This window comes from Limanda limanda, chromosome 11 (assembly GCF_963576545.1).
Source record: "Limanda limanda chromosome 11, fLimLim1.1, whole genome shotgun sequence".
Lineage (NCBI taxonomy): Eukaryota > Metazoa > Chordata > Actinopteri > Pleuronectiformes > Pleuronectidae > Limanda > Limanda limanda.
Window position 1 is genome coordinate 6,909,586 of NC_083646.1, and position 72,089 is coordinate 6,981,674.

General features: G+C 42.0%; 4 protein-coding genes across 7 annotated transcripts in view; 2 read left to right on the top strand and 2 right to left on the bottom strand.

Moving 5' to 3' along the window:
* The window catches only part of ago1 (argonaute RISC component 1), a 16,193-nt gene extending 8,503 nt beyond the window's left edge, over window positions 1-7,690 (bottom strand). The window contains exons 1-4 of the mRNA XM_061081051.1: window positions 7,666-7,690; window positions 3,871-4,057; window positions 1,366-1,486; window positions 428-609 (exon numbers count right to left, since the gene is read on the bottom strand). Coding sequence (XP_060937034.1) covers window positions 428-609; window positions 1,366-1,486; window positions 3,871-4,057; window positions 7,666-7,690 — 515 coding nt within the window. The remainder of the gene's footprint in view (window positions 1-427; window positions 610-1,365; window positions 1,487-3,870; window positions 4,058-7,665) is intronic.
* A 2,188-nt stretch (window positions 7,691-9,878) lies between these two features.
* Window positions 9,879-15,184, top strand: dhdds (dehydrodolichyl diphosphate synthase). Of its 4 annotated transcripts, none has more exons than XM_061081246.1 (9): window positions 9,879-9,940; window positions 10,236-10,316; window positions 11,170-11,286; window positions 11,391-11,533; window positions 12,719-12,835; window positions 12,940-13,041; window positions 13,145-13,259; window positions 14,165-14,272; window positions 14,413-15,184. In XM_061081246.1, the coding sequence occupies exons 2-9, from the start codon at window positions 10,254-10,256 to the stop codon at window positions 14,656-14,658; spliced, it is 1,011 nt and encodes a 336-aa protein (XP_060937229.1). In that variant the 5' UTR covers window positions 9,879-9,940; window positions 10,236-10,253; the 3' UTR covers window positions 14,659-15,184. The 4 variants fall into 4 exon arrangements, with proteins under 4 accessions (XP_060937229.1, XP_060937231.1, XP_060937230.1 ...); XM_061081248.1 differs by having other exon boundaries at window positions 9,893-9,917; XM_061081247.1 differs by having other exon boundaries at window positions 9,900-9,970.
* Window positions 15,185-45,996: 30,812 nt separating this feature from the next.
* On the top strand, window positions 45,997-49,222 carry LOC133013508 (uncharacterized protein C1orf232). The gene is made up of 4 exons (XM_061080466.1): window positions 45,997-46,077; window positions 47,806-47,883; window positions 48,061-48,167; window positions 48,853-49,222. The coding sequence occupies exons 1-4, from the start codon at window positions 45,997-45,999 to the stop codon at window positions 49,220-49,222; spliced, it is 636 nt and encodes a 211-aa protein (XP_060936449.1).
* Window positions 49,223-68,734: 19,512 nt separating this feature from the next.
* fam110d (family with sequence similarity 110 member D) overlaps window positions 68,735-72,089 on the bottom strand; it is a 4,154-nt gene continuing 799 nt past the window's right edge. The window contains exon 1 of the mRNA XM_061081357.1: window positions 68,735-72,089. This exon is cut by the window's right edge and continues 799 nt beyond it. Within this exon, the coding sequence (XP_060937340.1) occupies window positions 70,869-72,089 (1,221 nt within the window). The 3' untranslated portion in view covers window positions 68,735-70,868.

The window sequence follows — 72,089 nt, forward strand, 5'->3', positions numbered from 1 at the left end:
ATTTTCAGGTCAAGTCCTGGAGCCAGTTATCATTATTACCCTGCCCAGCATTGTTCAGAGGACACTCATGTCTCAGCTAACAAGCATCTTTTGTTTGGTGACTCTGACCCCTGGAGCTAAGAAGTCTGATGCAAGTGAATGTAACAATCCTGTAACAAACCTGAGTCAGCTGATTGGTCACCAATTCTCAAAAATTTGATTATTCCAGTCAATGGTCTAAATGTGTTTATTTAGCACTTTTCTAGGCTTGATGACCACTCAGGTTTTTGCCATACACACACATTCATACAGTGCATCCATCTATACAGTTTTTTCTATAAGGGGCAATTTGGGGTTCAGTATCTTGCCCCAGTCCTTTTAAGACATGCATCCATTCAGTGTAAGTATGTTTTCCACAGGTGTGGGTACAACAGTAGGTTTCCTTTACCTCATAGAGGCCAGGTGGCGCATGGCCACGTCCAGGGCTTGAACTGAGTCGAGGGGGACCTGCAGGCGGCCACTGACCAGAGTCTCCTGCAGCAGGCGCCATGAAACCTTGGCCAGCCAACGGATGGACACCTTGAAGATTCGGTCCTTACCCTCACCTGGGATGGTCACCTCAAAATCCACCTGGAGAGACGGAGGACAGAAACAGAGAGAAGCGATGAGGAACAACAACTGCAGGAGGAGAACAGTAACGTCGATAGAATAAAAAACATCTGGCTGTGTGGTTTAATTGCTTTTTACAAGAAGGAAGTTTTTAGCCTGGTTACCTGTTCCTGACATTTCAACAACACATAAGCCAGCCTGATTTTTACCTCCACACCTATTTGAGTTGCAATATATGACTGTATGTACTGTAATGTCATGCTACGGTTCATGGTACAAAGACTAGTGTGTAAAAAAAAAACAAGTTGCCGTTTTAAAGTGGACAATGTGCCTTCTTATATCTTCTCAAAGTCTTGTCATTTCCAGTATTTATGCTAACCTGAGCTAATTGGCTTCTGTCTGTGACACAATTACAAGACGGATATTAAGGTTGCATAGATCTTCCTGATTTAATCTCTGCACGACAGCAAATAAATGTATTCCCATAAGTATACATCTTTAAAATATATAATTAAGATAAGATCGATCTTGTTTTATTCGTCTTAAACCTTAAAACTAAAAGTCTCACACTAGAGAGTACGTTTACTCTTTAAACGGTCGACATGCAGTTAATGGAAAACAGTAAATTGTGCATGCTATTCACTCCCTCCACAAGAGAAACTCTAATTCTTCCAAACAGGGCATGGGAGAGAATGTATTGATCCCTGAGGGGAGATTTGTTGGTGCTTATTGTCTGGTTGTGTAACAGCGTTCAATGAATCCCCTGCAAACCCTCACCTTCTCACTCCCGATTGGAAGTGGTAGCACCGTGTAGATGTTCTTCTTGCCGTCATACACCGGCTTCCTGTCGCCAAAGAGCTGGGGCTTGAAGTGTTGCACCATGTACTCAACCACCTCCCTGTAGGGGGAAAAACACATCAACACAATACTCTGTCAATGAAGCCCATTGCCTGATCAAGATGCTCTATTGTGATCGGATGAGAGGGGGGACGTTCTTCAGATGACGGGATATTGATCGAGGAGGATACAGCTGGTGGGTGCAATATTTCATGGTCATGGGGGGAAGGCAAGGACAAAGGGAGAGAGGGTGTGGGTGGCGGGCCACCTTTCAGCGCACGGTGCCTTGGCCTTCATACGAGTTTGGGGGATGAGGAGTCCTCTGAAAAGGGAAAGGTCAAAGGGCTCGACCTTTGCATGCCTTCTTGGACCCTTTGTCCAAAACATTAAAGCTAAAAGAGAGTGAAGCTCAAAGACCCTCTCTGAATGTGTTAGAGAATATGGCTCCAACACATGCAAATTTCAGAGATTCTTCTTTCAAATTTCAAGTTGTCTGAGGCCTGTGTGTTAGCAAATACAAATATTACGGCTGTGCTTCATTTGTTTCTGTTCACAAACTTGGCAATTAGTAAGAGAGTGAAGCTCAAGGACTCTGCCCGAGGGAACTCCGGACAATCACTGCTGAGATCGGCAAGGCTTTCGACAACAGATTGTTTGAGGACACAAGTAAAGGGTCAACGCTGTTTTAGCGGACAAAGATAAATTATGTTAAGTTGTTTCTTTCAGAGTTTGGGTAATTAATTTCACTTGAGGAAACACGCAAAAAGAGATTCAACGTCTCATTTATTAAAACTGCCTTCGTCTGAATGAACTCTTCAACAGTCATGGCCACAGCAAGTTCTCATAACATCTGGCTTCAAATACCCAGATGCTACTGAAGCAGGTGTACCTTTGTAATAAAAGTCTATCAAGGTTATCTATATTAAAAGACAGATTTCTCTCCATTCCATCCTGACTTTCTCGAGCTTAAAATGATCATAAGAGATGATCCACTAGCCCCCGTTCGAAAAGCCACAAAGACAATCACAACAAGACACTGCAACTTCTGTTCAGAATCAAGAGCAGATAAAGATGAGTAAAGATGACAGTCATGACTTTGAGAAAAGATGAGATCTCCTCAATCAAATATGATGAAACATCCACTTTGTGGCCTGTCGCCCCTTTTCCTTCACAGGCAGACAAGACAGTCTCTCTTTGTGGTTTTAAGAGGAATAGGCTTTCTGGAGAGCCGTGACCAAAGCCATCAAAGCAGACAGAACACCCCCCCCCCCCCTCTGAATGTTTTAATATATGTTTATGTGCAGTTTGTTCGCTGGTTTACAGCAATAAATGTGACAGATCCTAATAGTGACAGCTCTTTTTTGTTTTAAGTTTGTAACAGCTGGGAAATTGAATTGTGCTGAATGTTGCGCCTCTGCAATCTGTGCTAAACTAAACAGAGTCACGAAGGCATTTCGGCATCTGTGTAAAAGGAAAGTTGTTGGACATTGTTGTGTTTGACATCGTGCCTCCAATTTCCTAACTTAAGCATGTTATCTCATCAAACATTTTCATATCGACTGATGATATGTCAGTGAAAGGCTTGTATTGGCTAACTAGTATGTCGTCGAGCTCTACTAAACATTACACACTGGGATGGCAGTGTGCTGGATTGTTTTGTTCAGTGTAAACAAGCATAGGTTGTATAATGATTGGTCCTCTTGGTGACAACATAGTGGGATATCTGTATAAAAGAGGCATGGGATTCACTTCTAACTCCACCATCTGCTCAGTCCAGTCATTTCAGTGCAGCTACTTCTGGAGGAGATGGATTCCTGCTGCTTAACATGATCTGAATATCATACGTACTTATTTTGCCTGATTCTGAACTGATTCATGGACTTGGTTTGATTTACACAGAAGATTAACCTTCCATATTGAGCCGTGTATATACTGTAACATGAAGACTGGAAGATACGACTTAAAATATGTGGAGCAAGTCAAAAGGTTCAGGCTATTTTCCTCTGATTTGAGCAAGTTACTTCTACTGACACTGCACCTCCCTACCTATGAGTAATAAATGAGTAAGACTCCTCTGTTTAAGAACTCCACTTTTTATTTCCCCAACATAAAACGTGGCAATCAACCCGTGAAAACAAATAAATAATTTCAAAGAATTACACAGTATTTAAATGTGTAATTGCTGAACTGTAGATGTTGATGAACGCTGTGGCTGCCGCCTCCTGAACGACTGACATCACAGTGACTCCAAGTGGCTGTTGGGCTTTTATTATCCAATCTCAAACAAAGCAGACATTTCAGTTGCTTGTTGACTTTTTTAAATTCATGCTTTGCTGCCACAAGGTAATAACAGCTTATGACAAATAGCAACTGACACACACTGATTTTCTTGTGGGACATCACAGACGGAAAACACAAGAAAAAGCCTGACTGTGACTTTCTTACCTGTTGACTCGTCGTGGGCACTTGTCGGGCTTAATGTCCACCTCATAGTGGTGGACATCCATCTTTGGGATCTCAACCTCAAAATAGTTGGCCAGCAGCTTGATGGGCTTGCCCACGGTGCCCATGCCTGGCCGGCGAGGGGCATGGAACACCTGCTGCAGGGGTGGGGGGAAGTCCCCCATGGGCTCTGGACAGCCAGAGGAAGGGGAGCCATGGGCAAGGACAGGTAGAAGAGGGGAGGAGGTTCAAAACAATGGCGACAGGAATGAGGAAAATGAAAGTGGGTGTGCACGAAGGCAACCGCAAGTGCAGAGGCAGAGAGGGCAAAGCAAGCACACAGGAAATAACGAGCGGTTGAGCATGAGAGGGCAAAGGAGGTGGATGTGAACATCAGGGGCAGGAAAAAACGATTACAGGAAATGTGGGCGGAAGTCAGGAAGGAAGTGTGGGCCAGGAGGACATGACAGGTGGACACGGGAGTAAGTGGCAGGAGCAGACGGAACACGGAGAGGAAAGATTGGAAAGTGTGAGGAGAGGGGGAGAGGAGGGTGTAAAGGGAGAGAGAGGTGTTGAAGTGAAATAAGGGGTGATGGAGGACAAGATTGACAAAGCAAAACGGAGGAAGAATGAGCAGATTAGGTCAAACGAGGATGGACAAGGGGTGGGAGGGGTGGGAGGGAAGATAAAGAATACATTAGAAAAATGCTTCTTTGCATATCATTAACAGATATTCATTCATAGAAAATCTACACAAAGTGATCAAAAGATAAGTTCATTCCACGAAAATCATGGTTATCATTAATCATTTTATTAATTTAACAAGCAAAATGACAAATATTGGCTTATCCCAGTATTGACTAAACGTGGATATCCTAAATTTAAGATCTTTGGGTTTTGAACTGTTAATATGACAAACACAATATGCTGAGGGAATCATGACAACTTCATTTCAATAACTTTTTCCCTCCACATTCTATAAACAAATTGACCATCGGTGTCTTTAATGTCTCAAAAACAGGTGTGAGCCAGTTGGAGAGGGGGTCCTGGTCTGGGTGCTGGATGTGAGTCTAGCTGTGACTCCTGCCTGAGAGGGGCCCAGTGCCTTAACCTCGGGGTCCCCAGAGAACAGCCCTCCTCCTCCAGCACCACAACAAAGACCCCAGCTGCCCTGCTCCTCTGTCTCACACTCACACACACAAACATGGGTGTGTGACAGAGGGAGCGCCCTCGCCACGGCGAACACACACTGATACACACAAATACAGGGGGCCCCCCTCTGCATTCCCAGCCTCACCATGGAGACACCACGGCAACACCGTATTGTCATGGATATCAGGGGACCTGTGTGTGTGTGTGTGTGTGTGTGTGTGTGTGTGTGTGTGTGTGTGTGTGTGTGTAGGGCTGTTGCAGGAGACGGGAGGAGGCAGGGTGCCACTGTGGTCACGCTGAAGAGACCTTGTCCTTTTGGGTCCTACACTGAGCACGTTCCCACATCGTGCAAAAGCGCCTGGGTATCCCAACCTGGATTTGAAGTCCTGCTTTAAATAGCTGCTCTGGAAATCCTCGGGTCAAACACAGAACTCCATCACATAGATGCTAAACCTTCAGAAAGTGCCAAGCTGACAGGAAGAGAAACATAAGCGAGAAAATACAGAGTCTGTGTAGAATCACACATCCGAAGAACATATTAAAACTCAGACACCGGACATGTGTCTACCACATACTCCATGTGCAAGAAAGCCTGTATGTGTGTGAATATGTCCACGTATAGTGCGATGCGATGGTCGCACACTCACTCACACAATGACACACACTTCACGCTCGTGCCAGTGGAGGCAGATGGTGAGAAGCAGCGCCAGCGCTCTCACACAGACCGAGACAATAGCAGTGTTTCCAAGGCGGTAAGACTTAAATCAGAGCTTTGGTGAGGCATCACAACACCAACGACCACCACACTCACTGTTTACTGACTTTGCGATGATGTAACACGTAATAAGCCCAAATCTCACGGGAATGACTAAGTTAATATTTTATTTGGAGCATTATTTTTGTGTACTTTCTTGTTTTTTGGTTCTTAAGCAGCCAATTGGCAAAGTTACCTAATCCATGATACTTTTATAAGCTTTGCAGTACAACAAATATTGAATAATTTCCAAAAAGACAGTACAAGTACATTTTGACAGTAACAGCAAGTGTTGCTGATGCTTGAGGATGATAACTTCTGGGCTCAAAATGTATGAACACATTGAAAATCAAAGGAAATCCACCACACTAATTAAACCATTTACAATTTAAAAATACACAGCAGCAGTGGATATTTACTCTGTCCCTCATTAGGAGGTCACAACAGGTCAAGCACATGAAAGAGAAGGAAGAACCAATTATGCATCAATTGTTTCAGCCGGACCAGCTGGCTCTCTGTGTGATTGGCTGTTGACCATGATGAGCTAAACATGGCAATCAGATCAGTCCTGGAAAACAAGCTCATTGAATCATCACACTTTGAAGATTCAATGTGTGATGAATCTTCAAAGTGTGAACCTATTCAACTGGATTCAAGGTTCAATATCTGGAACAACATGTGTGACTTCAATCTGCAGATAAAGACAACCTGGACACATCCAGAGATCAGAACATCTGCATGCAACACATAAACCCTTCCAAAGATCATACGCTGCTTTATGAATGCCAAGGTCCACTATTGTCCCACGACAGGCTGGACTTCAGACCTGGGCATGAAGTCAGACTCTGCACAGACTGTTTTATTAAATGTGATAAATGATAACTGAATCTTAAACCTGCACAGAGGCTGCAGAGCTCACTTCAACTCAAACCTGAAACCCAGGGTTTGTGAAATCCAGCCGCAGATGTGAGCACACCTCAACTGATGCTTATTGCTGATTCCACATTAATAAATAATGCATCTGTCTCCTCGGTTGTCGGGGCCTGGATGCTCGTGTCCCCACTGTGCGTCTCTGGATTACAGATGTTTAATATCTGTCATAGATAGGCTGCAGCCCAGCAGCTGGAAGGAGGGTTAACCTCGTCCCTGGTGCCGGAGATTCCCACGACCTCCCTGCCCCCGGGAGGGACTCGGTCCAGGCTGGGGACACGGTCCAGGCTGGGGACTCGGTCCAGGCTGGGGACACGGTCCAGGCTGAGGACACGGTCCAGGCTGAGGACACGGTCCAGGCTGTGGACACGGTCCGGGTTGAGGACACGGTCCAGGCTGTGGACACGGTCCGGGCTGAGGACACGGTCCAGGGTGAGGACACGGTCCGGGCTGAGGACACGGTCCGGGCTAGGGACACGGTCCGGGCTGGAGACACGCTCCGGGCTGGGGACACGGTCCACGCTGGGGACACGGTCCAGGCTCAGGACGCGGTCCAGGCTGAGGACACGATCCAGGCTGAGGACACGGTCCGGGATGAGATAACGGTCCAGGCTGAGGACACGGTCCAGGCTCCGGACACGGTCCAGGCTCCGGACACGGTCCAGGCTGGGGACTCGGTCCGGGCTCAGAACACGGTCCAGCCTGGAGACTCGGTCCAGGCTGAGGACACGGTCCGGGCTGGGGACACGGTCCAGGCTGGGGACTCGGTCCGGGCTCCGGACACGGTCCAGACGGAGGACCGTGTCCGCCTCCATCTCCCCCCTCCCCGGCCCACGGGTGTCACCGAGCACCCTTGCACGTACCCCCACACCCCGATGCTAAGGCCGGGCTCCGGAGCCTCTAACCCCGCAGTCTCTACCTGCAGCCACCGGTTCATACTGGAGTATAAATCAGAAACCTACCATCGCCAGACGGTCCCGGCTCCATCCCATTAACTTAGCAGCGCGGGGTCCACAGCTAGCTAGTCCGGGGTGCAGTGGTCCAACCCGGCGGGCCCCTCTCTCCGGCTTGGGTATCAGACTTCCAGCCCCCTCCTCTCGGCGTGCGGTCGTCTCGCTCCTCGGTGTCCCCGGGTGTCCCCCCGCCCCCAGCTGCCCCTGCCGGAGCCCCCCGGACCCGCGGAGGAGTCGAGGCTAGCGGCGGTAGTGTGGTGCCCGGTGACCCCGGAGCTGGAGGGTGGATAGCGGCTTGTTCTTCTTCCTCCGCGGGGGGCAAGCGCTCCCTCCGCCCGCCGTGATTTGGCCGGTTTTTCCCCGCGACGTGGAGGCTCCGGGTCCGGGTGTTGTGCTCCTGCTGCTCCGCGTCCAGACGGAGACCCCACAAGAAAACACAGGCCAGCCCCCCCACACCCCCCAAAATCTGAAACTTCTTCTTTGTCATTAAAAAGAAGTGCCATGGAACTGTTGATGAACTTGCTGTCACACCCTAGAGGCGGAAGAGGGGAACTGCACTGCAGATATTTAAGGAGGCTGTGAAGCAGGAGTTTGTGTGAGGACAGGGTTCTGCTCCTTGGACCATACACACTGATGTGGATCTGTGATGATGATCTTTTTATGATGATTTTTGATGTTTATTTATTATTTATTTAATCAGGCAGTCACCTTAAGACTCAGTGTCAGTGATGGAGAAAGTACGGTGGCAGAGAGAGCTTAATGCACTGCAAATTAAGAAAACACACGCAAATATTGTTGTCTTCAAAGCATCCAGTCATGTCTTTACCACACAAATATTAACTCTGTCTGCACAACTCATTTATCCTGTGCGCACAAAATAAAAAATATCATCTTTTGGGACTTCTGAGGCTCCCAAAAGATTTTTGGGAGCCCCATCTTTTCAATGTACGGATAAAAGTGAGCTTAACGCACTGCAAATAGAAGAAACACTTGGAATTCATCAATATGACGACACATGCGCTGGAAAAAGTCATAACACATGCAAATACAGCTTGAACTGTACTTGAACAAAACTCGGATCTTCCATTTATTTATTGGCATGTGTGAAATTGTTGCTTTATGTAAAATACATATGTTCCCTTCTGCAGCAATTATAACATGTTAATTAAATGTAAAAACATGAACCTCAGTGATTCAGTGGCTTTTTTTCAAGATATAAATTGTGATGCTCTGGCATTTTTTTCTGTTCAACAAACTTCAACCACAAAGAAACTTCTCATGTTGAATTTACAAACATTCCTGTCTGTAAACACAAAGAATGACAATATGAAGTAGTGACAGAAGAAAAGTCTGAATGATGCAATAAAGACTCCAAAGATCATCAAACAATCAAGACAATAACACTTTTAAGGGATGAACAACAAATCATATTCTATTTATCAGACTTTGAGCAGAGGGAACCCTCTTTCAAATACAAGACCATAGAGGATCTCTGCTCATGTTTCACTTCTGTTCAGTTCAGCTTTTCCCCCACTAGTGAACCATCTTTCCAAACAATTGTCTATCTGTCTATCTCTCTCTCTCTCTATCTATCTATCTATCTATCTATCTATCTATCTATCTATCTATCTATCTATCTATCTATCTATCTATCTATCTATCTATCTATCTATCTATCTATCTATCTATCTATCTATCTATCTATCTATCTATCTATCTATCTATCTATCTATCTATCTATCTATCTATCTATCTATCTATCTATCTATCTATCTATCTATCTATCTATCTATCTATCTATCTATCTATCTATCTATCTATCTATCTATCTATCTGTCTATCTATCTATCTGTTTATCTGTTTGTATGTAAAATTATTTCAATAGTATATAAAAACAATTGAACACTTGTTGAAAAGCTGTAAAAATGACAGAATACAAAGTAGAGTTAGTCAGTTGAACAGAATAAACATTTCTAATGAATAGAGTTTGTATATTTTGAGAATAAAGTTTGTGTATCTTGATGTGTCACCAGAGTATTTATGGAACGTCACTTCTGAAATTATTTCCCAAGTGCGGAATGTCTGTTGCGCATGCGTCCACAGAGAACGGAGGTCTCGCCGCCATCTTGTCTGCAGCCGGGCCCCTCCCTCTTTTTGAAATCCGGTCCATCCACCTGATTTGGAGGTCTACGGTCACGTGGCAGGAAGTGGTCACCGCGTCACATGACTCCAGTGCGGAAGAGGTCGTCATCGTAAGAGCTGTGAGTTGGAAGATCTGAGAAATGTGAGGAAATGCTTGTGATCGTGAGCAGAGGTGTGCGTGTGTACCTGTAGTTTGAGTTAATGAAGCAGGTCCATGTGACAGGAGGCGGTTTCTGAACCAGGTTCGATTCCCTCTGAGCTCTGATTCAAACCCTCAGCTCCAGTTACCGGAGGAATCTGTCAATGGCTGCATGTGGAATCATTTCTATCATGACACGATTTATAAGACATTCAGTCATTTGAACTGCAACCTGGTTATTTTCATATCCGCAGCTCAGTGGCTCGTATTCATTTTTTATTTTTGTATTATTTCTCAGACCGTTTAAAGACTGAAGATGTCGTGGATCAGAGAAGGTGAATTAAACCTGATTGAGAAGATTTCAGCCAATGTCCTAAAGGTGAGTGAATGTGTTTCTTTATCCCTGTGTGTGTAGCTCTGGGTTTTATTTGTGTTACACAGATATGCACATTTCTGATGAAAAAGAAAATAGGGCTGAAACATTCATTCATTACTTTTTATTGCACAGCAGACATATCGTATTTTCCATGAAGTCCTTTAGGGAAACACCTTTATCAATGTTAATCAGTGCAAACATTTGGGATAATGACATATTTGATTGTTTTTATGAATAGAAGTAAATTAAACACCTGCAGCAACTAGACACACGACTCACTCTACAAATATTAATATTCCTTTTATTTCAATGAACTACAAATATAATATGAACTGTTTGTTCGCGTCAATCTGTAGTTTCTTAGGCCACCAGTTGTATGCCAACTGTATTTTTAACTGGTGCTTTGATCTGTCGGGCGTAGGGCTGCACCTAACATTTTCTCAATCAATTAATCAGTTGATCATACTCAAAGTTGATATAAATAATCACTTATCAATAAAATGTTAAACAGTCCAAAATGCTAAGAACAGTTTCCACAAGTCTCAGTTTGACGTCTTAAGAATCTCTTGTTTTTATTGCTGTAGATATTTTTTCAAAGAACAACCCCCCCCTCTGTGTTTTCAACACATGATCAGCAGATGTGTCATCAACACAGAACACAGTGAGACAGTTGAAATCAAAGGGAATGGCCAGTGTGAGAACTTTGAGTTTGGATTAGTGTCTGCTTCCAAGTCAGAAATGAAAAGTTTTCTGTCACAGGGAGATTTTACATGAAATATGACGGGCGTATGATTTAAACATTATGGGATGTCCATGTCATCTCGATAACCCTCCTGATTTGTTATTTGTCCCCCAGGCTGGACCCATGCCAAAACACGTGGCCTTCATCATGGATGGTAACCGCCGATTTGCGCGTAAGAAAAACATGGATCGGCAGGAAGGACACATGCAGGGCTTCAACAAGCTGGCAGATGTGAGGATACACTGGGTTTAAAGTTTGTCTTCTTCATAAACATGTCATCTGGGCTTAAAGTGGTTTGTTCCTCTATGTGTAATCCGCTGTTCCCCCCGCACCAGACACTACGTTGGTGTAAACAGCTCAGCATCCAGGAGGTGACCGTGTACGCCTTCAGCATCGAGAACTTCAAGCGCTCGAAGGACGAAGTGGATGGGCTGATGGAGCTGGCCAAGCAGAAATTTGAAAAGCTGTTAGAGGAACGGTGAGTTTCAAGTTAAACAAGATTCAAAATGTGTTGTTACTTTGCTGGTGCTTTTATACATCAGATGAATCACTGCTTCCTTAAAGTTGAGGGGAAACGATTGCAGTTCTGTGTTCTTAAACTCAGGGTTTTTAGAATCTGCTATGTGCTGCGTCATTAATCTGTTTCTGGTTTAATTGATGTGTTAATCTAATGCGTTCTAACCTGCTGGCTAGTTTGTGAACATTGTGAAATGCATGTTCAAGGTTAAGTGGCTGGAGAATTACGTGTGGTTCGTGGTTAAAACCTGGAAGTGCTTACGAAGCACATTGCGCTGTGTCTTAAGTTTGAAAGACTTAAACAATGGGGATCATGTTGGAGTTGAACAAACTTAAATGAGTTTACTTGGAGCAAGAATATTTTCACATTTAGTATCGAATTCCATCACAGGTTTGGTCTTGAATTTAATCTAATTGGAATAAAAAAGGTCTTAAACATCTTAAATTAAACTTCTAAGTGTAGACACCCTGCAAACCGTGAACTTTGAAGGTGATAGAGATGTGATTTAATCTAAAGTTTCAGAAATAACCACTGGATGTTAGAACTAGAAAAAATAGCATTGGATTTCCAGACCTACTTTATTTCATGGCAATTAGTCAGAAGATTAAACACGACTATTTTCTTCTCTTTGTCAAGTTTTCATTAAGTCGATTTTTGGAATTTTAGTTGTGAGGCATGTCATCCTTTGAAAAATGCTCTGAAGTCCACGAGCACAATTAACTAAGAAATGTACATTTAATTGTGGCTATGCAATTTTGAAATGTGTTTTTTTCTTTCAAATAGTCGTATGAGTGAAGAAGAGAATTAAATAAAACCCCCATGTAGTGGCAGTTGGCACTTTGAGTATGTGGAGCAAGAGGATGTCTTACAACCCTGGTTTTTATGGCCATAAGGCGGCTGGCACCAAGACAATGGTTTATGATGATGATACTTGTTGTGCTGAACATGTTGTTCACCTTGTGCACACAAGACAATTAACTTAAACTATCGACTCTACTGACGACTCTAGAGATTCCTTGTGTGTCTCTGTCTCAAATGCACCCAGACACGTTTCACCGGCTGTGTGCAAAAGACGTGGTCGTCTGGTTCTCCCTGTTCTTCTTCTCCTCCTCTTATCACCCATCCTCTCTCTCTCTCCTCCTGCAGGGAAAACCTGGAGAAGCATGGTGTGTGTATCCGGGTCCTCGGGGACTTAAACATGCTGCCGCTCGACCTTCAGCAGCTGATTGCCAAAGCTGTGATCACAACCAGAGCTCACAATAAGTAGGTTCATCAATGTGGTACCGCCCACCTCACATTAACAGACCTTATTTCATATATTGTAAACAATCGCTTTATACAAATTGTTGTTGGGTTTTTTTTTGCAGATGTTTCCTGAATGTGTGTTTTGCCTACACGTCAAGATATGAAATCACAAATGCGGTCAGAGAAATGGCTTGGGGAGTGGAGGAGGGCTTGATCAAAGCAAGGTGAACAATTTAAACAATAAACACTTTGACCTAAATCCATAATACAACATCATATGTCAGAGCTGTTGCTTTAATGAGCTTTTTGTGTCTTTGTGATGCTCAGTGATGTTTCGGAGGCGTTGCTAAGTGAGTGTCTGTACAGCAACAATTCTCCGAACCCTGACTTGCTCATCCGCACGTCTGGAGAGGTGCGGCTCAGCGACTTTCTTCTCTGGCAGGTGAGGATGAGAATAACTGAGAGTTGTTTGCTGATAGTTCTCGTGGGAGATGTTCCTCAAACCTTGAAATCATTCAAGTACGATTGAAGATGTGGATTTCCAAGCTTCGTCAACTGTTTAGGGATCAATGCAAATGAGGGATTAGGTTTTCTGATGTGGGGACGGGAGCTGTCACAATGATGGTTGGTCTTGTTTGTCAGGTTATGCTGCTTAAAATATTCACCTCCAAACATCACTTTGAAGAAACGTTCATTTTTTTGTTTTGACTTCCCCCATATCTGGATTTCAATCTCATCAAACATTAGCTGCAAAAAATGGGAATATGTTCCTTTTTCTGTTAAGTACACCTACAATTTAGATTTCTAATAAATCAAGCTATGTATCATAGAACTCAACTGTAGTTTTAAAGTGTGACAAAATACAGGATTTGTTGTATATGTCACATTTCTTATCTCTAATATCAGTCATGTTGAGACTTCCCTTAAAAATGCTCCCGTTTTTTTGTTCATAAAACATTTAATTGGTCTTGGCGTTAATGTTTTCCAGTATGAAAACTTTTATTTTACTTTGCATTCATTTATCTTTATATTTGCGATTTAAAATGTAAATTTTCTCAATTTGAAGTTCTTTATATTTAATTGTATTTTTGTTTTCTTTTACTTATAAAAAAGTTTATGGTTAAACTATAAAACATCAAGCATCAATAACATTTTCTTGTCTTTGTTTGATAAAGACATCTTAGAAATCCTCAGTCAGGCTCTAGTAACAACAAAGTAATGTCCAGTTAATGAGGAATTCAATCCATGATAAGTGATGAATTTATTAACCAATGGACATGTTGCCAAACACTTTACATCTTCACCTCTGAGACTCTTATTGATTAACTCTTATCTTCTATCCTGCAGACGTCCCACTCCTGTCTAGTGTTTCAATCCGTCCTGTGGCCGGAGTATTCGTTCTGGAACCTGTGTGAAGCCATTCTTCAGTATCAGTTAAATCATAAACACATTCAGGTAAGGCTTTAATTGTGTCGCCAATATGTGAGTCTGCACAATGAGAACGTATCATAATACAGAAGCATTCGCATTACATGTTCTGTCACAGATAAAAGTTTGTTTATCTAATTAGAATTGTGATGTGCACGGTATTTTAGAAAGCCAGAGACCTGCATCAAGAGCATCAGAACTTACTGCAGCTGGAGTCGGACCGGGCCTGCACGGCCGAGCACCTGCAGCATCATGGGAATGGAAAACCTGCGGACGCCCAGAGGAGACAGGAGGCGCTGCTGCACTACACCACCTGCCGGGAAGAACGAGTTCAGGATTTCCTAGAAGCACTAAAGCACAAGAGAGACTCTTACGTTAATGACTTATGCAGTGAAGGGGTCTCGGCCCAGTAGGGCTCCGAAGAGGAGCAACCGTCGGTGGAGAGGAGGTGAAACTCTCCTCTTCACACAAGGGCTTCTGTGGAAGAAGAGCGAACAGTTACTGGGAACGGGCTCATTTTGTTGCTGATTTGTAAAATACAACAGAGCAATTTTACCCCCATGGGGCTGTAGAATAATTGTAATATTTATGATTGTAGATTTAAAAAAAAGAAAAAGGATCTAATGTTTGGAAACCTCTGGTCAAGATGTAGTTAAACAACTTGTGTGAGTTATCTGTGAAATGCATGCTGTTGATGGGGAGATCCGATTCTCTGAGTGAAACCCAGAGACCCTGTGTTCTGTAAATGCTTCTACAAAGCAGCCACTCGCGTTAATATATATATTAATTTGGGATAATATTTGTGGAGGCCCAAAGAAAGTGTTGTGTGTCCAGTGTGATGTTGATGAACCAGTAACTAGATTTTGACCAGCTTTCTCTACGGAGACGAGTGATTCCTGTATATCAGATATGATTAAATGAAGTCTGAATCATCCCTTATTACTTGTGTGCCACATGTCTCAGTCTGGATTGTTATGGACACTTTCCCCCGGGTTTTACAGCAATCTGGTAATATAACTTTATTGATATCCAATGAATTTACTCACACGGCAGTAAAAACACATTCATATCAGGACTAGAACAACGATAGTGGAAGTTTTCTCTAAGTTTCCACCAGCCTCAGCCGGTGTTCCCACATGACAACCGGTCACTAAATGATTTGTGTTCCAATACATCTCAAATGATTCTCAAAGGCCTCTGAAGCTCTTCTGCATGGAACTAGGTCAAATGTATTTTCCCCCTTCAGGACCATGAATGTGTTCAACATGTGACAGAGGTTTTCTGCTCAGCTCAGCTTGTGTTACAGATCAGTTTCATACTGTAACTGCAGCTTTAGGTTTCCATGCATGAAACTTGTTGGAAGAATGAGACATGGGGCAAAGAAAGAATCCATAGAAGTTGGGTGCAGATCTGGACAAAAGTGATAGATCCAGGAATTTGTTTTCACTTTCTTTAACATTGTGAGATATAAGTTTGACATTTTAATAGATTTTCCAGAGAACAATGTGAGAACCTAATTGTATGTAGGCGCAGCTTGAATTAATTTAAGTGGAATGTGAGCCGGTTCTTCTAAACCGGTTTAATCTGCCCTTAGACGGCACCGGGTATCGAACACTACAATCAAACTCATGGACATTTATTTAGATGGATTAATGAAAAAAAAACAGAATCAGGCAATCTCCTAAAGTGACTTATTTTTTAAAAATATGACCCTACAATGTAAACAACTGCAGATAAACCTCACTTGTGACATTCTAGGTAGTTAATCTGCTTTTTACTGGGACCATTAAAGTTCGATACTGGCTTTTGTAAGCTTGTGGTTTCAGTTGCTTCATCCTGGAAGCTTTTTAAAATGAAACCTTGTGGTTGAGGAACAGAAGATTACGTTGCAGATCATTTAGTCATATTTGAACACGTTTTAACTGAATATGCCCAGGCCTGATTGTCTGGTCGGCTGCAGACTCCCAGATGAGGGCCAACCTAACAGATATCTGAAGGAAAAACTATAAAAGTCTCTGATATGATCGAAAGATGAGATTTTGGTGTTTGACGGTTTCTTCTTTCTACCAGCCAACATATAAGGAAAGAGTAATTGCACTGAATTCCAGTAGGGGGCGGTAGCAACATCAGACACTGGTGTCTAACGTATATCTAATGAATATGTTTGAATATTTTGAATGTGATATATTAACATCACTAGCAGGTTAAATGGATGGTCAGTTTATTTACATAATAGGCTATAACCCAACTAATGATTCCACAGGACCTGGATAAGCAGCAGCAATAATAAATTATACATAATAATAGTTATTGATATAATTAATCATCTGCCCTCCTTATGGATAAAACTGAAATCGAAACTGAAATCAACTGCCTACTTTTTTAAACCCAAAGCGCAAGAAACTAACACAACGCATCGATAGAAATAAAGACGTATATAAGCTGAAAATGATAAAGTAAACAGAAGAAAACATATATAGTGTTTATACTAAAATGATTTTGATATAATAATTTTGGTGCAAATACTGAGTATTTGAATTGCCTTTCTATCAAAGGAGGTAGAGCATGAACTGATAACTTAATCTAACTTGGCTTCACTTTTAAAAACAGAAAAAGAAAGTTAAGATTTGACTTCTTTACATATATGAATGTGGAACTTTTTAAACGTTCTCCTTTGCATCTCAGCGTCACAACTAAAACGACAGATGATGATGTTCTGCTTCCTCGAATGAACCCCAGGGTACACAGCGCGCCCCTTGCGGCACGGCGTGGTATCATCCCTCCCCCTATTAGTACTGCCTCTTTAACAAACGGGGCGGTCCCTATGCACATGTGACGTACCTCCGACCAATAGCAGCCACGGAAACACCAAACCGGCTGGAACCGGTTCTCTTCTTATATTTCACAGAATAAACTACAAAAACATTCGTTAGCGTTTTACATTCGCCATTTTCCACAGCGACAGCTCCACCGTCGTGTGTCCTCTCCCCGGAAAACCACTCTCTCTCTCGGTGTATCTGTCTGAACGCTCCCGTTCCAATCCCACCAGCAAACATGGGCAAATCGAAGGTAATATTTTCTTATTTTATTTATTTCATTTAGCGGCGGAGGTCCTGGTTCTTCCTCCGCCCGCGATGTGTGTGTTATTTGTGCATCGGGGGGGGGGGACGTCATCACCATCGCTCTTCCAGCAATGGCGGGTGAACCACTGAAGGAAGAGCCGTTACTCGTCCTCCTCCCGCCGGCCGACGAGCACACAACACACCGCTGCACAGTGTGGGGAAACGACGCGGACACACAAACACACACGCACACACACACGACGTGTTTAGCAACAACCGCGCCATGTCCATGCTCCCGGGCTTTATTGACGATGTGTTTCCCCCCCCGCTCGACGTGTTATGGGGGAGACATCTTGAAATGTTTACCACTGTAAACTTCCAGATTCCCACTGGTTTGTTGTGTTACACTCGATGGTTTCACTGGTTTGTTAGAATCCAAAAATAAGCTCTAGAATAAAATTGCGGGAAATCTTTTTTTGAGTATTTTTTTTTTACCCATCCCCCCCTCCCTCCAATGCATGATGACGCAAAACACATTTTTTTTTATAGATTCCGCCAAAAACATTTTTAACTGCTATTTTGCAATTTAATCGAATTTTTCAAATTGTTTGTTGTGCAGCAGCGTGTGTCGTCATCGGTGCTCACGTGTAGCGATGTGAAATGTGCAATAAAGGATTTTAATTATATAAGGTTTCGTTTTATCACGATTCTGTCAGTTTCTGCGTGTAATTGGCAGTTGTGCGGGCAGCTGTGTATGTTTGATCTTTTAAAAAAATACAGATTTACGTGCAAAAAAATAATAAGAATTAAAATTTTTAAACATAAATTTAAAATCTAAGCCTGGTTGTGTTGGGATTCGTCCTCAGTTGTGTGTCTGTCTCCGTCGCGTCGAGCCCCGGATTAGAGTAAAGTCATAATCTCGTCGGTTTCTCAACAGCTGTCTGTCTGATACAAAACAAAGGAAGCTGTCAGGGCGCCAACGCGCTGCCATGGCAACGGGGCCGTTTGAATTCAAATATGCGCGGGAAGTTCTTTGTCAACTTCAAAAACAAAACAGGCGGTGATGTCTCAATTTGTCCCGCGGCTTCGTGTCCCCAGTGTCTGTCCCCGTGACGTCACGTCTACTGAAAGAGTGCGGATGTAAATAAAGCGCGCGCGCGCGTTCCGACATCCTGTTGTTCCGTGAGATGTGACAGTTTATACAGATGTTTGAGCTTTTTTATTTTATTGTATTTTATGCTGCGTTTCTAATTCTTTCTTCCTTTTTTTGACTTTTCAGACAAGTGTGTCCGCAGCGGTATGTACAATTTCACTTTGTTTTTTATATATATATATATATATATATATTGTTTTATACAAAACTGTTATACAAATATATATTATTCTATTATTGTGTGATTATATTTAGTTTCTTGTTTTTTAAGTCCTTTTGACTGATGTCCCACGTTATACTATAGTTCCATGTATTTTATTTCTATATTTAGTTAAGCTCTTCTGTTAAAGACCCTGGTCAGACCTGGTATTAACCCCGTCCAGTAATCTGTGAAAGACACTTAAACCGGATCACTCCACACTTGGTGGGGATGTCAGACACATATGGAATGTGTCTTGGATCAGATATGAAGGACCGCCTACTCAGCTGACGTCATCTGACCTACTCGAGTAATAAACATCGAAAATATATCATTTAATTATTTCTGGCTGCAGTATAAACACTGGCCGCCACATGGGTTTTCAATTTTTTTTTTTTTTTAATGAGTAAATTAATTGTTAATTTATACACTTGCTTGTCTCTTCTTTTTTTTTTTTTTTTTTTTTTTATATTTTTATTAGGAGGTAAGGCGCAGTAGAACAGGAATCAATGTCAAATTTACATTGAGTATCACATAATCTCTGTACAACAATTAACAATATATAGAGATATTGACACCAAAAAAAACCCCACTGTGCATCTCGATGGGTTAAGAGTAAGATATACAGTCTACCTCCTAGGATGTTTTTCTTAATTTATGGACCACTTGCTTGTCTCTTCTCACGCTGACTCAAAAACACATTGACTTGGACAGGAGATGAGATGAAGACAATTTATAATGGCAGACATGAACCGACAAACCCAGGGCTGTCCACTAGTGATCCAATCTCTCAGGTCTGAACAGGGTCAAAGTAAGGCAATAAAATTAATAATTTTAATCAAGTTTTTCTTCCTATTATCTCTTCAGGATAGGAGAAAGTCTCCACGCCTGGCTGTGGTAAGTTCATGAATGTTGACCTCTGATAATTCTGCATATTTGAATTGCAAATGCTTCAATGCATCAAAAAATTATGATGTTGGCTTCAGTAAAGAGCAGAATATATACTCATCTGTAATTTCTCCTTGTTTTACAGAGGGCTAAACCTGCAGCTGAGGCTAAGATCAAGCCCGTAGCAAAGGTAAGAAACTGAATCACCTGCAGATTTCAACAGAAAGCCTCTGTCTGCGGCACGTGTGAAACTTTTAGTGTTTTTTTTTAAGTGAAGATACCTTAAACAAATGTTTAGATGCTTTAATCATGTGATACTTATTATTAATCAATTTCCATGTTATTTTGCAGAAGGGACCCAAAGCAAAGAAGGCCAAGGCAACCGAGAACGGGAACCCCAAGGCTGAGGTTTGTTTCTTATGGAGAGAAAGTTTAGTTTTTTGTTTGATAAATATTAAAATAAACGTACACTTACTCATGTTTTAAAAGGTTACCGTAGTTAATCATTTCTTCCAGTGTTTTGGTTATTTAGAAAAAGTGTAAATATGAAAGAATTGATTCAGCATTTGACGCCTCAGAACCAAGATCATATAAACACAATTACTTTTGGCTTAAATTGTTAATTTGAGAGTGCAAGAGTTTCAAAGCTGTGAACATGGTTTTTTGATGAAAACTGTTAATTCAGGTTTTCTACAGCGTGAAATAAATAAATATTGAATCTCATAATACGAAATGTAGGCATTCTCTACTAGACAACCTCCCCGTGTGAATAAATAAAGGACGTAACTTCATGTTTTATCTTCTGTCCCTGCAGGAGCCAAAGGCTGAAGCCACCGAGGCCAAATGAAGAACTGTTGATGTGCTCACTCTGTGTACTTGGTGATTGTACAGTTTTAAATGAGTATTTTTTACCAAGTTTTATATTACAAATGTCATTTATAGGTTTTTTTTGGGCTTGCACTTGATGTAACAAAACTTTGTTGTCACACTCATATCCATTTAAAGATGATAACCGTCCATATCTCGTAGACGTGGCATTTTAGTTTGTCTAATCCTGTTATTTTTTTATTATTATTTTAAACTGCTGACTGATAGATATCTTCCCAGTTGGACTTTACTTCAAAATTTAAACATTATAAGGCAGCTAATGGATATTGTTAAAGTTCAGGGGACAATAGGAATTTTACCTTTATGTCCCCTTGTATTTTAATGTTAAACTAATAAAAACTATTGCTTACCAAATGTTTTGAAACACTGTATGTCGCCATTAGATGTAGTCAGTGGAAATGCCACAGAAGAATACTGTTATTGGGTGACAGATGTTGATATATCCCCAATACTTGTTTAATGTGAACCGGTTCATTTGGTTTCAAACATTCTGTTAAGTTATGTTTCTGTTAGGAGAGAAGAAAGTGTTCTCTGACTTCATGGTTGATCTAAATGTTCTTGAATAAAAATTTTCAAAATGTCATTTGTGTTACCTTGTCAATTACTTTGTTGCATGATGAAAACATTAAAGAAGGGAGATACAAGTCGTCATTCCCATGGTGGTCACAGACTTGTTTTTCACTTTGGCCCCATGGTAGAGATCCTGTGACCAAGCCAGGATGAGGCTATTTTAGACACATTATCTCATTATAATGAGTATTTTGAGTAAATCAGCTTTGTGTAATGTAACCTTCCCTTCTGCATGAATCCTCAGTTTAATTACACGCTTTTCACAAAACTGTTAAAGTATATCGTTTTGTTTAATAATCAGTACCATCTGGTTTACTCAAGTATTTTCCACTTACAAATTGCAACCTGAATCTATTTAAAACTTAAATTTGTCTACCTTCATAATCTCCTTTACATTGCAGCATATTGTCGAAATAAATAGAAAATGGCATTTGCTCATGCAAACGTTTGACTTGGAAACTATTATAAGCATTTGTTCAACATAACATATATTAATTATTCTCTGCTGCCTTTCACTGTACAATTTTGTGCTTAAACATAAACGAGGCAGAGAAAAACAAAACATTTTTTTTATAAAAAATAAGTCAACCTTTGGCCAACCTTGGGTGTTGTTGTGGTGTAGTACCAGTAGGGGGCAGTACAACACCACTGCAGTCATAAATAACATGTTCTTTTCCAGCTGAGGTCTCCCTCTACCGTGAATTGTTCACTCGGGAAACTTGGTCAAACATGACGCGTTTTGTTTTGATAAGACCAACTGACAAGACTTGGGGACGTTATTTCATGACATTTTGTTGCTGTTGTGTTGTTTTGTGTAGTTAATGGATGTATTTAGCTTCATGTTATGTATTTTGTGTGGGTGTGTGGGTGTGTGTCCAAATGTAGGTCAAATATAGCTAGAGGTCGAAGTCCAAAGCAGGTTACAGTGTTTCCAGTTGAATACAAACCTCACATCTACAAAGGAAATCTGAATATGTCGATTTTTTTATCTCTGCAGAAATTATATTTATGCCATAAAAAAATCGAATGTTATTATGATCTTCTCAAAAAACGTAGAAAAGTTTAAGAACTAATTTGTTTTTCTCTTATTTAGCCTAATTGTTATTAATGTTTAGAGGATTAAAAAAAGACGAGATGTCGATCCTCCATAGACAGATGATTAAATCCCAAGCAAACACTTACATTTACATTTGCAGGTTTAAATCAATCTGAGTGTATATGAGGACACATTCCATTGTGCTGGCTGCGGTCAGCCGAAGCCACTCCTGCACTCCAATCATTCCTGCACTATATGAGGTAAAGTATGGGGTCCTATACAGTCTGTACAGTAAACACATACTTGAAATCAGTTAACCATTATGTTGCTCCACATGTGGTAATGTCGGGGGTGAAAGATGATACCAGGGGGAGCGTGTCAGGGGAGGAGGGGGGTGGGCTGCAACACATCTACAACATACAAGTCAATTCATAGGATTTAAACCTGCAGAGCCGAATACCAAAGACTGTTTGACTTAATATTATAGACAATTTTATTTGTACAGTTGTAGTTGTATGTGACCGCTTTGCACAACTTTAAGGAACCTTGTTTCCAGTAGCTTCCATAATAGCTGAAACTGAAAGAGAAAAGCAGTCATGGATGAGAAGTTAATCCTTAAATATGTCGTATTTACAACTAAATGTTATCATATGGAAGTGAAACCTTTCCAAACAGGAACTTGTCACTTTGGACAGGAAGTTGCATCTTTTAGGAAAAGAGCAAATTGGAACATCTATGTATTTTTAAAAGCTCCAGAGCAGGAAAGTGGAGCTTGTGTTGTGATCATCTGGGTCAAAGGCTGTTTTCAGGGTGAACCATGAACAGCCGATCCAAGTGTTTCTTTATTTCGAAGGATCTTTTTGAGATTGAAGGAGGATTTTTTGAGTCATTTAGGAGCAGAAGTCTTCAAAATGCTCAGAAGAAACATTCAAACAACTGAACTGAACTTTAGATCTTAACTGATCCACTTAGTGGGTCTGGAATCTTCTGCTCTTCTTCTTTTCTGAAGGGCATTGTGGTCTTTCCTTATTGTCTTGAGGTTGAAATGGAGAGAAAGCACTGGAAATGCAAATCTGGAGAATCTGCATGAGAAAGGTTCAGACCTCCAGTGAGGTGAAATTATTACTGAAAACGTGAATGTTGCATTTTGAAGTTATTTAGGTGTAAGGACAACAGGTCCTAAAACACAGCTAAATATAAATGTAATCCTTAAAAACATCATATTTACAACTAAATGTTATCATCTGGAAGTGAAACCTTTCCAAACAGGAACTTGTCACTTTGGACAAGAAGTTGCATCTTTTAGAAAAAGAGCAAATTGGAACATATATGTATTTTTAAAAGCTCCAGAGCAGGAAAGTGGAGCTTGTTGAGATCATCTGGGTCAAAGGCTGTGTTCAGGCTGAACAAGGAACAGCCAATCCAAGTGTTTCTTTATTTCAAAGGATATTTTTGAGATTGAAGGAGTATTTGAGTCATTGAGGAGCAGAAGTCTTCAAAATGCTCAGAAGAAACATTCAAACAACTGGACTGATCAACTTAGTGGGTCTGGAATCTTCTGATCTTCTTCTTTTCTGAAGGGCATTGTGATCTTTCCTTATTGTCTTGAGGTTTAAATGGAAAGAAAGCTCTGGAAATGCAAATCTGGAGAATCTGCATGAGAAAGGTTCAGACCTCCAGTGAAGTGAAAGTTGAGCTTTCAATCTCAACTCCTGCAAATAAGGTCTTTAACGTGAGCATGTGCAATTTAGAAACATTCAGTCCCATCACACAATGATAAGCCAAATTGTCTCTGGAGAGCTTTTTTCTAAATAATGGAATCAGACATGTTTTTAAGGGTTTAAATAAAAAAAAAATCACAAAGAAGGGTGTGGTGCTCAGGCTGTGTGCAGTTTCTATATGTTCAGGTGTTTCAGTGTAAACAATCTATGGAGGAAGAGCACCACATGTTTCTGCACACACACACAATCAGCACACACCGTGGACGAGCTCATTCCTCGCAGACGTGGGGTCCTGTGCGTTTCACATGCTCACTACATGCTTTGTGTGCTGCAGGGCTGTGGATGCCCCACCCCCCTCTTCATATAGAACATGTCCCAGCTGCCTATAAAGACCTTCCAGCCTGGTAGGATCCTCACACAGCAGATCCACACCGTCCACCCCCACCCAGGCCAAACCGCTGCCAGCCCCCCCCCCGGTGCAGCTGCAGGTAGGAACACACATTCTTTCACTTTTCACACTTTTACTGTAACAAACCTTGAGAAATTACCTGTGAGGGCAACGCCAGCCACCATTGTTAGCGTCTGGTTTAAAAAAAAGAAAAAGGGAAAGTGTCCTGGAAGCTGATTCTGCTTGTTTGGCTACTTTATTTTCTGATATTTAAACTCGTATTAGAACTTCAAATGCATTTTTAAAACATATTGGCCACATTTGTTCTTTTACTTCGAAGGAAACAAAGAGTAAGTGATTGTTTTCTTGTTTTAACGATAAACATTGAATGTGTGTGTGTTCATCAGGGTGAGGTTGCTGGTTTTGAGAAAAAATGGGTTTAAGTCGAAGGTTAAAATGTGTATTTAGTTAAAACTGATGCTGGTAAACATTTCTGAGCCAATAATCATTTCGTACCATTTAGAATTATTTCTGAAAACGTGGATGTTGCATTTTGAAGTTATTTAGGTGTAAGGACAAAATGTCCTAAAACACAGCTAAATATAAAAAGTATCCGTTTATTACTATTTATATGGGCATATGATGCTGTGGATACATCTTGGGTGTAGAAATATACCGGAAATGTTCATTTGTAGTAATTTTAAATACATTTTGAAATCATTTTATTATCTTGAGTTCCTATAAAATGTAATGAACAATTCGACACTGGTAGCTTTAATCCTGGGCCAACATTTTTATCCACTGTGGCTTTTCATTTAGTGGCATTGTAATGATCTTTGTAGTTTTTATGTGTAATTTCGTCATATTTAACGCTGATTAAGAGCTTTGTTTTATTGTGAGGTGCAGTTCCTCTGTGCTGCCACTAGGTGCAGGGCCTGCTCTTATGTCTTCTGTACATTGTGTGCTCTGGCAAACAGGAGAAAATACATTGACCCCCTTTCCTTATACTGTGTTTTCGTGGCAATGAGTCAGAGTGAAAGGTTACAGATGAATGTAGATTCGATTCTAACTTTCAATCTGGTGCATACCTATGATTTCTTTTAGATTGTAATTCACAAACAGGCATTTTGGATCAAACTAAAGGTCACTAAAGGATTTTCTTGCATTTACTGCTTGTGCTTTTGGCTCAGTTGTTGTCATCTGCATCACTTATGGTAAATTGGGTCTGTTTGGGCCACTTTTCTCTCCTTGATTAGATTTACATTCATGTTTCAGCCCAGTTGCTGAGTGGCTTTGGAACAGTAGGTGAAAAAAACAGTTTGGCTTAATGCTGGTTATCAGCTTTTGAGATCTGGCTCCTTCAGCTGACAAACCCTCCTTCAAACTGTGACTTGCCCCAAACTTTGTCCTTGTTTCTTTGCGTCCCAGCTGGGGCCCCAAAATGGAGGCAACACCTTGAGTGTCATTGTCACGTCTGCGACGAATACACAAAATAGATTGATCTCTTTGTACTGACCTTCCTTGAATCTGTCCCTCAGTTAGCTTTAACAGTTGATTTGTTCCATTCTACACCAACCAACAACATGCATAGTGTGAATTCAACCTCAGAGTGTTTATTCACATGACTGCATCATAATGCGATCAATAGAACGTCTCATTGGGCTCCAGGGAAACAGAATCTGTAATGAAAATAATCAGTAATAACAAACGGTTGCCTGCTTATCAATTTCAAGGTAATTTATGTAGCTTTCTTTGGATCCTGACTTTGGATTGTGTGTGTATCATCACCATATGTATACAATGGTAGAATTTGGTTATCAACGGACAATAAATAGGGTCTGAACCTTGTGTCCAGTAGTACCCAGTCACAGCACTGCAAGTGAGAGCTTGCGCCGACAGAGAGCGTAGCTTGACTACTCTGTGACACAGGGTAACTATGGCAACTGGCTGTGTATCTACATGCTACAGTCATGGAGGCTGCCCAGACGGATGAGTGGGGAGCGTCTGCGTGACTCCACTGAGGAGAATGATGATGATGATGATGTAATCCTAAGATTCCGGTGCCCGGCTTGAGATTCTCCCTCTCGGTGCTGCGGCCGCTCACATGAGATCTACTTTGCTGGAGGCAGATGAGCTGCGGAGGGAAGTGAGGTGACATGAGAGGGGAGGACCAAGAGGGGAAGCAGTGAGCGAGCTGATTGGCTGCTGGTTGTAAAGAACACAGTGTACCCAACACATGTTCACAGGTCCCAGTCCCATTTTGCTTTTTATAAAATTACAGACCAATGTCATTCAGAATTAGACATCTTTTGAGATGAATTATTTCAGACCTGTCACCCTCATATTTTAATTTCATTCTGCTCAGCATCTCCTGATGAAACAGGGACACAGTTTTTGGTCTCATAGATTAGTCCTGTTTACATGTAAGTTAAACATCAAGTTTAAGTCTCTGAAAATGGAGAAAAGGTTTGCTCTGAAAGAGAAGGCTGTAGTTTTAGGGCACACTAGTCCCACCTGCCCAAGCCCAGATTCCATCTGTGTTTGACTCACTCAATCTGTATGTAGACAGTGTTTTGAAATGTGGCCAGAAGCGCCTCACAGGTGGAAACGCCCGCTTGCTTCCAAGTAACACCTCAGGTAAACTTGAATAGTTCTCAGGTGATTCACCTGGAATCACGCCTAAGTGTGTAGTGAACCAACACTACTCATCAGCTGCCGGCAAAGTTTCTCAAAATGTACACACCTTTAAACAGCTGCTGAGATTAACTGCGACACCTCGGATCCTGTGATCAGGTCAAATTTAACATTGTGCAGAATGTTCACCTCACCAGCTCATTTTCACCAAAACAAACAAGTGAAAAACTCACATTGCCAAGACTCGAAGTACAGTTTCCCCAAGGATGGTCTGTCATTTTTTACACACTAATGTTTTCTCCGATGAGCTTGGTTATGATTTATTTGATATAAAAAGACGGCGAAGCGTCATGATTGAAAGCTGAGACTGACGGTCGATACCACGACTCCACAATCACCACTGCACAAACTCTGGCTCCAGTGAAGGCTCCTTACGGCCCAAGATGGCAGCATCTATATCTGGATGAGTTTTGAGGAAAAGTGCTCATGGATGAAGTGAAGTCTCTTCAGTGAGTTTGTGATCCTGACGTGCAGCTCTGCCAAGACCTCAGCCTTACAAAGACCAATATCACATCACATCAAACTATGCAGTGACCCCTGATGACCTCTAGTCAGATTTTTACGAAATCTTTCTTCCCTCTGTATGCGTTCAATAATTTAGTCCCTCCAAAGGATATTTAAAAAGTTTAAATGGCCCTTGGTAGGAACAACAGCTCCACACCCTTGCTCTACTCGTTCACAGCAGGTGATACTTGACACTGCACTGTAGAAGCTCTATTTACAAACCATGCCAAACCGAGCTATCTGTAGAATGTGCACAGTCGGCTAATGAGCTGGAGAAGATGACAACAAAGGCAATGCCATTTTAAATAATAGGTGCATCTCCTGCTGTGATAGGTTCTTATTCTTACAATTACTCAAATTTATCTCGAAACAATTTTCAGATCTACTCATTTTACGAACTAGCAAGTACCAAACTGATGTTGACAACAACGGGTTCCTTCCACAGCAGGGGAGTAGTTACCAGTTTTAGTTTGAATTGAAGGATGCGATGGGTGGAAGAGATTAAAACATTTGTTGGTTGGAAACAAGCCAACATCACTGGATCTAATCATAGTCACTTGGCACATTGAAGGTTTGTTGGACAATAGGATTCTCAAGTAACTACTGCGAGATGGATTAATTATATAACAATAGTGCTTCCACCAGCGAGCTTGCTTTGTTTGTAATGAGAGTTATGTGGTTCCTGTTGGACAATAAAACTAGATGCCCAAGTCAGACGCAGATCTGAGTCACTTTTATTGAGTTTGATTCTAATGCCGATGCCTGTTGTCATTAAGCAGGCAGTGACTAACTGCAAATATTTGTTCAGTGAAACAGAAACGGATCATGTGACACACTCTGCTACTGGAGTGATTTAAAAAAAATATGGAACTAAAATAGATGTTCCTGGAGAAAGGGGAACCCGCTGTCCCGTGGATCTAATGTTGGTTTATCGGGTTGTTGATGGGCAGGCCTGTGGTCCGTGACATTTCATTTCTGTGTGAGATTAAAAGGAAACATCAGGCTGGTTATGCAATCGCACCACAGGACATGCGTGCTCTGCTGAGAGAGCATTGTCACGCATGTATTTTCTATCATTACTTTTAACCTTACACTGACAGCATAATCAGCAAATCATCGCCGACAGCTCTCACAGGGTATTTCTTGTTTCTGAAGGAGCTGGAGAGGGGTGTGTTCCCTAACCCAGCCCACTGAGAGTAATGCTTTTTGACAGCTTTGTGTATGTGTTTGAAAGTGGGCGTGTGTTTTGGTGAGCAAGTCCGCAGATCTGGTTGGGTGAGAGCATGCTTGTATAAAAAGGTGGAGCACAGCACAGAAGGATCTGTCTCTCTCTGTAGTTCAAGTTCATCGGTGTTCTGGCATCTGCTGGGATCCTCAGCGTGGCCGGGGAGCAGAAGGTCCAACCGGCCAGTTGGCTCCGGCTGTCTTCGGGAGGTGAGGAATCCCAAGCCGCTGTTTTTTCGTGAACAAGACCGACTTTTTTTAACCGAGGAGCAACTTTGTAAAGCTGGGGATCGCGTTTCTTTTTCTCGTTGGGGGGTGTAACTCCAACCAGGTTGGCTCATTGATGCTTCCCACATGTCCGTCCTTCTCCTCAACCTTACACCTCACCTTCCTTGGAACCCTGATCTCAGATTTAACGACCAATGCCCCCGGGTTTCATGTCTTCTGTGGTTGTGTAACGCAGCGAACACAGCGAGTTTTGTGTCTTTGTGCACAATCTCGTCAGCTTCATCGATTTTTGCCGGAATGCGTCCACAGACCCCTTCTCAAATTCTTGCCCCAGTAGAGACAATCCAGGAGAATTCATTTTTTAAATATTGAATTCGTGGATTTGACATCTATCCATCCATTAGTTTGTCTGTGGTGGTCTTTCTCAACTTGTGCCTTGAAATCAAGTTTCCACATTGTCTCTATCAGCTACACATGGAGTTGTCCATGTCTAAATATATGAAATTGTCCCTTTCCTTTGTTGCGTCAGACTTGGATGCTGCATGAATAGATTCTCTGTTGCTCTGCCCCTGATCTGGTTCAAATATAATACATAAAGGGTCAAGGGGGATTTTCTGCAGAGAATCCATAAAAATGAGAAGCTCTGCCAAGTGGGTCAGATCCTAAAGAATTCCAGATGTAAACTTTATTTCTATGCATAGCGATCATATTGAATCTGCACACAGGGAAGTTTTTATTGCAAAGCCTTGAGGCGAGGGATGTTCCCTCACGCACGGATCAGATGGTTTGTTTTCCAACCCGCAGCAGTGTTCCTCCCTTTCTGGCAGCAGTACTTTCATTAAAAGTTTGTCAGTTCTTATTCCGTGCTTCAGTAATCATAACCAGGATCTAGATGAATCTTCCTCAAGACAGGTCTAGATACTGTTTTTTTTGTTTATACACGTTTGATGCAACAGTCCCCTCTGGTGGAAATGTTTGTTTTCCTATTGTATTTCTGTTTTGGAAACTCGATCATTGATTCCCTTTATCTGTTGGATTAGTTCGTAGATTCAACTGAATTCTTGATTTTCCTCTGCAGGTCTTGAGCCGCTCCAGATCTTCCCTCACGCCCACGCCACATCAAACCAGGAGACATGATCATCAGACTGGGCCGGCTGACACCTGGATACTTCCGCCTCCTCCAGGTATGAACAGATTCACCTCCTTTTACAAATGAATACAGAGCAAATACTCGACAAGCCTAATTTCAGCCTGAGAGGCTTCAGTGTCAGTGAAGTGGATGAGATGTGTTTGATTTAAATTGCTTCTGATGAGGTAAATGAGCGAAAGATGCTGAATCCTCCTCCCACTAAACCATCTGTAAGAGGAAGTTTGCTTTTTTTTCCTTGTCTTCATTCATTTTTAATTTGTACTGGGGCCCAGTGCTCGTCTGTCCACTTTCATCACCACTGTAATTAGGGTTGACACTAATCATTGCGATATCCTGTCCCCTTCTGTTTCTTTTGTTCCTCCTGCTGTCATCATAATCCACTCGTCAGGCCTGATCCTCCATAGGCCTCTTCCTTTGTGTTACGTTTTTGTTTCGCGTATTTACTTTAATTTGAAAACAAAGGCTGTCCCCATGTATAGATTCACAGTGAATCAGATGCTTAACGGGCCATAAAGAAGTTGAGTGGATGTTATGCCAGACTTGACACTGGAGCGGATATTAGCTTTGCGACAGTTTTTGTGGTGGAGATTTTACAACCATGGGTAACTTGGCCATTGATTTTAAATTTTGCTATTTGGTTCGACATGCTCCAATTTAAATGACTTGGATTATTGCTGACTCAGCAGGGAGACAGACACTCTGGAAGGACAGGAAGCCACTTTGCATCTAATTCTAGATCTGCATTTCAAGTTTTGCCTGTTAGGCCTCGACCAATAAGATTAATGTGCTAAACTTCTGCAGGAGAGAAAGACGTCATCTTTCTTTCCTGCAAATCTGCTTCTTTGTTGACTCTCATACTTTGCCAGTTTGATTTCTGGGTGCATGGTTTTGCTCTTTGCTCAGAACATTGTGTTCTCCTCTTGCTGCCCCCCCCCCCCTTCCTAAATGTTTAATCACATGGCTGTGAGCTGAAGTTAGCAATGTTGGGTCTTTAAGGGAGAAGCCTCTTAAGGCAAAGTATTCTGTGACTTGCTTTGACAGTTTTGGCCGCTCAGTGTTGAAACAATGAACAAAGCTCTGAAAGGCTCACTGTTTACCCTGCTTGCTGACCCCTGACCTTTGTCCTGTTTGTCTTTGTCTCTGCAGAGGCAAGTGGCCGGCGAGGTGCAGATGCAGCCACAGGACCGCGCCGTGAACCAGATCGCCATGATGCTGGCCATCATGGGCCTGAGTCTGTCCTACTACAGTGCCAAACAGATGATGGAGAAGGTCCAGGCCCAACCCGCGCCCTGAAACAGACTGGACTACTACTTTGATTGTTGGAAATGGACGAGCCGATGAGGAGGGAAGGAGATGGAGGGAGGAGGCGGGAAGGCTCAGCAGTGTCTTGCAGAACCGCACTTTACTCACCTCACAGTCATAGTCACACTCGGACAATGAATTTCTGGAATCCCTCACTAACCCTGCGCAGAGATGTCATTGCTGCTTTTTAGAGTTTTCTATATATTCCATTTTTCAGGGGCCTGGAAGGAATTGTGGCTCACTTGGAGGGGGGGGGGAGGGGGCGTGGTTAGGACTGGCTTTATGGCCTGGTTTGGGTGGGGGATAAGTTAACAAAACCAGCTGCCTGCCAACAAGGTCTGACACATCACAAAGGTACATGCTTGCACGATGCTGTCAATACTTGTTCCAAGCAACCAATAAGAAGGGGCGGGGGGGGGGGGGGGGGGCTCTTGCATAAGACTGAATCTTGCCTGTGATCAAAACCCGGCCAAATCTTATTGAATAACATGGAACAGTAATGCTCCTTAGAGGAAAGCAGACTGCAATTGAGATGTACCTTTGTATTGAAGTGTTGGCAGGAAGAGGACGTGGTTCAAGGGGATGAAAGTTTAGCTCAACCCGTTTATTTCTCTTTCTTCACAAGAGAACGTTTCAGCGCCTGTGAACAGATGAGAAGCAATACATACATACTTGTGAAATGTATCTGTCAGGAGAGAGAGAATATTTGCACAGAACTTCCGCCGTGTTTTTAAAAATACTACAACAGATCCGCAAAGGGACTTGGAATTGCTCACTAGCTTGTTTGTTTTTTTTTCTTCTGCGATTTCACGCTGCTTAACATTAATCGATTTAAAGTCCTAGTAATAATACGTGTGTGACGACCTTGGTAAGCACCCTGGTTCCTGCTGTATCAAGTTCATGTTAATGCAGACCTTTATCTTTTCTGAACATTTGCATGGGTGTGCGGACTTTTAATCAAAGCAAAATTCATGAGTCTGTCTTTTGTTTTTATTGATGAATGAATGTATTACCTTATTTTGTAATGATTTAATAAAGCTGTGAATATTTTGGAATCGAGCTGTACAGTGGATCTGAGCTATTTGAGAACAAAAATGAATCCGGATCTCAGACTGTTGTTATTTGCACAGAAAGAGTCTGAGCTGTCCTGAAGCTGCAGCGTCAGTCCGTCCTCTGCACGCAACAGGAAGTGCTCAGGCCGTTGCACATGTCGTGTCCTTCCCTTTGCGTGCCAACGAATGTGAAGCTCACGCACTAAACGCGTTTGAGCATAAATGGCATCAAAGAGCAGAGAGGGAATTCTCTTTAAAACGCTTCTCGTTCAAAATCGACCTGAGACTCCCTTGTCTCTTTAAGAAATGGCGTGTGATGCTTTGAACAAAACAAAGATGGAGGGGTTAGAGGAAAGGATTGTTTTTAGGTGAATGCAAAATGCTCCACATTTCAATTCGGTTTTCAAGTACATTTTTAAAGAAATATGTTTTGAAGTGATCTGGGGTAGTTTTGGTTGCTTGGCTTGTGAAGCTGCCATAAGGTGGCATTTGTGGATGGATACAGTATGTTGAGAAGATGGTATTTAAGAATATTTGTACCTTTTTTATTAAAGATGTATACTCTTTAATAACTGAGTACATATAGGTTTGTCAGAATTAGGGTATGATGGTAGAACGAAACTGATTTTGCACCTTATTCGCGTCTCACTCTGCCCGACAGACGGGTTTGAGATGGTTGCTTCTTTGCACGTTCTCCCATCCTGGAGTTTTAAAAGTGCGCATGCCTGCTCAGAGGCTGATGTGATGCTCTGTGACAGACTGAGACCTCGTTGGGCGCCACGTGCACCCCCCCCTGCCCACGCCGCAAGCTCCTCCCCATCGCCCTGCCTTCTCCCCTCCCCCTCGCACATCACTGGACGAAGATATCACTTTGGTATCTCGGTGATGTTAGAAACAGGACACAGCCCTTTGACGGAGAGCTCCTATTGGCTGAGCGCTGAGGCGTCACCAGATTCGTCCTGATTCTGGGCCACAGAGACAAAAGGGGGCAGATGAGGCCATTGGTGCAGAATGTGGATGAGGAGAGGATCATTGTTTTGGGCTCCGCCTCCCTTTTATTTCAGTTTGTTCCAACAATAAACCAATTCATCACAAAGGGGTTTATATGGATATGAAAATGGAGTCAAGGTTTGTAAAAGGCCCTGAAGCTTCCTACTGCAGAATGTGAGGAATGGCTGGGAGCTGCAGGTGTGAGCAAGAGACACAAACACAACCGTGAGAGTCTGTTGTTATTCACAGCTTCACAATTATCATAAACATGTTCAACTTGTGTCTACATGAACAAACCTCTGTACTGTATATTAATGGGAGACTTGTGTCTTCTATGTACTGTATAGACAGGTTGTAGTAATGATACAAGGATATTGTTTAAATATTGCTTTGAAGGGTGCTTGTACTGATTTAAGTCAATTCTAAGTGTACAAATTTGTTTTATGGGCTGTACAGTTTATGAAATAGCTTTATTTTATAGTAAAACTGAAAATCAAACTACATTTAATGGCTGATGACGTTTGAGAACCTCACAAGTAATTCATTGTGGTCTTGTGAGGTTCTGCAGATGATGAAGTTCCACATTTCATTCCTAACTGTAAAAATATTTTGTGTGTTCTTTGTCAAATAAAGATGTTAAAATGAAGTCTTTGCTTTGTGGATTTTTGGTTGTATTGTCCTGCAAGAAGCCTAAAGCAGCTGAAAAGTCCAGTATTTATACATGTTATACAGGCTATTTGAGGCCCAAGTTTACTTAACATATAACTAATCTATAACTAATTGAGTGTTCTTCCATTGATCAAAAGTGAAAAAGGCATTAAAGGACCCACATTAAGCTGGTTTGGTTCAGTACAATGAAAAACTTGGAGTTCAACAAGGTTCAATGCTTGAATGCTTCCCCTTATACTGCTTCCTTTGTGCAAACTGATAATGCATGTGTATGGCCTCAAATGATTTAACACATTAATATATTCAAAGATCTTAGAAGAGCTTCTGCAGAGGCAGATTCTCAACTCAAAGGTCATGTACCTGGCACATAAAAGTGTTGTTCATTCATTACACCCATGATATACAACCTAAACCTCTGCAGGGTTCAAACTTCCTTCACACATTTATTTAACACACAAAATTCAGAAGGTCAATAGCTTCATGAGCACAGATCACGCGAGGTCACATCTCAGCGTCCCTCGCACATCCAGGTCGTGGAGGTGGAAACGTGCATGTGCCTGGCTGGGCCATGTGCGACAAATTTCTTCTTATTCTATTTTCTAGCGATAATTTAAGTGTTTGATTTAATCACTTTTATGTCCCATAGAATAAAACGTCCCAATCCAATTAAGATACATTTAAAATGCAAAGTGGGCCCTGGAGTTTAAAGGTTTACAGCTGTTGCTTCCATCAGCCCTTTGCCCCCCCAGGTCAGTGATGTAGGACGCCATGTTCTGTCTCTTAATCTCGCTCTGATGTCTCCTCCCTTATGTCTCTATGAGTCCTTGTCATTAGGATTTACTGAAAGCCGCTTATCTCTTGACTTCGGAGGCTGTTTGTTTCTCTATTTATGGGCTCCACTGTTTATTTATCTCCCAAAGGATATTTCTTTCTGACTGTTGCCAGCTGATGTCATCTGTTAAGTGCCAAGAAAAAAAGTGTGCAGCTATAAAAAGACTTAAGATTCATTCTTTTGAATACAGTGAATTTGTACACTTCGACTAGATCTCTAATTATGGTCTCTACTTATTTAACACTATCGATTAATAACAGGGTGTTTACTGTAAACAAAATAATAATTAAGGCTTCACTTTTATGAAACAGAAGAGCTGACTTCACGTCTCCAGCATTAATAAAAGGACTTTCTGAAACGGAAGTTTAACGTGTTCTACAGATTTAAATAACACTTTTGAATCCTCTGTCCCAGATGTTTCTCTCGTATCCTTCAGCAACGTTAGCTCAGCGACTTGAAGGTCAATCTGTTGGTATGTTGGCTCCACCAGTGACTAAACCCATGACTTTCCCACCTTGCCTTCCCCGATTTGGTGTCACTTTTGTGGAGCTGTCAAGTCATTTAAACATCATAATGAGGATTTATTTTTAAACATGTAAGTGAATGGAAACCACTCAAAGGAGGAAGGAGTCGCTGGTGAAGCACAACTATCTGTCACTGTCACACAACTTAATTACTCCACTGTCAGAAATAAAAATGATGAAGAAACACTTTCTCTATATATACAAACATGGAACAATAGCCTGCTACAGAACAAGACTGAAAAAAACAAATCATGACAAGTCAAGTTAATTTATGAAGCACAGTTAAAACAACCAGAATATATACGAATGAAAGAAGGTTAGAAAATACAACAGTATATGATAAAAATAGATTCGATAACAGATGATAAAAAACATTTAGTCTACAATGAAGATGAAAATAAAGACAATATGGTTTTATCATTTAGAAAATGTCCAATTCGGAGAAGCGGGCACAGTAACACAGTTTCTTTTATTCAGTCGTGCTTTCTAACAATATGTGAACAAACCATTTAATTTGTTTTGTCAGTGTAATTCAAATTATATGGTGTTGGGCAAAGTATCCCACAGACAAAACCTAGAGTGAAAACTTTACTGTCTCACTGTTTTCTGTGTGTGTTCATCCCCTTTTCAAAGTCACCCAGTCTTTGTTCCTACTGTTCCTTTTGTTGATCACAATCCTCAGCCTGAGAATGTTGTTTTAGCTCCCTGCACCGTTTGGACGGGCACATTTTTCTGGCTGAGCCACGACATGAGAGGAGCGGGAGCGCTGAGCTGCTGGTTTCCTGTCTGTATCGAAGGGGAGCATCTGTGAGAATAACACAGACTGTGGGAGCCAAAGCTGGAGAGAGGCAGCGGTTTGGGAACGATACACTTTCATTCCCTCCATTTAAAATACTAAATCCTCTCATTACAGCTGTTGAAGTATTTCTGTCTCTCTGGACAAACTAGTGACACATGAGGAATTTTCATGGATTTAAGTTGTGAAGATCAACACCTTCACCCGTTTAAGAAGCTTCACTGTTTCACATTTAATACATTTAACTGGACTAAAGTATGATCAGGAGGTTTCGTTGAAGTCTCAGCATCCGGCAGGTTGTCTGCATTTGTTTCTTCTCACGTTTTGTGAATTCTCCTTTTTGGTTTTGACTTTTTTTCTACTAAAGGTTTCGTGTCACATCTGTTTTTGCATTTCTGAGGAGAGGAGTGGCTCTTCAGGAATAAATCACCTTTCTCAGCCATGTCATTATCAGGTCTTGACATACCTAGTTCATGGGAATGGCTCAGGGCCTATTGACCTACTTTTATCTTTAACAGTAAACAGGAGCTTACATGAGTTGTTAGATATGTAACCCGCTTGCACTCACCTGAACGCCTAAAGTTTACTATCTAAGTAACTTTTATAACCTTTATGATATGAAACAAATGTTTTACTTGATTTAAAAAATGAATATGTGTCTTTCGTGAGTCAAACCTGACACATGAACTTTTCTTAAAACAAGGCCTTTATCTCTTCTTTATCTTTTGTTGGTTATTTCCTGGAAAAAGGTCAGTGGATAAGAGACACTAACATGCACAGTGCACGGTGCGTTTGTGAGTCACTTCACAACAGAAGCGCTCTGGGTTCGATTCTTCCTCAGATTCCAAAAACTCACAGGTTTGGTAAAGCAGCGAATGCCTCAGGGAGCTGTGAGTGGTTAACCGTTAAACGTCTTGTGATAGATTTGTTTACGCCAAATTTCACAATACTTCAAATTGTTCATTAGTGAGATTTGGGAATCTGCATGAATTATTTTAACAGCAAAGTCACCAAAGGAATCAATGATAAAATCTCCCTGGATTTTATCAAACATGTCTTATCTGGTGTCACAGTTTTCCCTTTAAACTAATCACACATTAGGAGGATTAGTGTGAACTCCTATTTGACTCATTGTGTGTCGATCACATTTGAAGTCACCTGTAAAAGGATTAACAGTCACATGATATCTGAAGGTGTCAGTTTGTACCTCGCCTCATTGGAATGTCCGTGTATAGGTGAGTGTGTGCATCAGCATATGAACCCTCACGTATATGCATGTGTCCGTGTGCATGTTTGTGTTTTTGTCTGCATGCAAAGCAGCCTGTTAGATAACTCAGTTCCATGCACACAGCCTCTGCTTTGCACACATCCTTCCTTGTTATTCCTGTGTTTTTACGAGGCTCTGCAGACGTGAGGGTTTTGGCTCCGTGAGTTCCTGTTGTGCCAACTGTTGTGTAACATGGAACAAAATGCCCATTGACAGTTTCCAAAAAAACACAAACTTTTGAACCAGCAACTTAAGGAACATACAGTATCTAAGTGTAAGTTCATATTCACACGTCAACATGTTTTGGTCCCTGCAGACTGAAGCTCTGCAGTGGACACACACACTGTCTCTGTGTTTAGTTGCTTCTATACGTGTTTTGGGTAATTTACCCAAAACGTATAACTCAGCTTACACAAAACAAGTCTATGGCTTCTCTCTTCACTTCTAACTCCACCGACAGCCTTTCCCCTACTTTGCTTCTCTGTCCCTGACGTATCTATATCTCATCTGACACCTGGTAAACTCACACCAACTGCTGGTCCAGAGCTCCATAACTAAGACGGCTTTACAGAGAATGCCAAAAAGAGCTCTCTGCCAAATACGACTCATCACTTTCCTCGTAGTGTCCATCGCTGCAGCTCCTCTTTTCAGCCTGTGTCTCTTTAAGGCCTTCCCTCCTGATAAAGCTCTGTCTGCTCTGATTGGCCAGCTCTCACACTCTGTTGTGATTGGTCAACTGCTTTCAGCGAGTATAGGAAACATTGGTGTCTGCTTTCTCTAAATGCTAGCTGCTCTTAATGCTAGCTACTAAACATGCAGTTTGTGAATGTGGGCCATGTGACATCACAATTAGTTCATGTCAACTTCTTCTTTGTGCTTTTTAACGCTGCTATTTTAGACACTAGAGGAAAGAGAGAAACTGAAAAGTCATCATAAATCTCCCTTAATCTCTCCATCCCCCTGAATCCCTGCATCCTCTTCTATTCGTGGACGGACGTGAACAGACACTGAGAGGACACTGTGGCACATTCTGCCACAACGTCCACGTGGAACCCCCCCGACACGCAACCGCTCGCTCGTAAACTGCTCTGGTCCCACAGCTGCCTCTCATTGGTCGACACAGCTGTCAGTTAATCGATATATTAAGGTCAGAGCTGGAGGATTTGGCGAGCGTGAGAGGAAACAGTTGCTCCATCATGGCAGCAACAGTAGATACTGTGATGCAGAACGAGAGACTGTGATAGGTCGTCGCTGAGGTCATTTGACTCTGTTGCATAACACGCTTCACAGCTCTGTCGTGTGTAGTGGTCACGTCCACTCACAAACAAGTCAACACATACACGTACACACGTATATGCATCTGTGAGCTGTGTATAAGCAGCCATGTGCATGTGTGATGAAATCTTCAAATATCTCAGAGAGTCTCATCAGCCAAGATTTAAACTTGTTCATGTGTGTTTTCTTTTAGGTCTTGAACTTCGAATTCCTGTTGAGTGAAAGCAGCCGGAGGAAAAAACGTGCTCGGAAAAACATCACAACCAGTTTGAACAGGTGATGTCCTGAAGTGCACTGACTAACAGTTCCAGAAAGTAGGTTTGTTGGTGTAAATAAAGAAAAGAGCTTGGAAGCACAGAAACACACAGCTAGATGCAACAGCAGATTTCCTTTATTCTCCAGTTATATATTCAGTCTACGAGCAAGAAGCTGTGACGCTGTACTCAGAGCTAAATGCTAATGCCAGCAGGCCATTCTCACAGTAACAATACTAGCATGTTGATGTTTAGCAGGTTTAATGTGTACTGTTGCAAATTAGTGCTAAAATCAAAGTCACTGAAGGCTTAAAGGTGTTTGTTGAATCATTTGGTCATTAACAAAAAACTGGACAAATCAAAACAAGTTATAAAACAAACGAGATGCATGAATGACTGTGGATTTTATATAACGACGGACGACATGACATCTCTACAAAAGTGAAGCTGATTCCTCTTGATCGCCCCCTGGTGGCTGGCTGCATAAAGGGTCATAAACCAAACTAAAAGGTCAAAGTAAACGTCAAATGATTTCCCCCCAAGATGGTGTTAGTTCTTCTCACCCTGATTTATGATGAAGTATTAGTCTTCCTGGTAAGTTGGGTTGTAATGACTTGTTTGACGCTATAAATACGAGGTGAAATGATTGACGGCTGACACTGACTCATGATTGGCCGGGGATGTACCACATGACCCTGACACTCAAGCTCTACACCACATGATCGTTACTGCGCATTCTCTGGCTTCAAATGAGGTTTAAAGTGTAAATATAGAAGCAGCCGTGTTCAGGATATCTGGATAGCATCTTTATTTACAGGCTGTGCACAATGTTGTGGTCGACCGTCCAATAGTTGTTACGAAATCTACTACTAAATAAAAGTAGTGGACTGACATGTCCGTTCCTGGAGCTGCCTGCTACCAAAGCGAAAAGGTTCTGTGAATGAGAAATTTAGACGCAAGCTACTGGTCTATTTTAAAATATGATACTGCTATGATTAGTAGTTCAAGTACTAAAAACACACATAACTAAGTCGTAATGTTACTGCAGTCTTCATGGTTAAGGCACCAGTGTTTAAACTGAGGAAACAGGTTCTTCCACTAATGTCATGTCAATGAGTTCACAGCCATAGACCACCAGCACTGCTCTGTGTATGTCTACACCCTCAGGCCAAGTATAGTTTAAGTTCAAAGGTCATAGGACCCACCTGACACATGCAGGGTGAACTCATATATATTATGCATTATTAGTCCAATTGAGAGGTGTCTGACAATGATTAGTCAACCTCGAGAAAAATATTTACATTTAGTGAGATTTATTTACAAGTTTTTCAAGTGTGTTTTCTGTTTAAATGCTTATCTTGTCTGATGATTGACAACTTTCTCCACCCCACTCTCGAGAGGTAGAATATAAAGTCTCAGTCTAATCTACACAGCAACTTGTTAAATATTTAGGATGATTTGAACTGGTCAGTGTTAAAAGAGTCAGTGGAATGTTTCACTATTTGCTCAGAGATCCACCTCCTGGTGTCATGTCCTCCTCTGGTGGGACGACCTGTCTACGAGGAGGACGTCTGTTTGCACACACACACACACACACACACACACACACACACACACACACACACACACACACACACACACACACACACACACACACACACACACACACACACACAAACACACACACACACACACACACACATGTACACAACATATAAATTCAAAGGCATTGCGATGGTCAGGATGTAAATGACTCTGCAAACCAAACTGAGCAATGCAGGTAAAGTATTCTGTGCATGCAAACACACACTGAAATTAAGGCTCGGTTCATTAGTGTGGAGTTTGAATTGTTTGAAAACCTAACAACAACCACAGTGAAGCCTTCTAATGGAGGTGTGAGGAGCTGTCAATGAACATTTTATTGGATATTACACAACAGTTGGCACCACAGGAATTCACAGTGCTCAAACTCACACGCCCGCAGAACCTCGTGAAACATCAGAGGAACTAAGAATGTGAGAGTGACATTATAGAGCATGTTTTTTAAACAAGAGGAAAAAACACAAAAAGTATGCAAGTACATTAGTGTTTGTATAATGTATACACACTAATTCAGATTCTAATGAGCGAGGAGCCAATATCAAATCATAATCTAATCATAATGAGGCCAATTGGCCTTAAAGTGGGGTCAGGCTCTTGTGCAATATTTATAAAATTGAAATGAAAATTTCGATTTATAGCTGTTAAATTTTGTTGGTTTGTAAGAGATGACTTCACAGATTTGTGTACCAACATTTTCACCAACCTTCTGAATTGTTGTTCCAACTTGAGATGGCGTTAATGTGAATTTTCAGAACTTAACTCCCTGTTAAACCACTATCACGTCTATTTATCCAGAGCTTGTTGTTATTGTTATACAGAGATTGCTAGCTTAGTTTAGCGCTGGAGACGCAGTAGGTAGCATCAAAAGTTCACGTTAGAACTCTAATTAACAAAATCTAGGGTGATAAAAGAGCATGTTGTGGGACCTGATGGTGCACGGTGCACCAGGTCCCTTCACCAGTTCACCACCCCTCATGCTGTGTTTGAACAGCAGCCATGCAGGGCTCAGTATTTACATTCAGGTCTATTTCAGGGTGGAAACCTAATGTGCCGTGAGCATTAACACACGTGTCAGGTTTATGAACAAATCCGAGTTGCAGCTGGAGGTTGAGCTACAGCGATGTTGAAATACTGGGGATGGGGGATGTGAGGAGAAGGTCAGATGTGAGATGTCTCCTGCTGTGAGTGAGTGTCTCAGATTAACAGAGGGAGATGTGTTAAGCAGCAGGAGGAACTGGTTCACCTGCTCTGACCTCTGCTCTCTGTTGATACAGGCCCTGTGTAGGAAACTGGAATAATTCTGCACCAGTATTTATCTGAGTGGGCAGTAATGGAAGTACTACTACAAAGATTATGAGACTGCAAATATTCAAGATTTTCTTTTACTTTTACGTCAATAAAACTAAAAAATAAATATGATCCGCAGTTACAGGTTGAATTAACTTAAGTTCTTAATTAATAAATAAACCTTACTTGCACTTTACTGATTCCTTACTTGCACTTTACTGATTCCAATTCATGCTACCTATTACATAAACTTTTGTTTAAATAGTCTCCCCAGTATTTTACAAAGGTCAACATAATTTCAAAATTAAAACAAAATAACTTAATAAGATGAAGTGCTTTGTAATAAATTAAACAAGTATGTAAAGTACTTCAAATGAGCGCTCCCTTTATATTTGTCTGTCTTTGAATCTAATGTATTCTAATGATGCATAATGACAACTTTCTCATGCTTCAAGTAAATCCTTTTGACCTTTAATTTCTTCCGTATTCTGACATTATTGTTTTGCTTCTTTTACTTAAGGATCATAAAGTCTCTCTCACCAACAAACACCGGGTTTCCTTTGAAAACTGTAAAGGAATCAAAGTTTTATGTCTCTTATTACTTGAGAACCTGCTGATTTCAGCCGTTTGAGGACACACAGTGACTTGATGGGAAACATCAGCTACATTAATTATATCTTGTGTCTGGGCAACACTCACATGACGATGTTTTTGTTTATCTGAGGACATTCCACCGGTTATATTCAGAGCTGCTGGATTTAGTGGCAAAGAGAATGTATCCATGTGACAGCTCATCATCCTCTCATCGATTCTCATTCTCTGCACAGCGCCCCCTTGTGGTGTTAGAGGGAACTGGCTGCTCAGCAGAGGTCGAGTTGATTTGCTGCAGCTTCTCTGACTTTAAATCTTATTCAAAAACATGAAGAATTTTGCATAAAACCTGAATCTGCTCAGCTCACTTGCTTTTGCTCTCCGATGACTGGAGGTTGTGTTTGTAGACAATGTTCTGGGCAGTCTGTCCCACAGAGCTGGACCACTGTCTTCATCTAGTGGTCAACAAACGAAACAAAGGGCAATTGTATTGTCCCATAAAAGGATGTAAATGATGCACATGTAGATGAGACTAGTCTTTGTCATCTTGAAGAATAGAGGGTATGAAAACAGGAAAAATATGTTCATCTTCACCTAAATAAGCTCCAAAGGAGAATCTATATTGGTTTTAATTAATTAAACCACAGATTAAATTTAAATTATTTGGTTTCAAATTACAGGGACAATGCACATTAATAAAAAATGAGTGTGAATAGACATTTCTGTAGATGAGCCAGTCCTACCTTTAACTGTACTAATATGAAACTAAATATTTTTACAATTTCTATTGTCATTTCAAACCTGGTATATGCAAAAAGACAAATTCTCAAAGTTCTCAAAAGTTACAATAGAATTGTTTCATGCATGAGCCCAGCCCCTCATATCCAGATACAGTGTCCTTTAAGATAAAGGCATTGTCCCACTTTCAGAAAGAACTTTGCACTTAGAGAATCATCATGATAATCACATCTCGGTGAGATAAAGTATAGCTGAACTAAACCAGGAGACAAAGACAGACAGGGATGGTACTGACGGTGACTATCACATGTTTAGAAACTATGTAATCAAACTTTGTAGATGACCTCCACATCTTTACACGATTATACTGGGACACTTCCATCCTTTCCAGTTTTTCTTTTTTTGTTAAATGCTGTAATTGGATTATTTATTATATGAAAATCTGCTGATGCTGGTACAGCTGTGACATGTTTTAAAACATAATTTGGCCAATTAAAGACTAAATATAGCGATTTATATAGAAAAACAAAAGTGCAATGATAGAAGTGTCCTCATACTGTGCAAAACCAGATGTTCAAGTGTGTAAAAGGCTATTGAGCCCCCTGGTGGTAAACAGAGGCGATGACTAACAACTGTCAGTAATTAATGCATTAATTACAGATGTCTCTAACAATCATTACACATAACATTATCTGGTTTGATTGTGATGTCGTCAGTGGAAACCAAGGAGATAAGACGACTCACTAACGCATCAGAAAGGAATTAATCAGAGTATCAAGAGAATGAAACTATGATTTTATCGTTTCACATCCTATAATGAGGTCAGGAACATTGAACCACTTCTTGTGCTTTGACAGTAACACTTTTGGTATATTTTCAAAACAAAAAGTGTTACAAAACATTTTGTATATTAAACACTCATTTTCTACATAATAATCATTATGCAAAATGTTACTTAAGGAATTATATATATGATGAAAGGATAATTAAAGATCCTCATTATTCAGTGTGATACCCCCAATTTTTTGATTAGTTCTAATTTTTCATAGGTTCAAAATAAGCTTGTTCTAGTTTCTCTATATACTATCATGTAGTTTAAATGTTAACTTTGTATTGTGTTAGCGCATCATGATATCATGGTGTGATCATATGTAAATATATCCATACAATTTAAATGAACCAGCCTCATCTCATTGCAATAACCTGAACTATTCCTAGATCCTTGTTTGGTGTAAATGTGCCTGAGACTTATTTAAAACTTCACATGTCTCGTCAGATTTCCACAAATCAGTTCAAACCTATAATCCTTCATAAAGAGCCGATATGTTGGTCATCAAAGAAGTGGAGCTGCCTCCAGATCCTTGGCCTGGTGTGTTAAATACTTGGGTGTGTCCCTTTCTGGTCTGAAACCTGAGCTGCTCGGGGCCTCAACCAAACTGGCTCCTCTTCAAATAACCAACCCGCTCCCGGCAGTCTGTGTCGTCCATAGAACTGCATTCATAATTCATGTTGATCTTATGGATCTGCCTGACCTCACAGCCTCATTACCGTGGACTGTGTTTGGTAATCAAACCCAGCAACAGGAGCTATAGGAAACTTTAGATCAAATGTCTCTGGCGTATAATCAAGATTATCATCTATATCGTGAGTGTTGATAATTAATCACTATGTTTCTCATGTGATAATGATTGCTGAAATAAAACAGATCATTCGCACATGTTAACTTCACATATTAACATTGAATAAAGTTGTTTTTCAGATGTTAACAACAGATGTTTGAGTCAAAAAGTAGAAAACACAGTTTTTCCTTGGTCGGCTGCATTGTTGTTGGTGGCCGGTGAAACTCAATCAGTCATCAAAGCTTTATACGTCTCCTCTTTATCTCCACGACGCTGGACGTCCTCGCTCAGGTTTCCAAGTGACCAGTCACAGAAACCCTGTGGAGCGTTCCTGAAGTCTGATTGGTGTTTGACTGATGTGCTGCAGCCACCAATGAGGACGGAGGGGGGGACGGTGAGGAAGGGCCCAGGTAACAGTGGAAGATGAGTTGGGTTGTGTCGAGATGAAGGTGTGTTGCCTTGAATAAACCTTGTGAATGTGTGTGTTTGTTTTAATTAATAAGACAATATTATATGGATTATATTTTTTCTTTAAAGCCATTTTTGCTTTGTGCTTTTATATTGGTACTTATAAGGGTTAGGATCCAACTTTGGATTGTAAAATAATCAATATAACATTCCTATCTAAACATAAACACACCAGTACTGTGCATGTGTGTGTGTGTGTGTGTGTGTGTGTGTGTGTGTGTGTGTGTGTGTGTGTGTGTGTGTGTGTGTGTGTGTTTGTGTGTGTGCATGAGGGTTACAGGAGCCAGTGTACCAACGCTGGCTGACAATAGACCTCTGGCTCTGGAAAAGAGACTCTCTAAAATATGAATGAGGAAATCCACACCTGTTTCTGAACAGGGACACTGGATGTGCGTGTTTGTGTGTGTGTGTGTGCGTATGTATGTGTGTGTGTACACCTGCGTGGGCGCATGCATGAGCAGCACAGCTTCCCCAGCCTCACCTGTGCTCAGACTCCGTGGGGAGGAACGCAGCTGTCCACCCAGTCGGCTCTGACAAAGCTCAGGAGAGAAGCTATGAGTCGGTCTGGGCCTCAGAGCTGAACGGGTTCTCCTCCTCCTCCATCTCCTCCTCCTGCTCCTCCTGAACCTCCTGGACCTCTGAGAACTTTATCCATGGGAGCAGGTCGACGTTGGCCCAACTGAGACGTGCTGACGCTGGAAAAGGAGACTTGGTGGAGGGCGGACGTCAGAGAGGTCATCACAGGTCTTGTCCCGAGTGCCGAGCATCATCCGTGCAAGTATGAATCCTGTGTGGAAGGTTTACAAGAGCAAGGTGCTGAAGACCCTGAACCCGGAGTATGAGGAGGACGCTGCCGAGGAGGTACAGAGTCTTTACACCTTTCCCCATTAATTCACATTCATGTGGTGCGGTATGAGAAGGTTGCCACAGGGGGTTGGCACCGTCACCGGGTCGGGTCACAAGTCAGCAGGGTTGGTTTTGCTCATCATTTCTTATTCATCACCGGGTCAGATGAGCTCCGGTGGTTTTTCTCAGCAAAGGGAAGTTTAAAGCAGAAGTTAGGCCTCCGCAGCGCTTCCTCTGGAAAAGACCCTCACACAGAAATCACTGGTGAAACTGTTATTGATGCTGATGGGTTGTAGATCTACTGTGATCTCTATTGTTTGGTTTCCATCAGTGGTGGAAAGATGGAACCTATAGTTATTCAAGCCCTGAACTCAGAGGTACTCTGAGATATTTTACTTCTGTATTTCCATTGTATGCCACTTTAAACCTCAAAAGAGAATATTTTAGTTTCTCCTCCAATACTTTTCTCTCAACGCTGCAGTTTCTTGTTAATTATTAAGATTTCATGATGGTTCCTAAACCTTTTGGCTAACAAAGCTAGAATCACACTCACAGCTCATTTGACTGCCAGGGTCCAACAATCCCTTTATATTCAATCAAGCTCCACCAGATGTCAAACACTCATAAACTCATATGCCATAAATATGCTTTAAATACCAACATTTCATGGGTTCTTTTCTTTAATACACAGCATCCTTATGACAAGTTTCAGGAAAATTAGTTTAGTTGTTTTGAAGTTATCTTGCTCATAAACATACAAAACGACAAATGAATGGATAGGTGTGAAAATATAACTTCATTAGCAGAGGTAAAAAGATGTCTTTGTGGGACCCTCTGTCATATTTCAATGATCTGAGATGGTATTCATTAATTTCCTCTCTAAACATCTCAGATGGTTTCATTTGAATTATTGTTAATTGTTTATTTCCTCTCCCACTAAAGACTCCTCAGATTTATGTTACGATTCATTTCAGCAGGTCAACCTGTATGTTGGGAACCATTGGACTGAACAACCAAACTGTAGATGAAGAAATACGAGCTCCACGTATCACTTGCAACAGAAAAATTAGGTTTATGTTCAACCTGGAGTAGGATTATATGAGTGCAGCAGATTTTCTTGTAATGGAGTACTTTGAGTTGTTGTATATCACTTGAATTCTCTGAGTACTTCTCCCACCACTGGTTTTCATGGCCTCCCTGGCAGCACCTGTACTATCCAGTGCTTGGTACCGGTGAATCAGGCTGACCCAGATCTTGCGATGGCTGAGAAACCTGATCCTGCACAAGAGCTAAACATACGGATTAGTTGGCGTTCCACAGACGGACTGACAGGGGTGGGGGGGTGGGGGGGTGAGACAGATAGCCAGGACCTTGTGGTGTCGTTGTACGAACCAGCTGACAGCTTCAAGTCGTGCTCTCTCACAAACCACAACCTCAACAAGGACGACAGGAAATACTCTTGGTGCTTGGAGAGATAGTTTCCCTTTAGATGGATGTGTTTGTCAGAGCTGCTATTTGAGTCTATGCCAAGTTTACCATGACCTAAACATATAGTGTGGAAATACTATTCTAATATTACACTGTCAGTGTATAAGTGTACACCCAATACAAACTCTAAATACTTGTTTCCACCTCCAGTAGATGGCGTCTTATTTGCACCAATCCTGTGCTTCCACTCTTGCTTTGTTGTAAAATAAATGACAGAGATTTTCTGTCTGTCTGTCTGTATTTTTTATTTTGCAGGTCACAGAGGTGGAGAATGAAATGAGTCCAGTGCAGGAGGAGGAGGGGCCTAACGCAGTCTCCCAACTGGCCAGGAAAGTATGTGAACATTGGAGTTGAAGTTTTGTTTATCTTCCCAAAATGATTTTAAGGTGAATCCTAGAAAACAAATACAGTTAAAATATAAGGGAATAGTAAGTGAAAAACATTTTAAAAAAGTATAAGAGAGGATCGGTGTTTATTTGAGTCTATTGTGACCTTTGACCCTCTGTGCAGATGCAAGGGGCCGGGGCCAAAAGCTGGAACAGATTCTCAACTCTGTTCAACAAAGATGATGAGCACCAGCTCCTGGAGGAGACCGAGAGCCCACCGGTCCCTGACCAGTGAGTTTTTATTCCCACACCTTGTAGCACCTGGGTCATTTGTGTGGTATAAATAACATCTCTGCATTATCATAAGTTAATTATACTTCACTTAAACGTAAAGGAAGCTCAAATAACCATGGACAGCCTGAACAGGAAAGAGTGTGTGATCAAAATAGGTTTCTAAAATATAAATTTTGGTTAATTTTGGTTAAAAGGTCACATTTTAATAAGGTTATATTTCATGTATGATGATGATTCCGGCTTTACTAATGTATAGTTTAGGGGACCTAATCCCTTTCATGCAAACAGTTCTATAAGAATATAAATCTGTTCTAATTTAAGCTACAACGAGTTAGCTGGTTTAGCTCAGTATAATGAGGTTGTAGAGTGCCAGGCTAGCAGTTTCCCTCTGTTTCCATTCTTGACGCTAAGCTATGCTAAACGGCTGCACGGCCTCTAGCATCATATGCATCGTGCTGACATGAGAGTGGATCCAGTCTGAAAGAAAATAATAAGTTTACATTAAAATTTACAAACTATTTACCCAAGTTCTAATCACATAGAAATTGTAATTGAACATAAATTAGTCCTTAATGTTCATTGTAGGTTTTTGTACCCACTCAATGAATAATCATTTGTTTTAAAGATCCCATTCTAAAAGCTATTGACATCTCTGCCCTCTACTTTGTCTTTTCAATCTCAGTCCTCTTGCAGTGAGGCCCGAGGAGCCTCCTCGACCCTCCAGACGCTCAGGATTCTGGGATAGCTTTTCAGCCAACTGGGCCGCCAAGAAGCAGGCGGAGGCCGCAGCTGCAGCCGCCGCTGCCGCAAGCGAGGTGGTGGAAGGCCAAGGTGAGGCGGTGGAGGTGGAGACAGAGGCCGGAGGGCAGGAGAACCTGGACGTGGAGATCACTGAGGGAGAGGAGAGCGAAGAAGGAGGAGGAAGGAGCAACAACAGCTTCTCCAAATACGTGTCGCTGGGAGGAGGCAGCGAGGACACCTCCTTCAAGTGGAACTTTGTCACCAGTAAGCTGGCAGAGCTGAAGACCAAGAGCACGACCAAGACCAACTAGCTGCTGGAGGAGAGCGGGAAGGGTGTGAGGCCGCTGGAGGGGGATGGGGGGGTTTAACTGTTTGTGTTAAAGCAGGTTATACATCACACAACATGTCCTGTAAATTAACTGAACGTAGGCAACATTTTCCAGAAATGTTTTTATCCATCAACCATTACAATGAAGGAAAGAAGTTAATTTTTAAACATTTAATTTTCCATTACACAATTTTAGGTCCAAAGAAAATAACCAAATGACTTTTTTCTAGAGCACCGTTCAAAAGAGATCTTAACAAATAGTACGAATTAAAACAAGAACACAAAACATCAAAGACAAAATTGCTCAAATGTCACATTTAAAATTTAAAAGTACGAGCAAATTACTTTCTTGTGTTTAATTTTCCAGAGAAAGTAGGAAAGATGGCACATGTATCTTTATTTTTTAAAATGATCAATAACTTTATTCATATGTAGATACAGAAAGAAGATCTTAGAGAAACACATACTACTGCTATTACAGAATCACGCCACTAGGGGGACTCAAAGACTAAAATATATAAAATATTCTATTTTTATTAAAATAAATATTTTATTATGCTTTGGAAATAAGATGGGAACACTATGCAAACCTGCTCATACAGCGAATGGCTATTTATTTAATAACTAAACCGTAGAGAGTTAAATTCAACAGATTCCTTATTTCTTCCAGTGTGGATCCCTCACAAAGCTTCTCTCTCATGCTCCCTTTATTCTGGGGATCGTGTGGTGATGTATCTGTTCATCCAAACTGCTGCAGAGATGAACATGAAGGGGCCGTCACACCTGTGTGCAAACCTGATCTGATCTGCAGTTTAGCAAATACGGGATTAGGAGATGAAAGACAGTGATAGCTGGATTAGTGGAGGATAATCTCTCTGAACCTGTTCAAGGGATTAAACAGTGGAGAGAAACATAACTATTGCATCATATTCATGTTGGCATTAAAATGAACTGTGTGAAATATGAATGTGTGTGATCGGTTCATGTGATGAGTTCGCTGACTGAAAGTGTGAGTTTTCAACATTCCAGTTATTTTAATATATTTAATGTTGTTTTATCTCTGATTTAGGTTTTGCTTTGTTGTTTGTTTTATTCTGCTGCTGTTTTTTTCTGGTATGCTCTAATAAAGACTGTTGAATTAAATTATCTGACTAATGTAATAAAGACTGGAAGTGATTTACTTTTCTGTACCAAGACTGTTTGATGCAACTAAAAAGAAGAAATATAATAAAGGTAAATTTAACCTTTTTGTGCATCTTTTATCTGTTAGAGGCAAAAATACAAATCTGAAAAGGAAAACTAAATAAAATTACTATATTTAAGTATTATTCTAATAAAGAAAAGCTTGTTTTATGAGCTTTTAACAAGTAATTTCAGTAACAGAAGATGAGCCATCGTTAGAGATCTCATTAGAAGCCTTGTTATACAGAACGTTTCCCAAAAGGCATTGGTTTTACACACTAAATGTCATTGTTGTATTGTTTTTCACAAATTGTCTGAATTATAAATGTCTGATCCTGCTTTCTTATGAATTGTTCAAAACCTTTTTCTATGATATTCCCTTTAATCAATTTCATCCTTTTTAAACACCATTACTTATTTTTATACCTTTTGCTGCCTTTATTCTTTTCCATGTGGGCACTTGTTTGACCTTGACCTTGTTTGGAGGCCCTAACATGAGCATTGATATAAAATGTGCAATAATTTCCAACTAGACAATATTAAGTGAAATATAAGTATAACTTAGTACATGTACTCATTTTTTAATTTCCCTACCTTTTATTCTACATTTTGTTTGTGTTGTTTTTAAACTGTTGTGTGTCTACTTGTATTTATGTCGATTTCTGTACCACTGTCACTTCATTTAATTTTACACCCACAATAAAAGCATTGAAGTGAACTTATTTGTTTTGGCACTGAAATCCAAAATGATAGTGGCTGTGTAATTCTGTCTGCCTGTTGGTCCTTTGACCAGCAGGGGGCTCCCTTTACCACACAATTAAAACAATCTCTACCTGCATGACCTTCACACCAAACTCATGATTTATCCCTGCACCAGATTTCTAATCACTGGTCAATCAAACCTCCGTTTCCCTCTCTGATCCCTCCTTTCCTCCTCCTCTTGTATTTCCTGTTTTCCCAGATCTACGCCCACTTCCTCTCTCAGTGTGCCATGTTTCCTCAGATACAAAACTGCTTCCTTTTCAATTTAAGGGCCTTTTGTTGACGTTTCCATTTAAAATTGACGACACGCCTTTAAATAAAAGGTGAAAACTGAGGGAGCAAACGAATCCACAGCTCCTGTTCGTTCTTTTTTTAGCGGATCACTCTCCGATGTTTCCAGCATCAGTCGGACTCTGCTGTCATCCTGGATCCTGTGAAGCTCGGGGACTCTCAGTCACTTCCACAGTCGTCGGCCTCTGTTTGACTCAGAGCGGATCCCAGCGACGTGTTTCTTTATGTAACTCCCCTGATTTCTGTGTCAGGAACAATAATAACAAACTGATATTCCAGTGAGAGGCTTTGTTTGGGTGGAAGCTGATGAACGCTTCAGACGATTGTGCAGCTCTGAGGTTCATGTTGCAGTTTTATGACACCGAGTCAGAGACGCTCAGTGGAAATGTGGTTCAGAGGAAGTGACAGCATCAGACACTGAACAGTGACGGCTGGCAGGTTGTGTTTGTGTGACTGAAGAGCTGAGGAGAGAAACACAGAGGATGGATGACAAGTTTCATGTCTTGAGTTTGTTTAAAATGTTTCTCAGGAAGCTCAAATATACTCAACTGTTTGTTATCAGCAATTCAAATAATAGTATTTGTGTTTAGTTCCCAAGTGGAGCTCTCACTTATACATGCAAGTCATTCATTTCACTTTCAACTAAGCAGATATTAGGTTTTGTCCTCTGGAGGTGAGAAGACCAAGCAGCATTAGCCATGTTAATGTTTGACCACTCTGGGGCAGAGAAATAAGCTGTAAACACAATTGTATCATTTTAAAGTTGAACTGTGCCTGATTCACAAACAAATCAGACACAGAACAATGTTAATCCTCATTAGAAGTTATTTGTTTTAGGTCGGCTGATCATTCTAAGCAAGATATTCACTCTTTTTCTTCTGTTTTGGTCTCCACCAGCAACATGGACTGGGAAAAATGATTGTGTCTTTTTATCCTGAGCTATTTATAGTGTAGTTGGCTTTGTGTCCTTTGGAGAATCTCCAGCTGTTTTCTCACACAGGCTCATTCTGAGTTTTTCATCAGGAGAAACTCCGGGAAAGTCAGAAGCCTCTCACTCTGACATTTGCGTTTTCCCTCCGGAGAATGTCAGAGGAGATTATCTGGAGTTCAGTGCATGTGTCAGGGATCAAATACACACATACGCTTCACCCCTGGTTCACTGTGAAAGTCCTTAATAAATCATTCTGTCTCGTGTCCCCCAAAACGCCCCCCCGCCCGGCGCCTCGAACATCAAGACGTCATGCAGATGTGCCGATGAGCAGCGATGACTCAGCTGCTTCACACCTCGCCCCGGGCTCTGCTCCACACACACTGTAATTACATCAGACAAAAACAGCGCACCAAGTTGTGCGACGCGACGTTAATTGTCGCACAAAGGCCACAATGCTCTTACTTCTCTTTTGCTGGATCAAAGTGTTTTTCTGTTTATATCCGACATTGTCCTTTGTGCTGGGATCACCTTTGTAATTATGATTATTTATGGAGAGATATTCACGGTGATTATGAACACGAGCTGAAGCTGTAAGGGTTTATTGTATCACATGTTGCAGTGCGAGCTTTAGACATCTTTGGAAAACAAAGAAAGAATCTAAATTAGACGTATTATATGTAGATAGGGCCTCAATCCTCGGGGGGGAGGCTGGTGGTCCGCAACTCGTTGGCTTTCACGATTGCTTCGCTGAAGAAATGTCAGAAAGAAAAGCAGGAGATGAGGTCAGTGGGACTGTTTTGGACACTCAGTGCCGTTTGGTGACTTCGGGTCAAGCAACCATGTGATTATGTTGTAAGCTGATGTTGAATTCCCAGCGTCTGTCCCTCTGTGACTCCGCTCGGCCGACCAGACTCATAAATCACGCAGCTAAAGAGACTGGGCTCTGCCAGGTTTGGGGCTTTTTCTTCAAGTTTTCACAAGGAGGTTGTGCATTTTTTTTTCGGAAAGTGGTGTGAGTCACTGAAGAATATCAGGTGTTGTCTCCTCACCGTTTGGTCTGAGAAGATTTACAGGTGGAATCGTGGAAGAGGGGCTGCTGGAGGTGATATTTAACTTTCACCCTCACACACACATTTCTGACATAAAGACCCTCACAGACACACACACACACACAGACACACACACACACACACACACACACACAGACATGTCTGGCAGCGCTCAGGTATGACGACACTGCGGTGGACGTCTCATCAGACGCTGTGACTCACACGCTTCGGTAGCAGCAGTCTCATCTGGAAAACCAACCTGCGGGAGCCACACACCTACACACACACACACACCTACACACACACACACACACACACACACACACACACACACACACACACACACACACACACACACACACACACACACACACACACACACACACACACACATGCAGACACACACAGTACATCTGTGATATTCACCTACAACCACCACACCTGCTTGAGGTGAGGATGTGGAAACTACTCTGGGGAAAACATGAACCCACACAAACACAGAGACGGAAAACATAGTTGTTTTGTTTCTCATCCAACTCATTGAATCAAGTGTCTAGTGTTGGTCTTCATGTACATTTCACAATCTCTTTTTTCTACTCCAACAAGGAGGTTATGTATGTTTGTTTGTCAGTCTGAGTGTGTGTCTGTCTGTGTGTCTGTGTGTCTGTGTGTCTGTCTGTGTGTGTGTCTGTCTGCAGGATCACTCACTTTCTTTAATAAGGCAAGATAGGCCTTTAAGCCTCGGTGTAGATGTTTGACGTCCATGCTCCTGTCGGATTATAATAATGCACCAGGACAGAGATATTTTCTGTCTTTATTTAGTTATTTTTAAAATAGTTTTGGGCTTTTTTCACCTTTCTTGACAGGATAGTACAGGGGTGAACCGGGGGAGAGAGAATTGGGGGAAGACACGCAGCAAAGGGCCAGATTCAAGCAAAGGATTTGACTCCAAATATCACATACGATAACTTAATTAAATTTATAACGTAAAAAAATGCTACATTTCCTTCACTCGTCCTCTTTCTGTGGATATGTATCCCTTAGTTTAAAGCCAGGAGGCAGCGTTTGAAGTTAGATTCCCTTGACTCCAGAACAGGTCATAAAGCCCCCCCCCCCCACCTACGAATCCGTTAAGTAAACGGCCCCTTGACATAGTTAATTATCTCCTATGTTGTCAGATTTTTTCATCCAAAGATCAATCTGGCTTTAAAGCAAAATAACATTTCACACCGTTACTTGTGGTCGATTCAACATGAAATCCGACCCAGAGGGAAACTTTATAAATCGTCCCCAGAGGCGTCTAATCTCCTCTCTAATGGTCCTCCTTGTTTACAGTAATTATACTAATGTCCCAAATGCGGTTCTGTGGTCATTAATTTACCGATTGGACGTTTCAGTCCCGAGGTCACTCCAGGAGGGTGTGAGAGATGAGCTCTGATGGTTTTATCAGCTGAACGCAGGAGATCCTCCAAACAAACACGGGGCCGGAGCAGCCGTGTTAATCTGTCACTGTTTGCAGGAACTCCACAGAGATAAGAAGGAGGAGACTTGATTTCTGGAGTGAGTCTAACTCTCTGTGGGCTTATTATGACCCCTGGCACACAACCTGTGGTCTGGTTAATCTTCAAGTGACGACGTGTGACTGAGTGTCACATATCAGAGGATTTGGATTTAAAGACACTTCTGTTCCTTTTTTAATTTTAACTAAATACTCAACACTTAATATTCAGACACGGGGAAATTAATCCTCGGAAATGTAGATATGAGAAAGTAAATAGTTTGAAATATTTGGTAATGATGCTGAAAGGTGGACGTCTCACTTTGAAGTGATTTACAGCCGTGACATGTTACATAACACCACAAAATATTAATATCACAGTCTCAGTTTAGCTTGCATTAACAGTGCACTTCACTGAAAGGTTCCATGAGCCGTTTTCAGACATGAACTCCTAGATATCTGGAAAATTGGGTCCAGACATTTTGCGGAGTTTACCTTTCATATATGTTGATTGGAGCAGGAGACTCTCAGGGTTAGACGTGTTCATTCAACAACAGAAAAACTTCTGGAACATTCAGGTGTCTTTCCAAATTGAAATCTTCATATGTGTCTTCTTCATGACAACACCTCTTTCTCAGCCTGAGATATTTGTATTCTTTCCGTTTTTTCAGTTTATTTCCATCGCGTTTTAGGGCCTGGTCACACGTATGTAAATATATCAGTAGTAAACAGCGAATAAAACAGTCGCTTCCTGTGGTGCAGTGAATCTGCAGCTGAACTTTGGTGATCTAACCTGTGATGTTTGCTTTACTGTATACTCACATGGGCTGACTCGGACATTTAACAGACATTTTATTTGGGCGCCGGCAGGAAAAGTTCAGGACAGGAACTCCAGAAGATATTTGGGAATTTGGGTCCAGACATTTTGCGGAGTTTACCTTTCATATATGTAGAATAGAGCAGGAGACTCTCCGGGTGAGACGTGTTCAAAACAACAGAAAAACATCTGGAACATTCAGGTGTCTGGGCAGAGGAGGAAAGTTCTCGAATCTCGTCGTCTTTCCCAGTGGAAATCTTCATATGTGTCTTCTACATGACGACACCTCTTTCTCAGCCTGAGATATTTGTATTTTTTCCAGTTTTGTGTCCATCGCGTGTTAGGGCCTGGTCACATGTATGTGAATATACCAGCAGTAAACCTTCACCCCTGTTCACTTCCAATCCATTTCAAGCTTCCTGTGGTGCAGTGAATCTGCAGCTGAACTTTGGTGAACTAACCTGTGATATTCCCTTTGCTGTATTCTCACATGGGCTCACTCAGACTTTTAAGGGACATTTTATTGGGGGGCCAGCAGGAAAAGTTCAGTAAAATGTACATAGCAGCTAACATCTGTGTTCACACATCCAGCCTCTTCAGGAAATTGAAAAGAAGCTCAACCTTCTGTCCCTCAGCGGAATCACGGAGGTTCCCACTGTCCGTTTCATCCCTGTAATCTTCAGGCTCAATCTCGCCTTTGTAATCTCATGGCTCTTTGGGGGCCAGAAAAGAAAACCTGCCTCCCATACCCCTTCTATTCCTCAGCATGGTGGTAATCTCTCAGTAAAGCCAACCCCCCCCCGGCCACAGCAGAAAACACAAATACACACTGCAGGCACGGGCACGCTAACACTGAGACACACACACAGACACACACACACACACACGCCCTGCCACCCATCATCTATCTCCATCTCTGCTGAAATCTGATCACCCTTTTTCCAAATGAAGGTCTGTCTGCTGTGAATAGATTCCTCTAAAGTCATTGACACTTTCTAACAAGAGCTGAGGGATTAAAGGATTGTCCCGCGAGCACGAGTCGATATCATCACTCAATGTGTGTGTTTTTTTTTTTCTCGATTCCTGTTTGTATTTGTTAGTTGCATTGATTATTTTCCACCACAGCGGAGGAGCTCTGGGCATGTAGAACATGACCCTGGTATTTTCCACATACATGACATTGAAATATAACTGCACAGCTGAGATGTTCCACATTTACAGTTTGTGGGCTTATTTTTAAGTGTGACAGTTCTTCATCAATCACGTTGTTATTTCGGACCGTTGGTTGTTGTGCTCACTCAGACAATAAATAAGTGCGACCGTGGGTGACATCTTTACGTTGTATATTTGGGTGTTGTGGTCGCTGGGATGCTAATCGATTGCTTTAGCCTTCGACAGAGTGTCGAGTTACTGTTTCTGCAGCTGCTTCAGGGTTGTTGTTCTTTGCTTTTGCTGCCGACCTGCAGCTACAACCTCTAAGACTAAACACACACACACACACACACACACACACACACACACACACACACACACACACACACACACACACACACACACACACACACACACACACACAGGAACACACAGTTCACCGTGAGAACCAACCGACTCCAGCACGACACGGAGAAGACATGAAAAAGAGATATCACCCAAAAAAAAGTTTTGAAATACTACTTATATGTAGTGGGATACTTACAAGTTATAAGTCAAAGATAAGATAATTTGTTTACCACATAAATCCTCAAAAAAATCACAATTTACAATTTTGGCTCTCTAGTTTTTTTTTAATAGAGTAAAGAAAGAATATATTCCGTGTTAATTTCTGATCTTTACAGCCGCTGGTTGATGCTGTCGTCTGTCACATTCATGTCCATATATCGATTTTCTCCTTTAACCTTTGCCGGGTTTTTCCTTTCCACCACGTCAGTGACAAACCACAAACACAGATCATGCATCTGTGATCAGCACATTGGGCCTGGATGAACCAGTGGCCCGTGACACAACTCGCCAAGTCGGAAATTGTGCATCGATGCACAGCTGGAGACTCCACTGCTCCCGTTTCTCCTCGTGTGCAGAGACGACTATTCACAGCGACACGAAGCCCGTGTGGCTCGTCTTACGTCCTTCTCTTCCTCCGCTCCGGCAGGAACCCGGGCACATGCCCCCATCCCGCTTGTCAACAAGATGTCATTAAGGCCTCCTCCATCCCTCCTTCTCAGGCGAGTCGTTCTTCTATCCCTCCACCCCACAGGAATTCCTCTGCATGTCTCCTCTCCCCGGAGTCTTCGTCCTGCTTCTGTCCATCTCTATTTCTGACGTGGGAATCCGTGTCACTGCCTGTCTGGGGGGGGTTGTCACCTGATGAGAGGTTGATGGAGGCTGTCAGGAGGTAGAGCTATTGTTGTCTGTGTGTGTCGAGTTGGTATTTATGAGGAACCTGTGTGGACGTGACACAGCTAAATAAAATTCAACCTGTAATTATTATCTTATATTATTACTTTTTTACAACTCACCATTGACCTCATAACCCTTGATAATTTGTTTGTTTGGCAGCAGGATTACACAAAAACACCTAAATGAATTTCCTAAAAACTTTGGGCAAGGATGAGACATGGGACGAGGAGGAACTCATTGAATGTAGTTTTGGATCCCCTATAAGCCCTATGAGACAAATTATGATTTGTTATCATGAGCAAAACAACTCAAATTTGATTGATTGATACAGGAGTTCTTTGTCAAACTGTTTTCTTTGGTGTGATTGATTGTTGGACTGATCCGTCACAATGACCAGCGAGAGGCAGCTACACATTTAAGTGGGAGATGAAGCTTTTATAAACACCTACAGAAGGATATTAAATGTGGGAACAAACCCACTGTACTCAGGTAAATAATCTGCCGTCCTGATCCGAAGCGACAGGTGAGAAACTTGAAAACAAATTATCTGTCGACAAATTACGTGTGAAATGTGAAAGCCCGTTGACCCAGGCTGGAGTCCGATGAGATCTAATGCCGTGTGTTTCCTCTAATTACAGTCTTCAGTCCATCAGCAGGAGCTCCCATGACTTAAGGTCCCGAATAACTGGGCTCAGATCGGAGAGGAATGCAGCCACGTGACGTCCAAGCTGCAGAATGTCTGAGTTATGTAAAAGCAGCTTCAGTCCGGTTCCCATTAATCATCGTGCAATGTTGAGTAGAAAAAGTAAAAGACATCCTTTACAGTAGATTTTCTTTGTTGTGTAATTTTCATAACTTTTACAAATTTAATGTGAATCTGCTCATTAAGATACACTAGAAATCCTCGCTGGTCCCAACATCAAGTTACACATGAAAATCTAAACAACTTTAACGTTCTCTCTCTTGGTCAAGTGCATTAAAAATAATCTAGTAAACAATGTTGAAAAAAAGAACTTAACAACTCTTGTTTCAAATATGTTTATTGGGAAACCAATCACATAACAGAGAAATTAACAGTCGACAGTTATGTTTCCTTTGTTTTTTACAGAAGGTGAAAAAGTAATCCCTGACAAAAAAGACTAATGACAAAAAAGAACAGTAAGTAAACAAGCAATGCCCTGCATCCAACTAGGGACTCAATCAGATTCTCTTTCGAGATCAAAGGTTGCCAGATTTTATCAAAGTCCCTCAACTTGTCTTTCAGAATAAATCGAATTCTCTCCAAATGTAAGGTGTCTGTCAAATCAGTCAACCAATTCTTAAATGAAGGGACCTCTCTCTTCTTCCAGTTAAGTAGGATCAGTTTTTTTGCTGTTATAAGGCCATATGTCAGAAGATGCTTTTGTGCACTATTTAGCTTCCTTAGCCCCTCAGATGTTCCCAGAATTATTAAGATAAGATCTGGATCTAGTTGGATCCCTAAAATCAACGAAAAAGAAATCAAATATTTCATGCCAATAGTTCTGAAGTTTGGGACAGAGAGCAAAACTATGAGATAGAGTACCCTCCATGGAGTCACATTTCTCACACAAAGGACAGAGAACTAAACAACTCTTGAAGAACACTTTCTGTCGTCAGGTGCTGAAAGACAAACACTGAAGTCCAGAGGTTGCATGTGAGAAAGCCTTTGGACTTTCTGTGAAGTCTGAAAACGGCTTTAGTAGTAAACAATAAATCATAGCTGTATCTGTCTAAATCACACTGTGGCTCTGATGTTAACAGACAAACATTTCAAAGCCCACTTCTCCAAACAGACACATGAGGCTCTGTGACATCTTCACACAGCGTGAGTGAAGGCCACAGCTGAATTTGGATTGAATCGTCCTAAACCTGATATGGATCTGGACGCCCGGCTCTGACCCGGGTTGCGCCCTGTGAGTGAGACATATTCCTCTGGGAACTCAGTTTTCTCATTGGCTAATTAGTGAGTCAATCCCACACCAGAGTAAAGGTCCAAGTAGTTCGTCCATTAGGAGCTCCCCTGTTTGGTAGAGGTGTTGAATGGAAGCATTGGGCTCCTGTCGAGGTCCAGTCATCAGATTTTGGAACAAATCAAACCACAAGTGACACAATAACAAAGTTGAAGGATTTAAAAAGGTGTTAAAGTCAGTGTGAAACCTCCCCACCGACTGACAGGCTCTCTGGGGCGATAAGATAATAAGATCTCACCGGGATGTGTCAGGTGGGGGGATCCTCTGTGGCTTCTGAGGGCCGGACCCCCAGGGGAGGTCCCCCCCCAGCGTGGCGCCATGTATACGGGCCTTCCCTCGCCCCGCCAACCAGACTGGGGTTAAATTAGGAACCCCAGAGCTGTGGTGGAGACGAGGGTGAGGTCAAACGCCACGGTCTGCTTTGATGGTGGTGGAGGCTGCAGCAGACAGACGCTGTTCATCTGGAGGCTGACAGATCCTGGGAGGATGGATCTAGAACTGAGTATTGTGAACATGCACGTGGAGACAAACCCCACGTGCATGCAAAGGGTTTACAACTCTTTCCTGCCAGGCCGATAAAAATCAGCGTCAGGATATATGTCGGTAAATGACAGGAAATTTTTGAGCACCAGAGTCGTGACTGAGACAAAGGAGCCTTATCAAAAACTGTTTATTCAGGTACGTAGACCTGCTGACGCCCGCCCCCCCCCCACGCAGAGGTTCAGGGTTAAACTGACCTTGTCTATCTGAAGGTTTTAACCTCTAAATGTTTTGTATAACAGCGAAAGGAAATTCATTTGTTTAATAATCAGGGAAGCTGGAACATTTACAGTAGACATCCGTTCATAAAATATTTCCTCCTGAACGTTTCCAGAGTCAGAGTCACACGGAAATATTAGTTTTCTAAATAACATGGATTTTATTAAAAGCCAGAATGAGCTGGAGAAATATGTTTAGAAAATCCGGTGGAAAAATAACCATGTGTTCATGCTCATGCCCTTTCCCCACATATCCGTGCAAACACATGTAAACATGCTCACGTATGAACACACAGCAAAAGACTCAGTGTTCAGGGGGTCGGTTGGTGTCATTTGTTATGTTGCTGTTCAAATATGTGGAAATACAATTCTGTGAGTGAATTGTTTAAATATTGTTTCACTGTTCCAGCTGCTGATTCGTGACCGGACTTGAGATTTAATAATTGTAAAATCTTACATCTTATCATTATTTCCACTTATTTTTAAACAAACCTGCAGGAAATCGTCCTGTGTTGAGAGATCACGATTTGGACTATTTGAAGCTGCGGACGAGTTGTGTTTTTCAAACTCATTTTCTCCTGAACAAATTCACAAAAAACACATCAAAGCCGGCAGCTAAATAGAGCCTGTTGGTGAATCTGCGTGGAACATGTTGTGAACACATGGCCCCCGGAGACGCTTTCACCCTGTTTGGTGAAAAAACATCAAGAACTGAAAGTGAAAGTGAGTCAACGAAAAAAAACGTAGGGGTGCAATAAAGTGACCAATAAAGAGAACAGCATCGGGAAGTTGGAACTCTGCCTGGATGGATGTTTTGGTGGATGCAGAAGAGGAGGGAGGGCCGGCTGGTGACCTGATGTGTTCTGGGAATAGATGTGACCGTGGGACTGGGCTGCGTTCTCACTGCAGCGGTGAAGATCACATTAAACAATGTAACTGCCACTGATTCAGATTTAATAATAACAATAATACTAATATATTTTTCATCTTAATTCTTTGACAGGAGTAGAAAGCAGTCCTCTGTTCACCCCCATGGTTCAGGGCTCTGTCACGGTAGTTATCAGAGAGTCTCTCTCCGCTCACAGCAACTTCTCAAGTTTGAATCCTGCATAGTTTCATTCCCATAAACATCTGTTTCATCCTCAGGTCTGTGAGCACGACTCATTTCTGCTGACACATGCATATCAGGCAACGGCTGCATCTTAATGAAATAACTATTTGCAGAAAACATATTTGGAAAAAGAACAAAACTACTGGTTCAGTGGTATTTTGTGAATTCAAGACAGATTTTTTAGCATTGCAAACTATTTCTCACCATAAATTTGAAAAGTGGATCGTAAAATATTTATTTTTGCACTTTCTCACTGTCAAAAGGTTATTTTTCACCATATACTTTCAACTAGTTCTATTATAGACCTGTTTGCTTCTTGTTTTGAGGAACACCAGCAGTCAAAGTGACAAAGATAGTCCACTATCAATCAGCTATTCAACTAACTAGCTGCATAATTAAAAAAAAAGCTGGAACCACTAATAGTATGCTAACACTGTGTGGTATACTCCCAAAATAACTGCTCCTATTTCCCTTTCGTTTTTAATTAACAGTTTAGAGAATCTCTCTTTTTAAATTGAAGTTATAGATATATATTTATAGATAAAGTTACATTTTAGAGAGGAAAAGCAAGTAAATGGACTTTATTTAAAAAGCTCTTTTCCACACATCACAACTTGAGTTTCTTCTCATCGAAAAGCACCGAAGAAGCAAACACAAGTGAGTCCAGTTGCCTGTAAAAACTTAAACTTTCACACGTGAACTCCTGCAGATCCCAGACTCTTCCTGGATCTTCACAGATTTAAAGCAGGTGACCAGGTTCACACTCATGTGAGTCTCACACACTGATGTAAAGCTCATCTGACCTCTAAGTTTCATAAACCGTTCACCAACATCTCTGCTTGTTTGCTGAATTCTTCTCATTCCGTTCTCACCAGCACGGACACTATAGTTTGCTTTTGATATACTTTACATGCGGTGAGAATTTCTCCTCTTCCTCGTATTGAAACTCTGAGTAAACCTTGTTAATCTGAGCTGAAAACAAACACTGAGGCCTGTTTGCTGCCGGTGTTAGACGCAGATCTGCTGAACACTCGACCACACAGCTCCATCCAACACACTCGTACAACACTTGTAACAACACAGGACATACATTTCTCTCCCTCCTTCCAAAACAAACAAGAGTCTTTACATAAACACGCCAGCGTCGTATATACAGCACTGTTAATAACTGTATTATCATGTTAGAATCGAACATAATTCAACCGGAGATAACGTGACTGTAAAGATGGAAAGACAAGAAATGGCCCCACTGTAAATCTGGATGTGAAAACTGTAGATTGTATATGAAAGATGGACGACAAGACAACTCCCTAAAAGTGAAGCCAAAGTATCTTGATTGCCCCCTGGTGGCTGGCTGCAATATAGGTCGTGACTCCCACCTTCTCCTTGTTAGTGGATGGGACATGGACCAAACTAAACAGTCAAAGTAAAATAAAATGTTTCTTGCTCATTTATCATACAAATTTGGTTTCATTTACATATTTGATTTTGTAAAAACATTGTGATTGACAGCTTAGAGTGACTAACGATTGGTCGAGCGCATGTATCAGTCACATGACTCCTTCCTCCGATCGCTACAGCTCAGATTCTGGCCCCAAATTATATCATCAGAGTAAGATATGTTTGTATCCGGTATATTTTGGATTCATTTCTGGATAGTGGGAAGAAACAGAGACGTGTCTTTATATACTATATTGTACTATACTTTATATACGAAATACAGTCTGATATGATAGAAACACATCTCTATATCTACTTTATTAAGACCAACAGACTCTTTGACAAAGCACCAAATCATTGAGTAAAGATGTCTGACAACACCTTAACCAGGACGTTGTCGGTAGCCCTCGTACTCCCTGAGTCAAAGCAGAACAATAAAGGTTCAATATTCAGTTTCGGTTCAGCCCAGGTGTCGGTCCTGCCCTCGCTCCACAATGAGGGTCGACTGACCTCCGTGCTCGCTGAAAAGAAAACACATAAAACTCTTGTGAGCTCTTCCTGTAAGTTCTAGCCGGGGTTGAACCACAGTCCCCCCGGCAGTCCGTCCGTTGTTCTGCCGAAGCCTCTCCTGACGTCAGACGGTTATTTGAAGAGGCTCCCCGGCTCCTGGTCGGGTTTCCCACAGGGCCGAGGCTCAGCCCATCTCCCCCGACCCCCCTGGGAGGCGGAGGTCACGCATGAGAGAGGGGAAAGAAAAGGGCCACTCCTCTGATTTACAACCCGACGCAGCTACAGGATACCTTCAGCTCGGGCATGGTTTTTGTTACGGAGGTGGAGGTAGACGAAAGCAGATTCCTCCAGCGCCTCCTGCCAGCGTTGGTTTAAGGTTACAGCGGTTCAGGGGGGCGGGGGGGCAGGAGCAGCTTGGAGTCGACAGCCAGGAGCTGAGGGGTGAAACAAAAGTGCCTTGTAGTGAGAGAGGGCAACAAGTAGCCACAACAACAGTTATCGCTTAATTCTGGATGATTCTCTGCTGGTTGAATTCCCAGATGTGGGCCAGCTGTTGGGTTTTGGAACAGAATTACATAACTGATCTGCTGCTGCTGAGTTGGACCGTTCCGATCATTCCTTGGACTCAGATGTGAAGATTTTATTTTTGGTTTGTCAGGAGTGAGTCGACATGTGTCTGTATGAAATCACTTTGTTGGGTCAAGTCCTGGTGACCTCCGGCTCCTGGCTCCACATCTTAGATGCTTCTCGTTTTCACTCTATTACATATACAACACAAGCTAACTGACTGACAAGCTAACAGCTAACTCTACGCCACTGTGATTTTACTGTGGTATTATTAAAAAAGGTCAAAGTTAGAAGAGAGTGTGTTTTCCTCATGTTTTTCCAATGTTTCTGGGGCTCTGCGTTTATATTCTTAACTTTTTCAAGGTATTTTTAAATGGTAAACATTTAGTTTAACATGAAAGCACATCGAAACCAAGCTAAATTTGTATTTGTATGCACATAGCTTTCTAGGAATATGCCAAAAGTGGTTGTTATTAAAATAATAATAGGTGATGGCTTCTTGTATATGTGAAAGTTGAAGCTCTCAACCTGACTGCTGTGTCTTCGTGGGGTCGTTCAGGGCATTTTGTGGTTTTAGTCGCACAACTCTCATGTTCTGCTTCACTATATCAACACTGTTTTCAGCAAAAGGACTGAAACTGAAACAGAGGGACAAAGTACGTTTTTCACCCACAGAGCAAATTTCCCTTAGAAGACGGTGGAGACCAAAATCAAGCAAAAAGCAGAGTAAATATAGTTTATATGTATTTATATTAACTAGATGTATAACTCAAGTAGCTGGTTGTTGAATCCCACACCTGAACGCCCCTGTCTGGATCAGTGCGTATGGAACTGGGACACAGCTCTTGCTCTGCTCCAGTATTTTCAGTTTCCGAACACCACGGCTGCTCCACAGTCCCCTGTGCTTGTAGCTTTTTGACGTTTCTAGCTCATTTCTCAAAGTGTGTCTCGGTGAAGGCGACTCTTGTCCTTGGTAGTTTATAGTGTGTTAGTTGTACATGTGAGTGTGTGTGTGTTCAGCCTCTGTCCCTGAGTCATGAACTGAGCTCCTCTCAAGCGTAGACGTCCGCAGTCTGCTGAAGCTGCTGGCGCAGAAGAACTAGGCCAGATTTGACACACTTCACAGGCCAGGCTAACCCTGACACATTATTTCTTCTGGGAGCACGGAGGAACAATCCCGACAGTTTGAGACCAGACGAGAACACGAGAACAAAACCGTGGATGAGATGTCCTCAAACAGCTGGACCGTAGGGTTCCATGAACTATAAAACTGTTTTCAAACATGAACTTGTGATAATGTCCAGACAACTGGGTCCAGATATTATCCAGACTTTCACAGATTTAGAGCCCAACTAAAAAAATTGACGTAACATATAAATTCTGCTCCAGAAATACCTTATCAACTAAGGTTCTTGAATCCCATTGTCTTCCCCATGCATCCTCTATTGCCCCTCTTTTTCGTTTGTTTTCTTAATCAGAAACATAATCAACCACCTGCTCACAATGAATTCTCCAGACATTATTCTGCTGTATTGTCACATCAGGACCTGTTTAAAAATCCAGTGATTGTCTCTGGACGTCTTGCTATGGTGTAAGTTTGGGTTAAATGCAGCGTAATACGTTGTTATGAACAGGTTTTGCTAACAATGGCTAGCTGGCTAAAGTAAACATTGTTCCGTTCAGACACATGTTCTGTTGTTGTTCTTGCACGTCTGAAAGCAACATAAGCCTGAAACAGTTTTGAGGCAACAGTCAGATCAAGCCCTCAAGACCCCAACGAGTTTGAAACTCCTGGCAATGCGTGAATGTGATTTTTATTTGTAGCTCTGCTCCGTCATGTTCAGTAAACCCACAACTGCTCGTGTAAATAATAAACAGCCTGGTTTGTTACATTTGCGGCTCATTAAACGGTCAAAAATAGTTGTTTGAAGTTTAAAGAGAAGCTTTAATCAGTAATAGCGTCAAACCAGTTAGTGAAGCTGGGTCAGAACTGCACTGGACAGGATTTGCTGGTGGGCAAACGGGTAGAACAGGAGGTTTCCATCTCCAAGACCCCCTGTGGTGTTTTTATAATGTGGCTGCATGAAAAACCACATCAGCAGCATCAAAGCCTGCTCGTCACCCTGACACGTTATCATCCACTTCTCACATCTTTAACAGGCTCCACTTTTCCTCTGGAAAAACTCTGCTTACTCAGCACTCGACCCACCTCAGCCTGCCCGGTGTCTCAGCCCTGTAATAATAGTAATAATAAAGAATTGTGCTCCAGCAGCTGTAGTCTGTTTATTTCCACGCAGACTGTGAGGGGAGAAATGGCTGAGCCCAAAAACACGACCATATGTTTAAACCTTGTCCTATGAACCCAAAACAGGATGTCACAGCAGGCCCTCCGGTCACAGTAACAGACACACACACACACACACACACAGACACACACAGACACACACACACACACACACACACACACACACACACACATACACAGGAGGGCTATTGTGTTGTTCTGCTTTGGGAAAGACAGAAGGAGGAAGAAAGGGGATGGGGGAGCACAGGGGAGAATAAATCAGATGTGTGTGTATTTTCATGCACTTATTATTATACACTGTGTGTGTTGCTATTTAAAAACTACAGACTTTACGTTTGGGGAAATCATGTTCAGTGTGAGAATGTTTCTGACGTTCGTGTCCTTATATGTCCTCTTTTCCCTCTTTAAAGGGAAAAGTTCCTCAAAATAGAAATAACGTTTTAGTTTTTCCTCTAAACAGCTGAATAAGACAAAAGGTGGAGCTGCTCCACAGACGGTGAATAATGGAAACAACTTGAAGCCGCACAGCAGGATGGTTTTACAGATGTGGATATATTCTGTAATAAAGCTAATTTTAAAAGCTTACTGTTTTTGTATGTATTAAACCAACTTAATATTACACGTTAATTTGTGAGGTTTAGAGCTGCTTAAGGGTGAATTTTGTCTCATTTGGGATTCTTCTTTTTGCTTCCTGATTATGCATTTAATCAAAGAGCTAAATGGCTCTAGCTCTGAGTAGAAGTATCGATTTGATCATCTATCTTTTGGCAAGAACGAGCACGTTTCCACAATATGTTAAAATCCACCCATTCATTACCTATACTGCTTATTCACTGAGTGCTGTGGACATCGGGCGAGTGGTACAGTCCACTGTGGACAGATCGCCATGCAGCGAACAAAAGCAGCTTAAAGACATGGCTGGAAAAGTTACTGGAAAATGTTGAAGAATTTTTTGATTGTGTCTGAGAGAGATTCTCTTGATTTGTACAAACCAAAGTTTAGGGAAAACCAGAACCCAAATTACCCGAATCTTTTTATGGAGCTCTTTAATCAAAACGTCTAAGCTGTGACAAATCATGCAATCATTCACACGGGGAGAATCGTGCAAGCTCTACGTAGGAAGGCCCAAACTGGGATTCAGACCCGGAACTTCTTCCTCTGTGGCGACAGTGCAAACCGCTGCTCCACCGTGCCGTCCTACATGTTAAAATATCCGTTTTTTTAAATCTACAGTCCCACAGACTCAGGCACCGATGGATGAACCTGACAATATTTTCAGTCTAAGATTAATGCTCTGACTTGCAGCCTGCAGGGAGACATTTGTCATTTGCTTAGACTTTCTAAGTGTTTGAATCCACTGTGAGCTGGTGCATGAGGAAACAAGAGCTGAGTCAGGGCTGCGGAGGAGGAAAGAGAAAGACAAAGGGTGTCGGGAGGGAGGGGTCTGCAGACGGCGTGGAGAAGAGGGTCGGCTCCTCCACGGCGTAGACACAGCACCGGGCCGCACACAGGCCTCGTTGTCTATAAACACACAACCTGTTGCAACTCACTCAGCAGCGTAGCATGCAGGGAATGCTAAAGGGATTAAGAGGCAGCCACTTGAGATAATGTGAAAAATGAGACGCGATGTGGTGAAGAAAAAAGTCAAGGACGAGACACCATCACGACGCTGAGTCAGTCGACCATCACCCCCCCCCCCCCCCGAGACGATTAGACAACTTATCACAACCACAGTCTGTTCCTCAGGCTCTTTGGAATGTTTTGGTCACAACATAAATCTAACATGTATGAAGTGTGTAGGAATTTCCCCTGAATACTGAATCCTTTATTATTTCTAAGCATCATGAATAAAAAACACAATGTAAAAAAAAATGACCTTCACACAAGTATTTCTTCATTTGTGTTTATTTGCTGTGTACATCATACACACACATGTCTTTGGAATAAAATAAAAATCCGTCATATACATGAAATGAACAAAAGAGATTCATAAGTCACGGAGCCACTTTGTAAACGTGCACCCACGTGTGTTTTGAACAGGGAGGAGATATATAAATCATCATAGAGGAGTTTTATACAGAAAAATATATATAAAGGCAACAAACAATTGTGTTCATTTATCGCATACACAAATATAATGTTCCCTCGGGTTCAGGGATTGTCTCTGTCTAACCTCTGCATACCTCAGCCGACCCCGGAGTTCATAATTCAGCGGCATCCTCCGGGCCAGGCGATGGAAATGACCTTTAGCTGAGATAGTGAGGATCCCTGCAGGATGGATGGAGTGAGGTAGGATCTGTTATCAGAGAGGATTCCGCCCCCCCCCCCTGCTTGTTTTGATGGGAACAGGCTGAGGGAGCCAGCTGGGGAGGTTAAACATCTGTAAACGGCCAGATGTTCACATCCTAAAGCATTTGGCAGTGAGGGCTGATGACTTAAGGTTCACTTTTTCAGAGTCGATTACGTCGGCTGATGAAGTTTATGTTTAATCAGCGTTGGTCTGTGACGTCAAAATTTGGATCAGATCTGGATCAGGAGGCAGATCCAGGAATTTTTTAAACTTTCTTTAGCATTGTGAGAATTTTCGACATTTTCGTTAATTTCTCTGAGAATAATTCATTGATCTTGATAAACAAAATCAAGCAGATTTTTAAGAAGATAGATATTTATGAGTGTTTGTAAATTGGTGTGGATCCAAATTGAAATCTGGTAAATCTAGTTTTATTATATTATTCTATTTCTTTTTCCTTTTGTGGGATTTAAATTCTCTCTGTTTCTATGTCAGTTTTCCAAAGTCCAGTTTCCCCCTCGGCTGCAGATCTATAGCTAACGGAACAGGCATGTTATCTGTGTTAATCAATAACTGTGTCATGAGTGATTATTGGACAGTGTATACAATGTGAGATTTGACCCTCTTTAAAAAACTAAAGAATGGGAGAGGATGAGATGATCAGGACTTTGCTCCTCTTCCTCCGAGGTGCAGGTGCTGCTCTGGATCCAGCTCAGTGTGGAACGTAACATGTGATGAATCTCTGTGTATCTCATATCTGTCGTGTCCTCTCTCCCTGTCCACTTCAGTGCATTAACAAACCCCACAGGGGCGCCTCGCATGTTCCAACGCCTGCGTTTCATGAGTAGATAAAAAAAAGAAGAGCAACACACACACACACACACACACAAGCTGAACTGGGACAGATTCGAATGAGGTACTCACGGTTCACTTCACACTCACACAAACAGTTTTCCAGTTTAGAAAAAAACGAAACGTAGCTTAGTGGTTTTCCATTTTTAAATTAAGGGAGAGTGTTAAACCGTGTCCACTGACGGTCACAGGGCTGATTTCAGATCAGCTCTGAGTCGGGTTGTGTCAATGACTGAATATAGAAGCTACACATGAAGAAGACGAAGACGTCCACTCCCCAAACACACACATACACATACAGACACACAAACAATTTGCAGGGGAAAAATGGTTCCATTCGCCAGTAAGGTCCTTCTTCACCCACACAATACTTCTTCCATAGGATCTATAAATACAATATATCAATTTGACACAAGCTAGCTAGTAGCAGTCACTGTCCTCTCACTTAAAGACACAGTCTCTTTGGAGTCGGGTGAAAGTATCAATGTGCCATGGAACGAAAAACAAACCCTGGATCCACTTGAGTTTGAAGTTTAAAAGTAAAATCACACTTTTCTCTTAGCTTCGCCCGGCAAAGCTCGGCCGCTTCCACTTGCTTTGCCTCTCGCGGCTCAAAAATAGAAGCAAATTCCTTTTTGTCCCTTTTGTTTTGCATTGGCGCAAAGTGGCCGGCTAATTACAGCCCGTTCCCAACGTTCATTTTTCAGCTCAAGTGAACTTGACATTGGGTTTGTGGTGCATTTCAGAGACAATCTCTCCACAAAGGGGGAAAAAAAAAAAATACGACAAGTGATGATTTCAGATAGAAAAACTCATGTTTGGCTAAAAATACCACCGGCACATTCTCAGCACTCCATGGCACATAGCTCCTTGTCCTTGTTCTACACAGTGGACTCTTTGGGTCCCTCTTTAGCAGCGTTCTTGCAGCTGTAAAGCCACTTGATGACCCGAGCGTTTCTCTCGATGATCGACACGCCGTTGGGAACCTGCTCGGCCAGCTCCTCCTGGAACAGGCCGTCTCCCGAGTGTCGGGAGAACTCGCTGGGCTCCGAGCCGCCGCAGCTCCGGAGCGCCAACGAGAGAGTGTCTATGGAGCTGGCCCCGAAGAGGAAGTTCTCCCGACCCAGACGCTCGATCATGTCGATGTCCAGCCCGCAGAAGTCAAAGAAATGCTCCTGCTCTGATAATGCCACCGAGCAGCGCAGAAGCGTGTCCGACTTGGAGCGATGCAGCTGCCCAAACCTCCTCCTGGGGACCGGGGGGGGAGACGCCCGCCTCCACGGGTCATTCTCATCATCGTGGTCGGTCGAGTGGTTTCCATTGGTGACGCCGTTGTTCATGTCCTCACTGCCACTATTTGTAAATCCATCCTTAGACCATTCAAGTGTGCAGCTGAACCCAGGACTAGGGATCGAACCCGGGCTGCGTTCTTGGTCCGTTCTACTCGACCTCCGGCTTCCTGGTCCACCGTCCACTGTGTCTCTGTCGTTGGTCCAGGACATGCGGGAGTCTCCGTCCCGTGATGGTGCCCTTTCTTCACCGATCACCATTTTCTGAATTCTGCCTTCACCTCCGCTACTCTTTTCCCGCATGGAGCCCTGAAAGAGGCGCCGGACAAAACCGTATCCCTTCACTTCCATGTTATTGTTCTCTCCCACCGCCGCTCCACCGGGGCTTTTGCACTCTTTCTTCTGCCGGTAGATGAGCAGCGAGTCGGGCCTCATCATGCGCTTGCCGGTGCTTCTCCTGAGCACCGGGGCGCTGTGTGGTGCTGCGAAGGAGTTGTTCCCCGGCGTCCTGGGACTTGGGGGCATCACTTTGGTCACATTGCTCCTGTTACGTGTTTCCGTGTCGAGGGATGTCCGTCTGTTCTCCTTTCTGGAGTCTTCGTTTTCGTTTTCGTCTCGTGAGGTGAAGGATCCGGAGAGCGTGGAGAAGGGCGTGTTGGATGAGCGAGGCGGGGGAAGATAAGGGGTCAGGCTCCCGGGGGTGGCGACACTTCGGCGAGGCGGCGGCGTCGCACAGGGAGACAGCACGGGCTCCTGCTTGGTGTTGATCACCTGCTGGCTCTTCACGTATTTGGCTTTGTCCGCCTCCAGCCT

Excerpts from the sequence above, each read along its gene's own strand:
- LOC133013508 (XM_061080466.1), top strand. The coding sequence starts at position 45,997 with ATGAATCCTGTGTGGAAGGTTTACAAGAGCAAGGTGCTGAAGACCCTG. Across the intron at positions 46,078-47,805 it reads AGGAGGACGCTGCCGAGGAG|GTCACAGAGGTGGAGAATGA; the intron begins GTACAGAGTCTT and ends TTTATTTTGCAG. Across the intron at positions 48,168-48,852 it reads AGCCCACCGGTCCCTGACCA|TCCTCTTGCAGTGAGGCCCG; the intron begins GTGAGTTTTTAT and ends TTTCAATCTCAG.
- dhdds (XM_061081246.1), top strand. The coding sequence starts at position 10,254 with ATGTCGTGGATCAGAGAAGGTGAATTAAACCTGATTGAGAAGATTTCA. Across the intron at positions 13,042-13,144 it reads GAGGGCTTGATCAAAGCAAG|TGATGTTTCGGAGGCGTTGC; the intron begins GTGAACAATTTA and ends TGTGATGCTCAG. Across the intron at positions 13,260-14,164 it reads GCGACTTTCTTCTCTGGCAG|ACGTCCCACTCCTGTCTAGT; the intron begins GTGAGGATGAGA and ends TCTATCCTGCAG.